This window comes from Camelus dromedarius, chromosome 3 (genome assembly GCF_036321535.1).
Source record: "Camelus dromedarius isolate mCamDro1 chromosome 3, mCamDro1.pat, whole genome shotgun sequence".
NCBI classification, from domain to species: Eukaryota; Metazoa; Chordata; class Mammalia; order Artiodactyla; family Camelidae; genus Camelus; species Camelus dromedarius.
The window spans coordinates 9136098-9208186 of NC_087438.1; the positions used below are offsets into that span (position 1 = coordinate 9136098).

Below are 72089 nucleotides of genomic sequence, written 5' to 3' on the forward strand. Positions count from 1 at the left end.
TATAATCTCTTTTTAGCCTTTGTAGACTAGCATGTTACTTTGAAACTACAGTTGCTGGACTCCATAAATGATACTAAAGCAATACTGGGAAATGTTTCCTATTATAAGACAGACTTCCATAAGGACAATTCCAGTGTGCAACATGAGAGGTCTGTTCAGGAGTCCACACATCAAATTAACACTGCCCATGCTTTGGCCCGTGCATGGAGCATTCCGCAGGAAGTGAAACAGGCACTTGGAGGCCTTTCCATGACATCCGTTCATTCACTTGTCTGCTCACAGGTTACTGACCTCATATAGGGGAGGCTCAGGTGACGATGTTTTGGTCTACAGTATACTGTCTGTTTTGCAGAAGCATTTATTTCTTGCATCTTTGTTTACCCTCCCCTTAAATGAGGACATATCTCAATTTTAAAAAGTCAGAAGAAAGAAGAGAATTATATTTTCTCATAAATATTACCTGTAAGGAAGTGAATATATCCCTAAAACAAATTTGAGCATGGTCAAATTGTTCTGGGGGCACGATGCTAGTTTATTTTCTGAGTATTTATATAATGAGACCATTTTGTTCCATGCTACAAGGTAAACTTAGACAGCAATAAGCGTGCTTCTGTGAGGTGTGCTCTCTGTCTCTCTGGGCCAAGGGTATTTGCCCCCAACATTGACGTTTTGCTGGACCACGTGGCTTCCTGTGGCCAATGGAATGTCATTGCAGGGGATGCAAACCGAGGCTTTAAATAAACTCATCTGGTTTGGCTTGCTTCTTGCACTTGGGTCCATCTTCCACGGAACTGAGTTCAGAGGTAGCCTGGACTGTCGCAGTAGGTAAGCCTAATAATGGTCCTTCAAATAAAACATATTTAAATGATCGTCATACTTATCTTAAACCCCAGAACCTATGAATACGTTACGTTCTATGACAAAAGAGACTTTGGAGATGTGATCATGTACCTTGAGATGGGAAGATGACCTGGACTATTTGGGTGGACTAGTCTAATCACAGTGGTTTTTACCAGAGTAAAGCAGGACAGTCAGAGAGGAAGAAAAAAGACATGGGATGACAACAGCAAAGGTTGGAGAAATGCAAGGAAGGGGCCACTAGCCAAGGGATGTGGGTGAACTTTACAAATCATGAAAAGCAAGAAAACAGACTCCCCCTAAAAGAATCCAGAAAGAGTGCAGCCCCGTCATCACCTTAAGTTTTGGGCTTCCGACTTCTAGGACCATAGAGATAATACTTTTGTGTTGTTTTAACCCAACAAGTTCGTGGTAATTTGGTAGAGCAGCAAAAGGAAGTTAATACAATATCCATGAATACATACAACCAGAATCAAACCCACAGCCTGGGTCCAGGCCAGCAGATTTCAGTCTAAAGCAGAGCCATTTTAGACGAGCCTTAGAAGTTTGTTTATGAAGTAGAAGTTCTGTCTCTTTCTCACTTTGCCTCTCTCTCTCTCAAGGCAAATACATATCTTTATTTTTCTGTTTTACCTAAAACAGAATTATAGATAGATGGATACATAGATTCTGTTTTGAACTGGCTATAGTTAAGATTATAGGCTATAATTTAGGGTACGAAAGAATGTATCTTGTATCTAGTTGCATATCTGCTTATAAGGATATATTTATCATTTTTAATGGATCCAAATTATTAGTTGCTCTAAATAATTTTTTTAACTAGTAGTCAAAGGAGGAATAAAATTCAGCCCAACTGTTCTTACTATATAATTAGAGAATATATATTGTTGGTAAATAACTGATAAATACTATATTGACATAAGTATATTAAAAATTGTGTGAATTTTGTTAATACACCTGAATGTTAATTCATGCTAAATTATCTACCTTGCATCTGGCCTGAGAGGCAGGAATAAAAATTTAGATGATGAATCATACTGAGTTGAGAATTATGTGCGGCTTTCAAAAATTTTTTTCAATTAATCAGGCTGAACTTTATCTTATAAGTATAGAAACAGAGAAATAGTCCTTTCAGTGTTAGAGAAAAAAAGATTCTTTTTGTATTCTATGTTACCTTGTTATATGTTAAGTTAAAATTTTTTGAAAAAAAAGTTTTGAATTATGTTTACTTTGAAAATCAATATAGAGTATGTCATATATATTTAGTAAAGAGAATGTAGACAATTTGATATAAAAGACAATTAAATAATTGCTTATGAACTGAAGATTAAAATTATTCTTTCAAATTCTGTTATGTTTTTTTGCCCAAATCACAGAAAAAAATAGATGAGCAAGCATTTAAAATTCAGAGCTATATCCAATCATTTGTTAATCAGCTAATATTCTTATTTTGAGGCGAATAGAAAAATATCTGGAGACCTTGATCATTTAATGTTTAATTAAAATATTACACATTTAAATATTTTTAATGCAATCACTAGCTAGGAATTTAATTTCCCAGCAGTGCCTCTGCTGAAACTTGTTTACCCTGCTTCTCCCCAGTTCTGTGTTTTTGCTTAATCCTTTTGCTCTGGAAAGTGGAAGTAGTTCCCCAGGGAGTTCTTTGCACTCCAAAAATGTCAAGAAAGTTTGACAGCTCTCCAATGAAGATGAAATTAGAATAACATAGCTGACAAAAAGAAAAATCCAACCAAATAAGCATATAATTGTTCATCGAACCTAGAACTTGTGAGACAATGACTTGTTTCCTAGGCAATTACGTCATTGCCTGGTATGCATGAAATGTCTCTGTGCAGGTGTCATCAAAGGGCAAACGATGACCCGATGTTCTGAACGCCTCTGTGGATGTGTAATGTCAATGAAAGCAGGCACCCAGAAGTTACTCAGTATTGTTTGCTGAAATAGTCCGAAACAGCCAAAAATGGCCACCAAGACTGGAAATCCTGCAAAAAAGAGATCTCCGTGAATTTGATAGTGGTATTTTTTTGTTTGTGTGTTTTAACCTATTGAGTCCATCACTGCTAATGGAGTTTTCATGGTGGTATCAGCAAACAGCAAACTGAACGAAAGAATTAGGCTCTGGTGTCTCAGCAGAAAATATAATTATATCTGTAATTTTTTTTTGTAATAGTAAGAATAAGCACAATAATTAATAATAAAATAATCTAAATATTTTAGGCATTTGTATTTGAGTATTACTGGGTTTCTATCTTCTGGCTGCATTTTGATTACCAGGGTAAATATAAGGAATATTTCAATTATACACAGTTAAGCCAACCCCTACACCATTATTTGAGTGACTTTCTCCTCTTCATTGTAGTGCGCTAATTTATAACAATTAGAAAAAAGGAAGAAATATGTATAACATACAAAAGAAAATAACATATAAATACAATTTTCTTTTAAAAAGTCTAAGAATTGGAAGGCATGTTTCATAAAATGTAAATCAGACATACACATTTTATTACACACCGATTATCAGCATGTAGCCGGGAATTAGCCAAATGACAATGACAAAACATTTAATGCTGTATTTTACAAATTCGAAATGATTTCTAATGGATTTGACTGTTCAATAGTCCAATTATTAGTGTTTTTTTTTTAAACAGGTAGATAGCTAATATGATTAGAGAAAAGCTCGAGTTTATTAGCTTTCTCAGAAAATTGCCTACTTTAGAGGGAAAAGTACATTAACCCTCTTAATTTCTTGATGGCAAAGAAATATTGCCATGTAGGTACTAATGAGTGAATAAAAAACTTACATTTTAAAATTATTTAACTCGATACACAGATTTTATTGAAGGAATGATGTATTTTATTAAAAGTACAAGGATTTTATATAATTTACATGTTTTCCAGTGTAAGTACTTTTAAGTAACAAATTAAGTTTCATAATCTAGTTTACATGCTTGTGATACATGGATTTTTATATTTTTTTCCTGACAAGATACTTTGCTTAACTCAGTGGTTTTGTCTAATTGCAAAGAAGATGAGTCTTTAGGAAATATTGGTCTCCCCATCTAAATTGCAAGAGAAAAACACAATTGATGTCCAAATGACTATGTTTGAATAAAGCTTCATGTTATACAAAATGTAAATGTAAATTACATTAATTTGTTTGTCATAAAATGCTTGGAGCAATGTTTCCCAAACACCTGTATGATCTCTGTCATAATTATAAAAATTTTCTTGCTGTTGTACAAATTCCATGAAGGAAATTATCTTTCTGTTATCATCAGAACTAGTAAGAGCAGCCTGAGGTCCACTCCGAAAGCCCTGATTTTAAGCATCAGTTAAGTGCTTACCCGATCTGTCTTAACTGATTATTGGATGTTCAGTTTCACTGTAAACTAAATGATAACGTAATAAGACAAACAAAATGAATGTCTAACTTTCTCACTGTTGTTAAACTGTCCCAAAGAAGTTATTTGTGCAAAGATGTCTTTTAAGGGACTTGAACTTATGTGAACGTTAGTAGCGGTTGTGACCTCTAACTTCTAAAACTTTGCACTTTAAATTAGCGTTTTATTTAATAACTTGTCCTTCTAATAATGACTAAATTGATGTATCTGTTTTTAAAAGTAAAAACTGAATATGCAGTTTATGTGTAAAGACAAATGAAGGGCACTTCTTATACTCTGAGAGCATTTCAAAGTCTAACATTTCAAACATTCTTCTTAAATGTATTATCTCTCATACAAGTTGAGCTACCAAACCATTGTACCAAAATGAGCACTTTCACTCTGTCAAATAAAGGTCAAAAATATATGTTCACATTACTTATATTCAACAATAAACTACATTCTGCAGAACGATGATAACTTTTGACTTCAACTTTAACTGCTATTTGAGATAAATAATGAAAAAAATGAGTAAAGTATTCTTAAAGAAAAGCATGAGAGAATTTATTAACATAAAATGTTAATATTTAAAATCTAAATGATAAACTCATTTCTGTGTTTGTGATTTTTAATTTCATTGGCTATTAGGCACGCATAGTTAATATTTACTTACCATGTATAAATGTACTTATGGAACTTGAATATTATATGGTATGTGTTAGAAATATGCCAATTTAGGCTTACATTAGATTTTTCTCATGCTTTTTTCTCATTGTGTCTAGTGTGTCCATACTCACTCTTGTGAAGATAAGACCTATTTTCATGGCTTTAAGTACCATATATATGCTGACAAATCCCAAAATGTTATCTGTAATCCAGAACTCTATTTACTTTATGCTGCAATCATTAGATAATTTTATAACTCAATTTACATCTATATTTGTCAACATCATCCTGAAATCTACACTTTAAAACACAATAACAAAATAAGATATTTAATGGAAATAAACATTTGCAGCCCTTCCTTTGCATAATACTGTGCTAACTACAACCTCTGCATACTCATTTTGAGACCTCCATTTGCAAGTTTCTGTGGTCACTGGTCACTGAAATTCAGCACTGGTCACGCAACAATCATGCAAAGTGAAGACAGCCTGTAACTTGTAATGACTCCTCAGGAGTAATGATCCCCACCCTCCACCCCCCGAAATAGAGGCTTATGATAACTTATTTTCCAGACAATTTCCCATGAGTTCCATAGAGGTTCCTTCCCGATCCTTCCAAAGACAATTTTAATTATATTTATATGTGAAGTTTCCCTAGAACAATATGTAAACTGAAATTTAATAGTGACTAAATTATCTAAAATTCTGTGTTACTTTTAGATCTTTAGTGCTTAAATTTAAAAGTGTTTTAAAATCCCAAATGAAGTTGTTTTGCCGTATGGAAAAATATACTTGATTTACTAACACTTTTCATTTAAAAACTATATGTTATTTTAATGAATTTTATCAAAGTCCACTCTTCAGATAGATAACCTCTATATGCAGAGGTGTTGAATTGAAAAGAACAAGAATTCTAGATTAAAATTTTTAATTTGCCTAAAACCCGATCAAACTAAAAAAACCAGCATTCATTTGATGAGAAGGAATTTCACTGTTATGGTCTTCCTTCCAAAAAACTCACTAACTCCACTCTAACAATGACACAGACATCAATGAAATCCAAACTGAGGGACATTCTATAAAATACCAGACCAATATCAAAATTGTCAAGATCAACAATAACAAGTGAAGTCTGAGAAAAAGTCACAGACCAGGGAAGGCTAAGGAGACATGATTTTTAAACGTGAAGTGTCACCTAGATGGGATCCTGGGACAGAAGGAGTGAAGAGGGAAAGCATCTGATCAAACTGTGGAATTTAGCTAATAAGAATGTAACAGCTATTTCCTTAGTTCTGACAAGAGTATATAAGAAGTTACCAATAGGGGAAACCAGGAGTGGTGTATGTGGAAACTCTCTGTGCTCTGTTTACAACTCCTCTGTAAATCTAAAATTATTCTAACATAAAGTTTACTTTCATAAAATATACCATAAAGGTTAACCAACTGTTCAAATGAAGTCATAAACAAAATTTAGCAATTTCAAATAATTGAATTATTTATGTCTTTAATGATTTGGTAGGATAGAAGTTTAGAGCATGGTGCAATTCATGAGAAAGTCCCCTCTCTTTTGACATATTTTCTAGGTGGAGTTAAGAGATGCTTATAAGGGACAGACAGATCACAATTAAAATTTAGAAGTACAACTATATCTATAGTATTTTGGAGATGCTACAATCAAATGAAACTATTGACCAGAAGACAATACAAATATCCATTCTAAATTTCACTTTTAAGTAATTTTATTTTGTACACATTCTTAGAAAAATGTATATCACTTCCACTAGATTTTAATTAGATGAATTAAATGTCCTGAAATCAAGTCATACAACAGAGAGTTCCAAAAGGTGAAATCATCTTGAGCTGTTCTCTGAGTCCCAACAATTCTTTTCTTTTTTTAAATTGAAGTATAGTCAGTTTACAATGTTGTGTCAACTTCTGGTGTACAGCATAATATTTTAGTCATACACATACATACATATATTCATTTTCATATTATTTTTCATTGTAAGTTACTACAAGATATTGAATATAGTTCCCTGTGCTATACAGCAGAAACTTGTTTATCTATTTTGTATATAGTAGTTAGTATCTGCAAATCTCAAACCCGTATTTTGTCCTTTCCCACCCCCGTTCCCCACTGGTAACCATAAGTTTGTTTTCTATGTCTGTGAGTCTGTTTGTTTGGTTTTTTTAAGGTTCCACATGTGAGTAATATCATATGGTATTTTTCTTTCTCTTTCTGGCTTATTTCACTTAGAATGATGATCTCTAGATCCACCCATGTTGCTGCAAGTGGTATTATTTTATTCTTTTTTAAGTCTGAGTAATATTCCATTGTATCAATATCTCACAACTTCTTTATACAGTCCTCTGTCATTGGACATTTAGGTTGTTTCCATGTCTTGGCTATTGTAAATAGTGCTGCTGTGAACATTGGGGTACGTGTATTTTTTTGAATTAGAGTTCTGTCTAGATATATGCCCAGGCGTGGGGTTGCTGGATCATATCCAAAAATTCTATCTTCATTCTTGATGAGCAATCAATCACATGGCCACGTGGGATCAAGTTATCACCATGCAGAGAAACAGACAACCGTTATATACAACCCAAGCAAACTAGTTCACGTTTTTAAAGGAGAATGTAGCACAGATACAAATGTATACTCTAACTTCACCTGAAAAATAAGGATTTGACTTGAGCACTCTAATAAAATAGTATAGTTGCATTTGCAGCAGGAGAAAACACATTTCCTACCCAGGAGAGATCACAATCTAACCTTTAAAAAGGTGGGGGAAAATAGTGGTATCTTTCTCACACTTAGAAAGAAACAACAAATACATGACAGTAACCAGGTCTGCATTCAATTTGTCAAACTGGGCAACCATGGCAACCACTCTTGATGACGAAGTTCAGGGAGGAGGGAGAGAAGAATACAGGTTCTTGACTGGGGACCAAATTTAGTTTTGTCCAACTCTTTAGGTCTAGAGAAGGTGGAAATAATCTGACATTCCTCTCCTCCCACCAATTTGTACAAGTGGACTCCAGTGCTACATGGAGAATTCATTCAGTCTCCTACAGGGATCACTCAGCTCTCACAGAAAAGGACTTGGTCGTAAATTAGGCACGAGCTCAAAATGACTCCACCCCTGTGAACCAGCAAGACATTAGAGCCAGAAGACAATTTCTCACTCAGTTGGAAGTCCCTTGTAAAAGGTTATGGATTAAACCTAATGGGAAAGAGAAAACACAATTCTGATAAATGATGCTCTTCAAAGGGCTACATTAACCCAGGCGCTGCTGTCAGGAGCCCAGAGAGTAACCACCTTTGACCCAGGCAACGTGTTACACATTGTGGGAGGATATGCCAAGGAGGTGATGGAAACAGAGATGTCGCCTGAACATGAGAAATGAGGCCCCATATAGCATCACACAGAGGTAAGATACAGTGTTTACATACAGCATTTGAAAAGCAATTGATGATGTCCTGTGGTTTATGCCACTTCTCACAGCTTCAGTTTCCTGAAGAGTCAACCCAGAAATGACCATATTAGAGATGAACGTTTTCTTCTCAAAATATGCTAAATTCAGTGATCTACCCCTCTGAGAAAACACGGGATTACCACCCTGCCACAGACAGGCTTCAAAGGTCAAGTGTTCTGAGACGGGAAATGGCAATATAAACGGACTCTCAATCCCATACGCAGGGGGCATAGGTGTGCTGCAGGTGGCAAATTCACCTGCTTAGTCCTGACTGGGAGATAGTTCCATTCCAAAATTTTCACACCACGCATGTGTTTAAGTTTTGAAAACCATTCTGAAACAGATGGGTAATCAAAAACCATAAAAAAGAAAATCACTTGGAAATTTAAATTCAGTAACATAAGAATTGTGGGCTTACAAGACTATAGTCCACATAGTAAAAATGTAATATTATGCTGTGATAAAGGAGAGGAGTGCGAAGTTGCAAAATTATTTCATTTATCAAATAAATATAATTTTTGAAATTGTATGCTAAATAAGAGGAAAACAAGAAAGTAAAAGAAAAAAGAATAAAGGAGAAAACAATGAATGTGAAGCAGCAGGATGCTTCTGGCTTCATGGCTGCAAACCGTTATATTCTGTCTCAAACCACATTATAATGGGATTATCAATTTAACAAAACTAGTAACTTACCCCCAGTAAACCAAAGTACTGAATTGCTTATCAAACATTTGAAAATTATATTTATAATGCATATGAGAATGTTCGATTTTATCCGGTAACTTTGTTTTATATTTAAGTAGTGTTGATTATTTGATACTGATATTGTTAATATCTGGAGTAGGGATCTTGCAAACTTAAAAAGTTGTTTCTGGAATTGCAAGCATCTTTCTTTGGGAAAAAAAAACTGTTGTATATTTAATATTTTAATTGAAATCTTCCTCTAGGTAGATTTCCTAGAAATAAAATGCACAGGACACTTCAGTCCTGCCTGTAGTCATCTGGTTTCCCCGTTTCATGACATTTGCACACTAAAATGTAGGTGAACTATTTAAAAAAGCTTTCTACAATTTACAGAATAAGCTTACAGCAGCAGATTTTTATTAGTGGAGGAATGTTCTTTTGCAGTATAAATTCATAGATAGTAGAGTTAATTTTTTTTTAAAGTTTTCTATTGATTGCAGTTGATGCTTTGCTGTGTCACTACTTAATATTATAAATCCTAGTCCTTCTGATGGGTATTTCCTTGTGGAAGCTGTGTTACACTCTTAATCCATTTAGTTGGAAGAACTCTCCACACAACTAACATTTTTTACATTAAGTATGGGTGAAGCAGAATTTTTCCATAATTTGCCAGCTCTATGTTTAAATATTTTAGGTTGTATTACATTTTATACTGTGTAGCTGATACCTTCCCTAAAGTATATTTTTTGATAAGTGTGACAATTATTTAAATATATTTTATTGTGAAATGTTACCCAAATACAAAATGCTCAGAAAATAAGAGGGTGCAGGTTAGAGGATTATTATAAACTGAAAATGAATGGAACCATCAACCAAGGGAAGAATTAAAAAATTGTCTGAAAGTTCAATGAGCCTTATGGCATTTAGCTATCTTCTTCTGGCTGAATTTTAAGATAATCATTCACTGTATTATTTTCCACTTATTTATTCATATTACCACCTAAGTATGCATCCCTGAAGGTCCCTAAGCCCTATGGCTTGATTTATCTAGTTCAAGACATCTATAATTAGTAGAATCATATGAAAAGCATATTTTTGTTTCTGGTTTCTTTTCCTACATGCCATGTTTCTGAGGCTTTGCTTTGTTTATTTTCATTCCTGTGTAACAGTACAAGGTAGAAATATACAAAATTTTAATCATACATAGATTGGCATTTGGGTTTACATTGGATTATAAGTAATGTGCTATTAACATATTACAATATTATTCTGAAAATCTTGAATAAGTTAGTATCAAATTAATCCAAGTACTATTTAAATAGTAACGTGGATCAAGAGCAAGTGACATTTTTCTATGTATGTAAATGTGATTCAAAATTAGGAGATCTCATCATCTAATTTGCAGTCTTTATTAACTCTAAATACAAAAAGATACTTGATGATCTCAATATATTTTAAACTGGCATTAATAAAAATCAACACACAATCCCAATTAAAACAAAAAATAAATTCTTAGTAAACCAGAAAATAGATGATACTCTGTTATTAATATACTTGAAAGTCTGGCCTATTTAGTGATAAAATAAAAGAAATGTTCACAATACAGAAGTGACTGAATTCCTGTTATTACAAAATTATTATTTTTTATGGATGAATTAACCAATCCACTTAAAGAGGCAGACATAATGAATAGTATGCAAATTGGCAAGAAAGAATCAATACCAATTATGATTATTTGCCATTAATGATTTATCTATAAGAAATCCAAGAAAATCCACTAATGAGTTTAGAAAAATAATAGGAAATAGATAGTAATAGCTTCAGAAAGCTCTCAGACTTTGTTAGATTCAAATACTCTTCCTTATTATAACATTCATAAACAAAATAATTATTCAAAGCAGCATTCTAAAACCAAAGCTACAAAGCAACACGTAAATTTATATATTACTTATATATTTAAATGTCATAAAAATCTATTTAGCAACATAAAAAAGACTAAATGAAGTTGACATACATAAAATTTTTTGTGTTCAAAAAGAATCTGATATTTAAAGTTGGGAGTTACATCGAAATTGATTTATGAAGTCAATAAAATGGTGATTATACAGCTAGCAGAATTTATTTTTAAACCTTTAAAAGATTATCTAAATGAAAAAACATATATAAGAGTAGAGCACTAACATTTTTGATAAAAAAGTGAAAATACATCTTTGCACAAAGCCTCTTAATTCACTCTTTTTTTTTTCAATTTGATATTTGCATTTAGAAGTTTAATCAATCTGTCATTGATCCCTATGACGTGAGATGAGGAAATCAAGCGATCTGACCGTGAAGAAGCTGTTCAGTGATCTTAGTGACATTTGCTTAACTGTTCCCTCTCTATTGGTTTTGGACACCTCCAGTAAAATTTCACTTTATAACTAAAATTTCATATAAACACTTTTATTTTAACTTTGTGATATCTAACAGCATTCACAATTTTATAATATTACAAAGCTATTTTAACAGGTTCCATGGGCGTATGAGTGTCTAAATAGTTAGGATAAACTGCAAAAAGTACAGAGCACTGTGTGTTGCCTTCCTACAGAGGAATGCCAAGATCGGAAGAGAGAGTGTTTAAAGCATTATCCTGGGTGTGGAATCAAAGTGAAAAATTTTTTAAAAATGTATTTATTCACTTTTTTGCTTTAGATTGTCTTAGCAGCTGGTACCATTCTCCTCCCCCCACCCTGCCTCCTCTCTTCCTCCTCCATAGATTCTTTCTGCAGGGGTGAATCATGCTTTTTTTGTTTGTTTTATCCATTGCAGTTGTACCTCCATTTCAGACTTTATATATTCATATTTTTCTCCTTCCAATTATGTCATGGAATCATGTCATGGAACTATTTTCTTTTAATGCTTAAGATGGATGATAAAAAACAAACAAAAACAAAAAAGAAAGCAAGACAGAGAACTTCAATATATACACAGAAGATAAAATGGTTAAAATTGACACAAAAGAGGAAAGGAGAGACATTTAAATTTGTAGGTAGAATTTTTTTATTGCCATGAATCAGATAAAATGATTTGCTCCTTTCTGTCTGACCAGATGAGTAACTGACTAGCACATAGTGTGTCACAACTTCCCTCCAAGTACACAACCCTAGAGATGCTATAATTACACGAAGCTGAGAAACAACTGTAAATAATAAAAGCATCTGTGGCTTTCCTTAGGGTGCAGAGGCCAGCACGAAGGGCTGTGGTGTGAGGACAGCAGTGGGCAGGTGGTGAGGGGAGATAGGAAAATCTAGAAAAACCTTTGATGTGTGCTCCTTGCTTCATGGTCTGAGCCAATCTGCTTTCTCACACTTTCTATTATTAAAAAAAAAAATGAAGGCTAGCTTGGTTCTCTTGTGAGCGAAAATTCCCTTGAGAGTATCAGCTAAATTAGCAGGTGAAATACACAAGAAGAAAAGACCAAACTTCAGCCCTAACTTGTGCCACTGTAGGTTAGTATGGACAGGTGAGAGGTCCTCCTAGAAAAAGACCGCCCAACTCAACCGCATCATGATGGTTAATATCACGTGTTAAATTGTGGGGCACGGTGCCCAGTTTTTGGTCAAACACTAGTCTGGATATTGCTCTGGAGGTATTTTTTTAGATGTGATAAACGTTTATATCAGTCAACTGTGAGTAAAGCCCATTACTCTCCATAATGTGAGTGGACTTCTAATCAGTTGAAAGCCTTCAAGGAAAAAAAAAATGAGGTCCCCCAAGGAAGAAGGAAATCTGCCTCCAGGCGACCTTAGGAAGCAAGCTGCAATGTCAGGTCTTCCCTGGGCTTCCAGAGTGCCAGCCTACGGATGATAGACCTCTCCTCTTATAAAAACCCTGCCTTACTTCTTTACTAATACTTGTCCCAGGAGTGATGAATCAAAATTTCATTTTTTTGTTGAGGTAGATGTACCAAGAGGAAGAGAGGAAGAAAGGATGCTGCCAGTTGGGAAGTTTAGAATAAAACAGCAGTAATGTGTGCATTTCAGTGTATTTTGAATCTAGAGACAGTGCTTATGAACATTTTTTGCTAATTCCATTTTATGTTTCCACTGTAGATCCATAGGAAAATTTATTTCTTCCAGTTAACTGGAAATTATTCTGCCAAGTACATCTGTCAATGTCCATTGCAACAACAGAAATAAATGTTTCATTCCAAAAATTCTTGGATAATTAATTGGCTATGGTTTGATAGCCTTTCATTCAGATGTCTGCAAGTTAAAGTACTAAATTCATACTCTCTATATGGAAGCTGAGACTAAGTCTTTTCCCTAAAAAAATATAAAAATTAAATAGGAAGTTGTTAGAGAAATATTGGATCATAACATAACAACATAATTGCATAGCATCATAAACTATTTATACAATAAAAAGCAATGGATTGTATATCAAAATGCCCATATTTTAAAACTTAATATGAATGTAGCACAATGCATCCTTTTGATGCAATAACATGAAGTTCCTTACTGAAATAAAACCAGACCACTATATATTTACTAAATCATATTTTACACTTAAACACAGTAATTCTTACACAATGACTATTGATACATAGTTTATTTTTTTAGACTGTCTTAGTTAACTGTTTCCAATTCTTTGTGGCAGAGAAAGTCTGTAGATATTTGTTAAAACAAAAATTTTAATACATTGCTAATTAGGTGTATATATATTTACATATCAATTTATGATTTTATTACTCTTTAACATATGAATGAATTAGCTAGCAACTCACTGTACATTTTTCAAAAAGAAAAAGAAATATAATTTTGGCAATTTAAAAAAATAGTCAATTATAAAAGTGTTTTTCATACTCATAAAAGTGTAAACTGGTAAATCATTTAAAATTCCTTCTTGGTGGGATTCTCAAAAGGGAACTGAGTCCACATTCTCTATATGCTCTATATAGAGCAATGCTATGCCCTACAATACCCTTAAATTTTTATCACTTCAGACTTCAATATTCACCAATGGACTGAAGTAAGATTCTTTCTGAAATAAGGTTGTGACTCATGATTCTGAGATCTAACTGCATGGACCACGAATATTCCATGAATATAGATGAGAAAGAAATGCTGAGTTAAGCAGGACGTCTACAAACAGCCTTTTACTTTGAAGAAACTGTTTAACATACAACTGTGGCTGAAAATAATGAAGCTTTTTTTTGCAGAAATTTATTATATTAATATTAGTTATTATAATTGATATTTCTCAGTATTAGTTGGTGAGAAGCTTTGAAAATACAGGTTAATAAATTCAAGAGCTGTTGACATGATATTACTTATATCATTCTTGTATAAAAGAACTATACACCAAGAAGTTAGGAAAAAGTATTTTCTTGACACCTTAGATAACACAAATGAAATAATATTCTACAAACACTGTTATCATTTCAGCAATAATGTTCAAATCACATCAAGCACCTACACTCAGACTATGCAGGAATTAAATATAGGATCTGTGGTCCCATATTAAAGATATTTGAACAATCATACAAGAGTGTGCTGCCTCACACAAAATCAATATAAATTTGACTTTTTTTTAGCAAGATTGGTGATCTCAATGGGAAGATACTCACAAAGCCTCTGCAGGTACAAGAATAACATGAAGATAATGTATACATTCTCTTTTGAGGGTTGAATCCCTCAAGAAGCAAACTCTAAGACAGACAAATGTGCAGAGTGTTTACTAGAGCCTTCTCTCAGGATCAGCACTAGTGAACGGGGACCACATTGGGCAGGGTGAGATGCTGGTCTCAATACAGTCCCTGCAGAGACCTCAGTCAGCCTCTAGTGAGCTCCGAAGATGAAATAACCCTTTGTCATTTCCCATGGTGGTGCTAGGATACTGGGATTTGTACGAGAGATGACTGGTAACTGGTTGCAGGATGCCCTGAGAAAAGACTTGACTTTGGAGGAGGAACAATCTTCAGACAATTCCCCAAGAGTTTGAAAATCAGAGCTGTCACCTGCCACCTTTCTAGGAGCTGCGATTAACAAGAGATACAGTGCAACTTCAATCATCAGCTCTAAGAGATTACATTTATACAGGTTTATAGTCCAGGATGTACAATTTTCTAGTAGTATGACTTGAACAAAGAAACTCCATCTTCACGAAAATTAAAGTTAATATGGGTTGACTTATATGTTAGTTGAAAGTAAAAATTGAAAAAAAAAAACTTTAAATAGATTATTTTATTACATATATTTATAACCTATACAGATGTGTGTAAATTTTAGTTCTAATTTGCAAAATACTGAATGAGTCTTTAAAACTTCAGTTTTGCTACTACCAAATAAAGTATTGCACAAAGTGAAACCTGTATTATTTCAGCCTCTGTAAGCTGAATGGCAAATATGCCAAATACTTTAATTATATATATTTTAGAATTTCAATGTATTTGTTGTTTCATTTAAAGTTATCAAAAATTAACATCACTTGATTGATATCCATGCTTGCCATAACTGTACAATTATATGTGTTTTTTGCATGCTAATGATCATTTGACATTTATGGCAATAATCCACAGAGACTTTGGACAAATCAATAATTGAAGAAGTGTTTATGATGAAATTTCAGTGTGCACAGTATTATGTTAAATTCTTCTAAATCACACAATATAATATATAATATCTTTCTATCTTTTAAATAAATTATAACCTAACTGGAAATATGAGACACAAACAAGGAATTAACAATTAGGAACACTCTTAATGTTGTACTGAAGGGAAAATACTTCATTATATCACCTGGAACTTCAGCTTATAATTTAGCACATGAGTTGTAAGAAGACATATCAGAGTTGGCAAAGACAAATCGTAATTCTTTGAAAGAGAAATAATTTAAGAGCAGATATAAACATTAATTTTATAACTGCATATTATATTAAAATGAAGACCAATTGGAAGATTTCATTTTTCTAACTATGCAATCTGATCCTTATTTCAATTCATTTAGAGTCTATTTAGAGTTATGTTACAGAAAGTAACATGAGTAATACGGGTGCTTTTTAGTATTTTTATTTCTTCTTGGACATTTTCTTTTGAAATTATTTAAAATTTGCTCATCAAACTTTATAAAATGCCATAATGTATTTAATTGGAACTATAATAAATTAATTTCGGAGAATTGACTTTTTAAATAATCTCACTGAGAAAATAAAAAATTCCCTCAAATTATTTGTGTATTTTTGCTATGCTCTTTATTTGACTTTCCTGTTGTTGTTTTCTTCTATTCCTGACTATTTTATGGCCATCAATTATCCTTGTGTTGATTCTTTGAAAAATGCTAGAAAGTGGTAAGAAATTCATTTCTCAAATATGAGCTAACGGTGTGTCATATATCAATATGAAGGAATCACTAGCATGAGAAAATGTAAGCCAAAAATTGCTAGGATTAGCTCATGCCATATATAAAGACAACCTAGCAGAAAATGACAAAAATGCATAACAGGAGAGGTCCAAGTGACATCTTGCTAACACTGAGGAGTTGGATCTAGCTCAGAGCAAAACATACCCCTGAATCTCTCGGGTATTATTTCATAAAACCTTTTTTTGCCTTAAAATACTTCGAGCTATATTTAGTTATTTGCTACCTAAATAAGCTAACCAGTAGTGTCATACTTTGTTCCTCTTTCTGTTTCCTGTTCTCTTTGTGTGCTAGATTGTGTTTTGACAACTTGATGGAGTCTTGAAAATACATTTCTGCAAATCCTTGTCTTTGTGTGATTTAATCATGCATTGGCTAAAGGGAATAGTGATATTTAGAATGAGAGAAGAGGAACCGGTTACTCTCAGAAGGATGCCGCAGTCAACCATGTGGTGAATAAATACGGTGTGCTTGATGGGCTCCAAGCTTCATTTCATGCAATTCCTGTCCAGCTCAACTTTTCTACTGTTGATCCTGGAGATCAACAGCAGCTTGAAGTCGACCATTAGGAGACTCTGTGTAGTCCCACACAGAGAGAAGTTACACCCAGAAGAGACAACTTCCACAGACCTCTCCGCAATGGACCTCTCTGTGGTCCCTCTTTGGTGACCAGATGCACTTGGCCAAACGCATGTGATAGGACTTGCAGTATGTGAGCCAAGGAAGGGAAAAGCAGAGCAGAATGTCTCCAAAGACTCACTTCTACTGTCATCTACAATAGACAGCTAAAAAATGCTTCATTTTTGGTGGCCAACATGCATAAAAACACTCAGGTCTACATGAGTTAAAGTTCACAGTGGTCAACTTGCTTATGCCTAACTATTACAATGTATGGTAAGAAGGAGAGAAGAATTCTGTATATGTTTAAGGGGAGAGAAACTTTCAGCCTAAGGACAATTCTGAAAGATTTTCTTTAGCACACGGGGATGATCCAAGTTTGGTTGGATCCTAGGAGCTATAGTATTTATAATGAATTACTCCTGGAAATTTCAGGTGGTATAGAAAATGTTTAGGAGTCTTCTGCTTCTGCAGACTTCTTAATAATATTCTTTTCTAAATTGTAGTTCCCAGAAATGCAGAAGTGGGATCGATTGTGAGGGAAAGAGGACTGAAATCATATGCAGACGAAGGAAACAGCCTTCCCTCTCAGTCCAAATGAAATCTCCATGTCACTCAGTGTAACCCAAGGACTCTGATGCACCGCCCAGCCATCCGCGATCTGTAGATTTCCTCTGCAGTCTACCTGACTTACTGTCCCTGTCCCTGCACATCGGAGGAAGCTCAGCTGTGATTGAGGAGACTTGCTGTGAAGCACCAGCTTCCCTGACGGAGGCATAAACACACGCACACACACAAAACAGAAACCACGCAAGGAAGTCTCATTCTAGCCAGCCCATAGGGCACAGTCAGAAAGCAAAATTTGCAAGTGGGATTTTGGATCACTGTTTTCACCTCCCTCCAGGAGAAATGAAGCTGTAGTGGAGCACTGAGTCAGAAGAAGGGGTAAGTACAGCCAACAACCTGAAATGTCACATTAAACTTCCCTTAATCTGTGTTTCTTTTCAGCCAGGACACCCAGAGCAGAAAATGAGACCACATTTCTGGAAAGAATGAGAATTAGTGATGAGGAAGACTCTCTCTCTATGAACAGCGGCAATTCTAGAAGAAGGGAGTAAGTAATTCCCTACATGCTGAGTTTATTTATGCTGCATCTGAGATGTGAAATAAGAAAGCTTTCAACATAATTAAGGACAATTCAGCATGTGGTGCTACTACCCTCTGAGGACAGCCTAGAGAAGGTACCTGATGTTTGAATCCATTCTTCATATTTTGCCCTACTCTGCAAGGCACATGGAGGAAGAATTTGGAGGACAGATGATGCTTTCGGGAATTGCAGATACTTCCCTGGAGAGAAAGTGAAATGGGTGGGAAGATAATTATCCAACATCTGGCCCATAAGTCTTGTTAAGGAGTAGAGGATCCCCGTTTAGCAGACTACTCTGGAAGTCCTTTAGCGAAGGGGTTGACAAATTTTTTTTTGTAAAAAGCCACAGAATAAATATTTCAGTCTTGTTATCTACACTGCCTCTCTTGTAGCTTCTTCACTCTACGTTTTTGGAATGTGAGTAGTCTTGGGCTGTACATAAATGAATGGGTGTGGCTATTTTCCAATAAACAAACAAAACAAAAAAAACCAGATAAACAGGTACTGAGATGTATGTGGTCAACCAGTTGTAGTTTACCCACCCCTTGTTTCCAAATGAGGTCATAAGGGCATATGTTACAAGACTATAAAACAAAAATAAGGGGTACATTATTACATACATAACATCAGAAATTTGTGGGTGTGGCAGGGAGGGGAGGAGACAGGGAGTGACAGAGGCAGCAGTATCAGGCAATGAGGCAAGAGGTTTAGACCTGTGGCAAAAGAGGGTGGAAAGGAATTTCTGCAGATCCATTGACCACATAGTGATCTATTATCCAATTTTATGCTATTTGAACAGCTGTAGTGTAAGCCCTTCTATCTCCTGAACCTTCAGTAAAACTTGCTTCATAGATCAACATGGTATAAAATACAAATTTAGTCAGGGTATATTTGTTTGCTTGCTTACATTGAGACTATTAAGGACTAGAGATTGCTTTTCCTACGTGACTGGCATGGATCAAAGAGATAAGAACTGTATGGACATATAGTAAAAAAGACATCCCGAGTTCTGTGGACACTAATGGAGAGCCACCGAGGTCTTTAAGCACTTGATAATATGCAGGAAACCTAGGGAAAATGGCAGATTGCTGGTGTGAGCTGGAACTTGATATAAGAGAATCTCTAGTGTCATTAGACCACTGCAACACCAAAGCACATAACAATTCACTTTATAAAATGGCTACATGCTTGCTTACTAGGTCTCAGTAAGTATTTTATTGCATTCTTTGCTGGAAATTGTTATCTTATTACATTGGCATTCTAAAATCAATATTTACTCAATCTGGTGCAAACAATGGTTGAAATTGAGTTTACTGGTGGTGTATTCTTTTTTATTATAACACTGCTAAGCACCCATATTGAGATTTTTATTTTAGTAGTTCTAGATGGGTCTTTGGATTGTTACTTATAAAAATCATCTCAGAGCTCTCTCAGATGTCACCAAGTTTGGGAATCACTAGATAAGTTTGAACAGAATTTGAATAAAAAAAGAAATGACCTACTGTTGCCAAGATAAACATTTTTGACCTTTCAGGCTCTTATTCACAGGAAATAGGAATCTGTTGTCTGGTTAGACTCCAAGTAGGAAGGGACCTACTTTCCGTCAAGAGGGTTTTGAACGTCATTTGTCTTACCATAGCACAAGTAGACCACTGATTGGGCCCGAGAGAATGCAGCTATTGAAAATATCAACCCATACTAGAAAGACAGAAAAAAAAAACAAGGAAGCAAATTTCAGGGTCACAAATTAAAAGGTTAAAGCTTTCTATCATACTGGAAGGTTTTTAGTTGAATTGAGTCAAGTAATTTTTATACTGTTACAACTGCATACATACAGCATAGCAAAATGCCATTGGAAGAGACTTAAATGAGTTACTACAATCCTAAAAAGACTAATTAGAGGGATGCAGACTGAATGGCACACTTTATTTTTATTGGTGGAGAAGGTACCTATGGAAAGGCTCACTATGTCCACCAAGAATGGAAATTATAAAATATTACAGAGTGAAAAGAAACTTTTAGGGTGAAATTTATGTGATCTTCTATGTGTGATTTTCTGGAATTGAAAGGAGAAGATGGTTTACTGAAATCTTCATAGTCAGCATTCACCTAGCGTCTTAATTCCTGTAATACTGCCATCAGTATTGGAACATTGTAATGCATTCGACCTGAATTTATTCACCACTGAACATGCTTGAAAACTTACCTACAGCATTGCGGATGTAACAGGGATTGAAGTAGACTGAGTCCCTTGTCACTTAACGCTTATAATTTAGAAGGGAAGGTTGACAATATGCTGTCTCAATTCAATATATTACACAATGCCAGATGTTGAAAACTCCAACGAGGGCAAACTTAACTTGATGATGAGATGTAAAGGGTGGAGTAGGGAGATGTTATCTTCCATGAGGACAGGATGAGAGGAAGACAGAGAATGACCATCTCCAATTTAGCAGAAACCTGAATGGAGTGAGGGGAGGTTGCATGCGGATGTCTCTAGGCAGCTGAAACAGCCTGTTCAAGGTCCTGAGTCAGGAGTATACTTGGTAAGTGTGAGGACCAGTAAAGAATCTAGGTGGCTAGGGAGCTCCATAAATTATCACTAAATAAATGAGTCAGGAGTGAAGATGGTTTTTATATGTAGAGAGGGTGGAAGAAATTTCAAAAAGCAGGAAGTATATGAACAAAGGCTCAGTGTTACAGAGCTCGTCAGGGCCTCTTGGAACTATTAGAACAACCGCATGGCTTGGGCCCTGTACTGTTAGTACTACAGTGCCGCTGAAGCCTTTTGAGCATGGGAGTGAGATGGAGAAACATATATTTAAAGGAGATTCTTTAGCAGTGCTATGAAGTATAAACTGAAAACGCAGAGGGAATGAAGGGCAGGGAAAGATAAGGACAAGACATAAAAGTAAAGGTACAAATAATAAGCATTATAAAGGAAGACACCAAAGTACATGGTAAGTGATTCAGATTTGGGGCAAGGAAGAAGTAAGCAAAATTTTGAGAATGAATAACTGATTGATACACCGGTATTGGAGGAGGCAGAAGATGAAATTAGTACCATATAACTGATTCAGTGGTAGGTTGATTTTGAGGTCAGGGCTTACACATTTAAACATTCAACATATCATTAGATAATTGTAATTCCACTGGTCAGGACTACAAATTTGTTACGTCATATCCTTGGGTCTGTTAGTTGTAATCATGAAATTTGTGGGCTCCAAAATAAGAGTATCTGAATTCAGAATCTCAGATTATAAAATATATTTTAGGGAAAACCCAACTTTAGGAAATAGGTAAATGAAATTTGCAAATGCTAATTTTAAATAATAGGTTGAGATATTTAAAATAAAATATTTAGATATTTTAATCTATGCAAATATATTCATATATATGCATGGAATGCTCTCTAAATCTGTTCTAATTTAAGTTTATTTTCATTTTCACTGTGTTATGAAGGATTCTTGAATGTTTAAATGAAGTATTTATAATCAGAAAACCACTTTTTGTTTCTTGTGTATTATTTCTTAAACTATTTGTTTCTTAAATTTATACTTAAATAAATCTATTTTGAAAGTGATGTATATGAAGCATTTTGTAACATGCTCATAATAAAAAGATGAGTAATACAAGATTATATGTAATTTTTTTATCTAAATAATTAACTAACATCATGATTTCAGTCACTTTTTAAGACAGGTTACTTGTATTAGATTATTAAAATAAATAAATATCACAATACTCTATTAAATATGTACTATTATTTTTAATAGTTTGCAAATGAGGAAACAGAGGCCTGTAGAAGGCTGGTAACTTGCTCAATTTCTCAGAACCAGCAACAGGCAGAGTCAGGAGCTGACCTCTGTTCTCTAAATGTTAACATTTCTCACCATTTAAATATATAAAAAGATTGTGAGGATTATGCATACTCAATAATATATTATAATTCTATGTGATGAATATATTTTATTTGATGGGACAGCTTGATGAAATAGATTTTCAGAAGTATTTATCTTTGGATGGATTTCACGGGAGTATAGACGTGGTGAAACTTAACTCCTTGAGTTGTTAAAGTCATTCAAGTGCAAGGCAATTAACTCTTGAAGTAAATTTCACTCATTTTATTGTGAGAAGCCAGCAACTTCTCTTAATTTTTACATAATTTTATCTAGTGCCCTTCAAAAAAGTGTTTATTTTACTCTAACCACTGAAATTATTGTATCACAGACATGTATTCTCTTGAGACTTTCATCAATAAAGTATCCATGGTAATCAATCAAAAACTGTATCATAATCAACAATAAAACCCCACCCCATATCCAATGAGTTTATAGAAAGCTCTCCACATGCCTTGAATGTCTACGTAAGTTCATATCTATAACTCAAGTATGCGATTTTTTCTTCTTGGTTTACTAAGATGACTAAACACGCTAGTTGGTGTGTATACAAATGGAACTATACTCTGCATAATTTTCTTTATCTAGAGAGGAAATTATTGAATTAAAGGTCAGAATAAATTCCATTAGAAAAATATACTCTTAATATCAGACAACAAAATCTTAATTGAAAATACCTTTTTAAATCATGAAACTTAAGTTGTGTTACCCAACTCCTGATAACATTAATGAAAGGCACATGAAATAGTATCTCTTGGGAAGCTAGAAAATTTACACCTGACATTATAACGTGTCTCTCGGAATTAGAGGCACTAAAGCAATTTATTCACTTATAGAATAATACATTTAATTTGCATAACTGCAACTCAAGTATCATTTTTTTCTTTAATTAAAAAGTACCCTGTATAGTATATGTATGTGAATAAAGAGTTCAGGGTACATCACTTAAGCTTCTCTTAACAGCCACAGATAAAAGCTCTTTTTTGTAAATGTTTTATAATTTACAAAAGATAACAAAGCAGTATTTTGGAAAAAGAAAAAGAATTCTTCCAAACACTATAATTTTAAAAACGTGCAAAGAAAATAGGCATTTTGCCATACTAGTTATTTAAGCTTGATACATTAGTAGTAATTTCATTATAGTTAATTTTAATATTATACTTCTATTTAGAAACATTACATATTTTATCATATCCTCCCTAAAATTGTACATGATTCTTTTTATATTTATGAATGAATATGTTTAAAATATAATTCAGACAAAAATAGCATGAAAATATGTGGGAGAATCTGGACTCTATGTGACACATATTTAATCTAAAAGCGTATTTAAATTCTGCTATCATTTTTAAGTTTTCTTACAATCCTTCTTTATATTTTTGTTAACTTTTTTCAGCTTTCCTCCTTTTTAGTCAATTTTTAAACTTCCTTATGAATTGCTTTCTTTTTGCATCTCAAGTATAAAATTACATTTTCCAATGTTTATTTATTTAAATTTCTATAGTCCATGATTTTAGACCATTACCTATTTGTAGCCTCCTGTGTCTTCAGAAATTGCCTGAATTTTCCTCATCCAGTCTTTTCTTCTTAGTTTCTATATTTGCTACTTCCTTACCTACTCCCATATCTTCAGATTGGATAATTTCCAGTAGATTGTTTAAGTAGGAGAGATTCATTCACCTGCTCTTCTCTTTGGGCTATACCCACATCGTACTCTCAGATCTATATCTGAAAGGCAGGTTGGGTCACAAAATTCTAAAGAATGTCTTGACTGTCAGGTTTCCATTGTGTAGGTATATGAATCTGAGAATAGCTTATGCCCTTTCTAGCACACCTGCCTTTCTGACATTTCAAAAAATCATTAACAGAAGAGGAATTGCATTCTTCAGGGTGGATTTCTAGCAAGACTCTCCTTTATTCTTTGCTTCTGCAAATAAAGCTTTAATTTCTGGGCATCATGTTTCTCAAAATTCAATGATAATGTATGATTGATTTGTTATTATGGTAGGTAACCTAATGCCTCCACACCAAGGATGTGCACACACTAATTCCCAGGACCTGTGAACTTGTTCCTTTGCATGGTATAGGGAGCTTTGAAGATGTGATTAAAATGTCGAATTGAATTGTATACCCCCAAAATTCATATGCTGAAGCCCTAACTCTCAATGTGACTGTTTTTAGATATAGGTCCATTAAGGATGTAATTAAATGTAAATGAACTCTAAAGATAATTAGATGAAGAGATATTTTCTGGTTGTCAAACTTTTCTGTATGACTGTTTACTGATAGTTACATGACACACGACACTTGACTCTATATTTGACAAAGTCCATAGAAGTTTTCAGCACAAGCTGGAACACTGAGTAACAAATGAAAGAATATAGGATTATAACCTGAAGTATAAAATACCTATGAGTCCAAACAGATATAAATGTATGCTCAATTATATAAATAAGATGAAGAGAATAGACACATTTCAAGTGCAGAATAATACCAAATATGTAGAAATGTCTCAGGCAACATGAAGACGTTTTTAACTCACCCCAGCTCCTTAATTGTGGTCTGGGTATATTGACTTTCTTTTAAAAAGTGAAGTGTAGGAATGGGGAAAGAGAATAACTTTACAGTTTAGAAAGCTGGCACACACGATCACACTACCACAGACAGCTGAACAAAGCTAAAGTTAACAGTGATGATCGCTTGTACCCTTGACATGATATAATGAGAGTGACATTTTACCTCTTGCTTCTCAAAACCCCATAACACTGTCTGATCATGAAAAAATCATCAGAAGAATCTCACTATTGGGACAGTCCACAAAATACCTGACAAGTCCTCCACAAAACTGTCAAAAATCACAAAAAATAAGAAAATTCTGGGGGACTGTTATAGCCAAGAGAATGTGGAAGAGACATGACAACTAAATGTAATGTGATATTCTTCATGGGGTGCTACAACAGAAAAGATACTTAGCAAAAACTAAATAATGCAAATAACGTATAGATTTTACTTAAAAATAAGGTATCAATATTAGTTTAATATGACAAATACATTATACTAATAAAAGATTTAGCAAGAAAAACAAGGTACATGGCAGAGAGGAAATTTTTTCTTTGTAATGTTTCTGTAAATCTAAAACTACTTTTTAAAAAGTTTATTGAAAAACCTCTTTCGTAGGCTGAAATCTTCCTTCACCAAAAGAAGAAATAGCTTTCATGTTCTGGCTATAGGTCTGCTGTCTAAATCAAATTTTAGTACATAATTGAGTTTTCCTTTTCATGAGTTATTCATTAATATATTGGTGGGCTATTGTTATCCAGGCTGTTTATACAGATAATCCACATGTTTTTCTTGACGTCTTAGAGTGAAAAACAAAGTCATTGGGAATGTAGCACAACTTCCAAATTTTTATTTTGCCTTTTTTTACCCTCATTTTAAATAGTGAAATATTCCATTGGTCCCATTACTATTTTTTAGTCTAAATGTCAGTGCTCACTTGTATTACATCTCTTACTTCTTATGTTGAATATTTCCTTTAGAATTATCAAGTCTAGGCATTGTACGGTCATTTGTAATTTGTAACAATATTCAAAAGCACATATAACTCTTAGAGCCTGATATGTCATGACTGAGTATAATATACACAACATATAAAAACAGAAAAGCCAGGAAAGAAAATTAATATTTTAGGGCTTTGTTATCACAAGTCATAGGGATCCAATGCTGTACTTAATATCAGTTTATTGCTCTCAGCCATTTAACACATGGGCAGTCCACTAACATTAAACTGGTAGGAATTCTCTATTTTTGGAGAAAGAAAAAGGTACTCTGTTAGAAGATAGCATACCATTTACCAAGGACATTTGAAGTTAGAATCAGATGAAACTGAGGTTGATAAATCTACAGTATGTTTTATTAAAAAGTAGCAACTTTTCTGTAATTTCATTACAATGAGCATCTTCCTGGAATGTATTCTATTACCTTCTACAGCAGAAGGACAAGCACAGTTTTCAAAATAATCCTCAAGGCATAGTGAGAAAAGTAACATGAAAGTAAAATTAAGTAACCTGCTAATTTAATACGGCTTTTATAAATGGCTTTATAGTCTCTTCTTTTAATTAAAATACCAGGCTATGTTCAGCTCAGATCTAATCTCAAATTCTCTTTATAAAATGTTAAAGTACAGAATATGCTTATTCCCCACCATAGTTTTCATGATAAACACTTACGATTATGACTTTATACCACTAGGTTGAAGCAACATTTTGTTCCTGTCACCTTATTATGAATTATTTGTGTTTTCTGTAAGGTCAGGGTAAAGAAAAAGTTTCACAAAAGATCTTAATAAAATTTTGGTATATGACTATAGTATAGTTTGAAATGTTGAAAAGTGTGATATGACAAATTTGCAGTAATTCAATCTTCCAAGTGTTTCCTTAAACAAGGTGCAAACAGACAATATTCAACTCGAAGGCATATTCACAAGTTTGGAGCCAATGTTGGAAGAGTCAAAAAGGCACATATGTGAATATTGGACAATAGGTTTGAAAATGCTCATGTCTTCTAAAATATATCTCCCTAAGTGGTTTAGGACAGTACAGGTTATTCTAGGCAAAATATGCCTGGTGAGGGATTTTCAATAATACCTAACTTTCAAATAGGATTACAGTAATTGATTTCTGAAAATTTTCAGCTATAGAAATTTCATTTAGAATAAATGATTAATTAAGTACCAGATATCTAATGCATGGCAGACAATAGCTGGTCATTGAAGATACATAGGTGAAATTAATGGTGTATTTAGAATTGACTAACAACAGTTCCCCAATATTCTGATTGTTTACATGATAAGAAAAAATGAATCCTTAAAATGTGTGTGTATTTTATACTACATTCATATACTATACTACCAACATATTAAGTATATTTTATAAACCAAGTAAATTTCTGATAAAAAGTTAAAATTTATGCACTTTCTCATACATAGGTAAAAATCGTCTGTTTCCCATAGGGTGTATGACTTCCATATGAAACCAGTTTCTCAAAGAATTTCTGGTGATAGATTCATCCATTTCCCAGCTTCACTCATACTCAAATCCCTTTCACATTCTGGGACGCCCTATGTACATTCAAGTCTTAATTTTTTAATCAAAGTTATAGAAGGCACACAATTTAGGGGGGTCTAAAATATAAACTTATTCACGTTTACATTTGAAATATGTTTTTATGTTTGAATTGGAATTTAGAATAATGATTGGAGCAGCAAAGAAAAGCAAAGTTTATATTACAGAGTGATAAATGACATGCTAAACATGTTCTTATATTATTCTCAATATCTTTCTGGAGTCTTGTATTCATGGCTAAATGACTAGTAACTAGTTAATTCAGAATGAAATCAGAACTGTTTACTTAGGGAGAAAAACAAAATAATAACAAAAAATGGCTCATACAAATCGGGAATTTTTTCTTTTACAAACTAGAATTTCTTGGAAAGATATTATGTATAAATATTCTGAACAAAATCTGTGACTTATCTGGAAGGTGTGGGAAGAGGGCACTTTGAATATCAATCATTGTTATTGCTTTCCTAAGGCTAATTAAAAGGATAGGGTCAAAATTAAGAAAGCCTTGTTGAAATTTCTGACTTCCAATCTTAAGGTGTTAGATACTAATATAGAGTGAAGATTTTATTTTCATCAGCCCACTTGAGGCATGATAGCCAAAGAAAAAATTAACTGGATCCAGGGTTCAAGAGCTCAAGCACCTTACTTCTTTCCCTAACGGGAAACACTCTGGAATTTGGGTGCAGGGTTCAACATGATGGCTGCAGAACCTACATCTTCTAGTTTCAAATGGTTTGGCGTCTTCAGGGTGACCATTGCCTCAGTGGATTATGTTCTCTCTGTAGCTCAAAACTGCTAATATATTCTTAAAGAATATCAAGTCTATAAGGGACAGTGGATATAGTCCAAAAAATTGTTCATGGTAAAATTGAAATTATATTCAGACAAAATAAAGGCATTCCTGAATAACAACAGTGGTATTTGGTGCCAAAGAATACAAGAACTTTTGGTCTTTTATTAGTGCTTTTAAAATTAAAAAAAAAAAATTTAATGGAGGTCCTGGGGATTGAACCCAGGACCTCATGCATGCTAAGCATGTGCTCTACCACTGAGCTATTAACCCCCAACCCAAACTTTTATTACTAGTACTTAAAAAAACTATTTTTTGGTCTCTTATATCTGGACTGACATTTGATCCATTCCATCACACCATACAATTCAATATTATTGTTTTTATTTTTTATGTTTTAATTTTATTATTATCTTTCTTTGTATTAAAGTGATTCACAAGAATTCAAGACATCACAATGTCTGTCTGCAGGGAAACCTAGCAGAGAACCCTCTCTGAAGATAATAGACACTTGGCATGGTTGTTTCCAAAATTAGATTATCACTAATCACTTAAACTAAGAATAAGTCAAATTTTAATCTTTAAAGAACACCTCTGGAAATAGAAGAGTGTATTTATAGATAGATAGCGAGCAGATAAAGCACCTGGAAAACATCTAAAGAATAATCAAGGGAACAACCTATCATTTGCAAAAAAGGATATCAGAATAGTTCAATTGGTCTTTCAATGCTCCTTAAAAAAAAAATTCCTCCTGTTTTATACAATCTAGTTTTTAAAAATCACACATTTTGTTTGAAATGTTATGCTTCAAAATAAAATCTTCCTTAAAAAGTTTAAACAAGAAAATTAAAATGGACATACATAACTCAGCATATTACACTATCTTTCACTACTCATCGTATACACACCTAAAATCAAATTGAGAAATGACTTTAAAACACAACACACTGTGTGTATACTCCTGGTTAATCTCCACCATTAGAGTATTTTCACAAATGATAAATGGCAAACTGTTCTACTTTCCTTGCTCTCTTTCTTTTTGTTTCTTTTCCTTCTTTATTTCTTCTTTTTTGTAATCAAGAAAAACTACTCTCAGCTAATTATTTTCACTCTTCATAATGTTGCTACACAGAGATAAACAAATTTAAGGTTTTATTTTCAGGTCTTTGTCATTTCTTTAAGTTTTCCTTTAAAGAAAACTTCCCCCACCACCTGGTAATCTCCTACGTTACTGGTCTCTTAGGATCACTCACGGAAGTGGGAAGGCAGACCCTGTTCAGAGCCTTGGATCCAGAACAGGAAATTCCTCTTGCACTTTTAGACCTGTCTTCACCAACTGGTATTTTCCTGTCTAGAAAGCATGCTATTCCATAATTTGACATTGAGCAATGAGGCTTCTTCCCTACCTACAATGATTTTTTTCTTTATTTCTTCCTTTCTTCCTTCCTCCCTCTCTCCCTCCCTCCCTCTCTCCCTTTCTTTCTCTCTTTCTTTTCTTTTCTTTCTTTTCTTTCTTTTCTTTCTTTCCTTCTTTCCTTCTTTCCTTCTTTCTTTCTGCCTTTCTTTCCTTCTTTCCTTCTTTCCTTCTTTCTTTCTTTCCTTCTTTCTTTCTTTCTTTTCTTTCTTTCTTTCTTTCTTTCTTTCTTTCTTTCTTTCTTTCTTTCTTTCTTTCTTTCTTTCTTTCTTTCTTTCTTTTTTTCTTTCTTTTCTTCCTTCCTTCCTTCCTTCCTTCCTTCCTTCCTTCCTTCCTTCCTTCCTTTCTTCCTTTTTCTTTCTTTCTTTTTGAAGGACACTACTAAGCAAAAATCCCCTTGTACCAGAGGTTTCATTTTACTAATGCCCAGTAGAGACAGTGAGGGAAATTTCACTAACAACTCTCATACACCACTCTGAAGCAGAAAAGGCCTGAATGCATACTATCAGTTACTGAGACAAAAAGCTAATAAAAATATTCTGATGTAAGTTCATGCATGTGAACAAGGAGAACTATCATTAAACATTTGCTCATAATTGTCCTGGTGCTACTTTTCTTTCAGTTCTTATTGAGTGCCAGACACAGAGGCAAGTACCTCCTGTCAGTCAACTAATATAGTCATTGATGTGAATAATAGATGAATGACAAAATGCAACAATATCTAAATTAATTCATGTTCAAATTCAAATGAATAGTTGACAGATTTTTAGACTGATTGATAAATTACTGGAAAATAACATACAACATACACCTAAGAATGATACAGATATGCTTATAAATATTAATATAGATAATAAAAATATAATTCTGTAGAAAAAAAACCCAACAATATTTTAAAGACAAGGGTACATGCTGATTTCCATTATTTTTCTATATTTAAAATGATACAGAGTAGCTTGAAGCATCCTGTATGTTGATTTTCAGATAATAACATTCTCTCACCTATTTTCTCGCTAAATTTTTAACAGGCTAATCCTTTCTTATCAAATGCAAATGTATTTGAAAGCACTGTTTCAAGCTTTACTTAGAAAACAACCATAAAGATTTTCAGTTTATATTCCAATGGTGATGTTCTTCCGCTTTTGACAACTCAGTCAACCTTTTGAACTTCATACTTTGGAATTATTTTAGTGTTATTCCACTCACATATCTATGTGACTCTAATTCTATTGTTATTTTGTCTAATGGAGCTGTGGAGAGAAAATTCCTGCTGTCTCCCAAGGCAGAAACGACACGCCAATGTTGATTTTAAGAGTGGTTTCATATTTTTGCCCATTGCCAGCTTGTCAGAGTCTTGTCTTTTAATACAATTTATAGTTTCATACAAAATAGTATCAATGTAAATGATTAAATCTAATTTATATCTATATTAAAATTGTAAAGAGATAATTAGGTTAGTGGACAACCTAACAGTTTGTGGAATAAATATCATTTACAAAGTATGATAGTAGGTGAAAAAGTCTGATTTAAATGAGATAGAAATTCTATGGGAATTGCTAAAGACTTATTGAGAAAAGAAGTGATTTGAGGAAAGTTTCAAACTGAATCAAGCTTGACCAGAAAAATGTGGGAGAGGTTAGAATGAAATACATGAGAATAACTGTGATTCAGGTATATGCTATTGCTATAGAAACAAGCTGTAAAAGAAAGGGTAATTTGGACAACAAAGCCAACAGTAGTATATTTCAATGTGCCACTAATTACTGATTTTAGATATATTTATTTTAAAGAGACTTCATAATTTAAAAGCCCTTGAAAGTAGAATAATTACTTTGGAATAAAAAATATACTGATTAAACAATTTTTGAAAATTATATGTAATCTGGATTATTTTTAGGGAATTATGACATATCTGGTAATATGCTATGGATCTGATTTATAACTCCATTTAGGAAAAAAATAATTTCATAATGGAAGTATTGAAGTGACTCAAAAATAATTATATAATTTTATAGCAAAACCTTTTTCTAACTATGAAATATGACAAATACTGAAAAGCTTGTTTTTTCTACATGATAAAAAGCATAATTTTACTACTAACACTGCTGTAAAGTAACAAATAAGGCCTTAGTACTTATTATGCTGCAGATGCACAAATAGTTTTAAGATTCACAAAGATAAAAAATAAAATGTATATTATTATTTTTAGGAAGCGTATAACCACTATATAGAGAAAAGACAACTCGAAGAAAACAAAATCCAATTAATGCTGTAAAAAAGTATTTCAAAAACAATGTGGTGAGAATGCAAAATGATGCTTTGGAATACAGCTTGACAGTTTCTTACAAAACTAAACATATACTTTTCATATGATCCAGCAATCACACTCCTTGGTATTTACACAGAGAAGCTGAAAACTTATATCCACACAAAAACCTACACACGGGTGTTTATAGCAGCTTTATTCATAATTTTCAAAACTCGGAAGCAACCAAGATGTCCCTCAGTATGTGAATGGATAAATAAACAATGGTCCATCCAGACAATGGAATGTTATTCAGCATTAAAAAAAAAAAAAGAGCTGCCAAGCCTTGAGAAGACATGGCGATAAATCATAAATGCATATTACTAAGTGAAAGGTGCCAACCTGAAAAGGCTACATACTGTATGATTTCAGTGATTGACACAGGTTGGGCAGGGGGACGGATGAATAGGCAGAACACAGGATTTTCAGGGCAGTGAAACTATTTAGTATGATACTATAATCATGGATACACATCATTATACATTTGTCCAAATGCCTTCAAATGTACAGCAGCAAGCGTGAACGCTAATGCAAGCTTGGACTTTGGGCAGTAATGATGTGTCAACACAGCTTCATTGACTGTAATACATGCACCACTCCGGTGCAGGATTTTAATAGTAGAGAAGTCTGTGCATATGTGGGGGCAGGGAGTATATGGGAAATCTCTGCGCCTTCTGTTCAATTTTGCTGTAAATCTAAACTACTCTAAAAAATAAAGCTAATTTTTTTTTAAAGAAAAGACAACGTGGAAACACACTGGAATTTACTTCCTTTGGTAGCCACTGAAAAGCATTTAGAACAGACAAAAGTTAAGGAGACTTTTGCAGCATTTAGAGTTTTATTCAACAGAGACAAGTGAAAAGATTTTCCTAGAGAACTTATCAAATGTCAAAGATGTTTAAAAGCAGAATGTCCTCAACTGCAGAGTTCCCACAACTCCTCAGAATTTGGAATATTGTTGAGAGTGGGAGGGGCTAGGTCAATTGGACTGTGAAGCCTTGATAGCTCTGGGTCATATTTTTTTGTTGGTTTGTTTTGCTTTAAATTTTCACAGAGAAAAAAGTAGGCAAGCTTGAGACCACTCATTCAGAGAGGGAAAAAAAGTCACACGGGAAAGAGGAAACTGGGTAAGACATGAGCACCTCTGGAAGTCGAGGAGGGAATAAAGAATAATGTAATTGAGAAGCTTAGGAAGATGTTTCCTCTAACCTGGTCTGAAATAGAGAACTTAAGAGTCTCCCTGTATCACTGAAAACAAGCACCCAGGGACCGAGGACTTTGGCAACACAGATGCCTTCTTCTTCTGCTCTCCACCCGCAATGGCTACTGTGAGCACAGGAAAAACAGATTAACCTTGTAACGTCCTTACTCCCCACATGCCATCAGTGTTATGAAAAAACTTTTGCTCCTTCTTCTCCCATAATTTTTTCCCTAGGAACTTTTTCAGTATGAGAGAAGAAAAAATAGATAACGTCTAGATTTTTTTCTGAACCATGATAGGGTGGGTGTAGTCCTAAAAAATACTGGCCTGCATCCTAACAGTAATGCCCCCCTTTGCCATACTTTTTCTAGAGCAGTTTGCAAAGAAATACTCCAGTACTACAAGATGTTTTGGCAGACTTTTATCATAGCATGGCCTTGATGGACATGATGGATCGATGACATGAACAATTTCAAAACATAAAAGTCAAACCACTCTTGTTTCTCTTCTGGTATACATACTATTTGCCCTAGAAATGAAAGATACTTGCTCATGTTATTTTAAGGTATTTGAACAAGCCGCATTTATGAGCTCTCAGGAACACTGCACATTAGCTTTGTTTTAAAGCCAGTGAAGGGCCAATTCTGTAATGTGATTGGTATGTACATTTTCTCTTTCAATTCTATTAATACTAATTTACAACAGCTGATAGTGCATTATCTCTCAGAAATGCATGCAAATGACTTCCTGAAATGGATCATTAAATATTTGCCTTTTATCAGAATACATTTAATTTACCTGCTGAATATTAGAGCATTCAGCTAGAGAAAGTTATAGAAGTGAAAAACCAGTTTTTTTATATGAGAAAAATAGCCGGGAACTTTCTCCTATTTTACATACCAAATAGCATTTGCTTGTATGGGAAAACTGTTATTGGAAGCAAGGGAACATACCTGCCTTTTCACTATTTCTGCTGCCTTGAATGGACACAGGGAGGACGAGGCTCTCCTTCCTACTGTTGGCCCATTTTTGTGATTCATCTTTTCACCCCTCAGACTTCACTATATCAAGTGTTTTATTCCTTTAGCTTTATAATGAATTATAACTTATATACAAAAATCAAACAAATTGAAGAGTATATCTCGGTGAAGTCTCGGCAAGTGACAATGTGTGAGCAGCAGCAGCAGACCGTCCCCGGTCCCTGGAGGCCTCCCTTCTCATCATCCTCGTATGTGGCAAACTGAACACCAAGTTCCAATTACACAGATGAGTTTTGTCTGCTCATGGGCTTTGTATAAACGGAAACTTACAGTATGTTATATGCTCGGTTCACTTTCTTTTCTTAAAAAATAGTTTGCGAGCTTCACCCACATGCCTGTGCATTATTACAGCCCATGCAGTGCCACTGCCCTCTTGGATTTGTTGTGTGAACCACCCCCAAACTTCTTTACCCATTTCACTGTTGATGGGCTTTTAGCTGTTTTCATCTGGGATGATTTTGTGTAAAGCTGCTATGAACATCCTTGTATACGATTCTTTTGAACACGTGTTTGCACTTCTCTTGAGAGTTACGGGAGGAGGATAGCTGGGTCCTACATCATGAATAATTCAGCTTTAGCAGATACTACTCCACTGTTTTCAAAAGAGATCATAGCAATTTATATGCTTACTAGCTGAGCATTCTGGTGGCTTCACTTTCATGGTTAACACGTAGCATTGTATTCCTTTTTTTGTTTTAGTCATTTTGATGTCCGCGTAGCTGCTTTGTGTTGTGTTTTTAATTTGCATTTCTATGATGATTAATAAAGTTGAATAACTTTTCATATGCTTACTGCCCGTTTGAATATACTCTTGTGAATTGCCTCAAGACTTTTGCCCATTTTTCTACAGGATTTTCTGACTTTTTCTCATTGATTTGTGTTTTTATTATCTGGATGCAAGTCCTTAGATGTATCTGCTGCAGTATCTTCTTCCACTTGGAGTTTGTTTTTCTCCTTAATGATATCTTTTGACAAAAAGTAAATTTTCATCTTAATATAATGCAAAAAATTAGAGCTTGAAACTTCTTTTTTCATCCTATTTTATAATTTGTGTTTTCCTCCCCAAGGCAATGGAAATGCTTTCCTATATGCTCTTCTAGCATCTTTGCTATTTTACATTTTATATTTAGACATGCAATTCATCTAGGGTTGACTGTGTTGTATAGCATGAGGTAAGGGTTGATGCATTTTGGATATCTAAATGATTGATCAAAAAGACAATAATTCTTGTGTACTTGGAATTTGCTAAGAGGGTTGATCTTAAGTGTTCTCACCACAAACAAAAAATATGACAACCATGTAAAGTAATGGTTATGTTAAATAGCTTGATTGCGGTAATGAATTCATGATATGTGCATATGTAAAAACAGTGCATTGAACCTTAACATTCAATTTTTGTCAGTTATATCTCAATAAGGCTAGAGGTGGGGAAGAAAAGACAATCTCTCACTATTTCAAATTTAATTTTGCACTGTGTCATAGTCAGTTTGGGCTGCCATAACAAATTATCAAAGACAAGGTAGCTTATAAACATTAGACATTTATTTCTCACAGTTTCGGAGGCTAGAAGTTTGTGATCAAGGTGCCAGCATAATGGGGTTCTGGTGAGAGCCTCTTTCTGGTTCAATCAGAAGATTGGCTTCCCCTTGTGTCCTCATGTGGCAGAAAAAGAGTGAGAATGCCTTCCGGGGTCTCTTTTATGAGGTGCCCCATTCATGAGGGCACCACCCTCAGGACATAAATGACCTCTGAAAGTTCTCTTCTCCAAAACCATCACATTGGAAGTTAGGATTTCAACATTCAGATCTCTGGGAGACACAAACATTCAGCCCATCACACCCTTATTGTGTTTTCATAAATATACTGTGTGGAAGAAATTCTATCCTTGTTTTCTACTTATTTATTGCCATTTTATTTAATACATATTTCACTTTCTTTTAAAGTGGATTTCCACCATAACTAGAACAGGGCTTCATGTGAAATAAAGAAATTTGAGTTATTGATTGCAATTGATAGAAAAAAATACATAGAGATTTTCACTTGATTACAGTATTGGGAAGTCCCTAAAAATAGAGTCAAAATTCATAAAATGTAAATTAAACAGAATACTATAAAAAGAGCAGTTATAAAAATGGTCATAGAGATAATATAAAAATGTAAAAGGTAATAATCCTTCAGAAAGAACATAGGTAAAAAATATGTCACATTTTTGAGGAAATATATGGATAATTTCCCATATTACAGAGATATTACTTCTATCTAGAAACTTTTGATATGCATTAATATAATAAAGTTACTAAAAATTACCATCATGGCCATCGCAACAGCAGCAATATATTGAATAATATTTTTTAAGCATTTGTTGTAAGACAGCCACAAGGATTAGGATGGCTCTGCCAATTTACAACTTAATTAAAATATCTTAGTCTTGAGAAAATTCATTTATAAACCAGACTGAGCCAATTAAATAAATGTGGAGAGGTGTATGTCTGCATATATTCATAAATACATGAAATATTATCTTATTTTCCATGTAGATCAAAATATGCATGTCTAGAAAGATATAGATAAGAATATAAACAGAGGTGCTATATGCACACATGTGTCTATAGAAAGAAAGACAGGAGTGAAGAAAAGAAAAAAGAATGAAAGAAAGGAGAGAGCAGGAAGAAAAGGAAAAAACAAAGAAATAACTGTACATACGCACCTGTAGAGTTGTCTGTAAGGAGCAGAAGCTGTATAATAATATTTCAATTGTGATTAAATGTGGGGTTTCATTGTGGTTATTTTATTATATGTCTATGTTTTAATGTATTTCTCACATTTATAAATTATGCTTTTGATCAGAAAACCTTTTTGGAAGTATATGATGCTTTCTGTAACATAAGGAGGTTTTCATAGAGCATTAAAAATAAAATGGTTTTAATCCCCAAATCATTATAGATGATAAAATAGAAATATGTCTGACATGTTTTCGACACATTATTCTGGCATGTAAAATTCTAACTTTAATAAGAGCTCTCTATATTTTGGTTCCTACTCTGCCTGGTTCCCATGATAGCTCTGTTTTAGACGGGAGAACACTGAGGGTCATAGAGATTTAGATAATACAATTCAAACTTGGCAGAAGCTCTACCCAAGTCATCGTGCTCCTACTCTAGACCTTTGTATTTGGGAAAGGTTGAAGGTTAAACATTTTAGAAAGTCTTAATAGAGGAACTGACTGAGTCAATATTTTATGAACCACAATTTATCATGGTCACTTTGTTTATTAGCCAGAAAATGGCAGTTAAAGCTGATTTTTATCTTTTATCTACTCTGGTACCAGATTGTTAACTAACCAAACTCTCCCTAAAGACAGTCTAACTGAACAGCTGTAAATTCCACGGAATTTAGAAGGTGAATAATGTAGATAGAGAGACACTCAGTCTTAATCTTGTTACGCTCATAATCAGAGTCTTCTATGGCTGGCTAAGGTCAAAACTCAGGGAGAGAGAAACACATATAGTCATAAGACTCAATCTAAAGTATTTTTAATATATGGAGAAAAAGAATGAATGATGCTACCACACTTTCCAGGAAAATACGTTCCCTGGTGTGGAAAAACAAAGCAATGAATTAGACATTCTTTTAGTTCATGGAGAAGTGTGCTGACAAAAGAACTGAAAGGCAGAAAGGCTAATCTATACTAAGAGCAAATAAGCTTTCCAGTAGAAATGAATTGCTATCCTTCCAATATGAAGGAGCCCAATGTGATTAATCAGCCACCAGAAGGCTGGCTAGTCCTCTAAAGCATGATGCCCTGCTCAGGGGTCGGGGTCAGTCTCTGCAGTGTGTGGACAGGTCAGCTATTGCTGTCACCATGCATTACCTGCATATCTGCCTTCTCAGTCACTGCATGTGTGTTTTCAGGCAAAAACAGAGTGGCTGGGGTAAGACGACCTTATACCCATAGAATAGGTCATTTTGAATTTCTAATTATGTAGCACATTTATGGAAATAAACACCATAATGAAACTGACACAGGACAAAAATGCCCTCTTACCTTCACTCATTCTGAGACGCTCATCCACACACATTATTCCCAGGCTTCCATATTACCAATGACCTTTGTCTTGTCCTTTCTTGATCCCAGATTATTGAACCAACTAGTGCCAGAAACGACTGCTGCCACCTCTCCTTTGAGGCAAAGTGAATAATCAGATGCACCATTTATAATGGACACAGCTGAGGTTGTTTTCCTCACCGTACATCTGGGAAGTGCTTGTATGAAGCTGTTACGCTGCAGCCTTCCAATTTGGGGTGATATTTGCATATGTATAGAATTGTCAGTAAACCAGCCACATGGTTTTCTTCTATTTCGTCAACGCGCTGACAATAGGGAACTCTCATAAGGCCAGGAGTGAGGGTTAAAGGAGAGATATCAACAGAGTAGCACCCAAAGTCATGGGAGTCCAACTCCCTTGCACTTTCTACTTCCTTTTGCCTCCAGAACCTACTCAAAAGCTACATCACACATGCCAATTTCACTTAAGGATGGAATTTTTCTGGGACCACCCACCTGGATAGCTTGGTCAGTCAAATCGTATCTAGATAATAATAGAGAGCTCAGATCTCAGGATTTCTCATGGTAATGCCTCCTCAGATGTATACAGCAAGACAGAAAATGTCTTTGTTTTTTGTTTTATTTGCCCCAAAACATGAATAGTTACCTACAAAAGTAGCCTTTTCCTCATCCAAAATCTTAGGCATCTCTGCCATAATTCTCCTAGGGCGGTCTTCCAGAGCTTCATACTTTCCTGCTCCATAAGTCTGTTGAAGAATCTTTTCCTCCTCTTGGCCTCACTCAAAAAGGCAACCTTATGGGTAACTTGGAAAACAAAACAAAACAACAAACAAGAACTTTTGAAGTATGCCCAAATGTGATCTATTCCTCCAGAATTCAGAGAGACTCATTAGGATTTGTACCTCTTTTAGTGGTCGGATAGTATTTGTACTTCACCTTGCAGTCTCAAGACATTTCAGAACTTATGATCCCTAAAACATGATCCAGGTGGGGCATTCCTTAACGTCACATGTTTATTCTACCGACTGGCACATAAATGTTATTCCAATGTATCTAGAGTATGTTTGTTCTACTTCCTGTTCATCAAGTCCAACAGAATGATACCATTCATAGAGAGGACTGCTGTGATACCATATGTACAGTAAGATAATCAAAACTCCTGCAAACCAGATTACTACAGAGGGTTCAAGACTTGGTTTATCCTTGATGTAAGAAAGATTACTGCTGTGTCTGTTAGGTTAAGTCAAACGTTTGTTTGTGGTCTTTGCTAACAAATGTAGAGAAAAATAAGGCCCTAGGAAGGCATGCATGTATCAAACTCTCTTTTGATTTGCTTCAGAAGAAGATCACATCATGAACAATACTTACAATTATAGCCAATAATGATTGGGTTTATAATAGTCTACTCTCATTTCCTAGAGTTTATTGAATATGTTCGTCAAATTGTGATGTGATAGTCATTTTCAGCCTTGCATTTTCCAAGTACCTGACAAGGTGCAAACTCTGTAATTCCTCTAAAAGTGATACGGGTTTCAGTTTACTATTTTAATAAGAACCTGGTCTGCTATTTGTCCTTTCTGCCATGACAACTGTAACTCCCTGGGTGAAAAAACAGTATGAGATCTATGCTATAATGTTGAAGGTGTTTTGTTTTAACCATAGATACAAGAATAGAGGGAATGAGTGAGCTTGAAACCAGATCCACTGGGCCAACTCCTACTTGGGCAAAAAGACTGTCACCTGATTTATATAGGCTCCTATGCTGACTGCTGGGGTGCAGTTGTGTTGGTCCAGCTAACTAAAAACAATAAAAGTAGAGAGAGGGGACAAGTTTTACATGTATATGGCGGAGAGATTCACATCTGAGTTTTCTCTTCTCTTTTTGCTGCAAGACGTCAAGCTGTGATTGAATCTGCCCCTGTTCGGGGGGCACCATTTTGAGAAGCTGTGTTTTGGCATTATCTAGCCTCGTAATACCCTCCTGATCGCTCAGGAAGATGGGTGAGACTCACAGGATGAGTCTAGTCTAACTATTGATAGAGCTTCCTCTGCTGTTCAAGCTGGCAGTGGAGGTGAAATGGGGGAAGGTGAAATCTGGAGCTTAAATGACTGACAAGAGAGAAATATTGTCACAGATTATAACTAAGAAATTATAACCAATAAAAAACATACTTAGGAACCCTCAAAATAAGTACTGGGAGGTTAGGAAGAACTTAAAGCCATTGAGGCCCTGAAATCCTGCTTTGGTGGAGCGGGGAACTGAGTTTTCTTTCACTATCATAAAAAATAATATAGAAACATGCTCCCACAGGGGGAGCAGCTCAGAGTTGTCACCCATGACTCTGCCATCAATAGCCTGGTCATAGAGTGAATGTGCTGGCTGTCACTTCCCTCCATGTAACGGCAGTGTGTGTCCCTGAATGTTTACTAAAATTTAAGTTACTTAAATTCACTAACTTCACAAATGTTTGTAATTAACTCCAACTAGTTTATTAAAGATACACGCAAGTGCCTGGGGAAGGAAGTGCATGGGGGTATGTGTTGATGATTATGTTTGGCTAATTTCATAGTCAGTTTGCAAGTCCAAGAATTTCCAGACTTCCGTGTTCAGTGTTCCATGTCCCTTGGTGATCTGTGGACTCCCCAGATATGTGAAATACAAAATGATTGATTAATTATCCAGCTCAGACATTATCAAGTCTATACTTGTATACAGTATTCAGTTATGTGTGTGTGTCTATACACATCACTTCACCCAAGATGCCTTTATCTACAAATTAAGAGTCAACCCATCTCAAACACTTTTTTTTGGTCTGTTTATCTTTCACAGCTATCTACAAGGAACAGTTCAAATCCTGAGTCTAACCTCCCTATTTATTTTTCTCAAGGCTGTCTCGCAAACTATCTACACCCCTTTGTCACTTTTTTTGTCGACTTTTTAATTTTATCCCATTCTCACCTTTTTCCATGTATTCCCAACAGCTCCATGAGAACTTCCGTGCATGCCTACTGGCACCACATTTCTATGGGATTAAAGAAACATAAATAAATACTGGAAAACAATCTGTGAAAAGGGAATTCCCTGTGTGTTAAGGATTATTGTGTAAGATTTTTTGAGTGGAATCATTTTTTAATTAATTGGAACAGAATTTAAAATGTCTAATTATACAAAGTAAATATAAAATGCAAACAAGACTAAGTGATGAAATCATTGACAATGTGAGTATACTTACTATTCAGCTGTGGGATTTTCAAGTATGTATCTATCAAAGTGCATCAAATTATGCATCTGAAATATGTGTAGTTTACTGTACAGGAACCATGCCACAATAAAGTTTTTGTTTGTTTGTTTGCTTTTTAAGATTGGATTTAGACGAGGAAAATAGCTAAATTCAGGTTAGATTGAGACTTGAGGACCGTTTTGTTTTTTGCTGTCAGTTACCCGAGTATGAAAATTAGCAACTAAATCAGGAAAAGGAAAGACAGGGCACCAACCTCTTAAGTTAGTCTAGTTAGAAGTCACCTGCTTTGTGAAAGAATGTCAGGTTTGGTTGCAGTGGGCCTCAGAGAATTCCAGCTGGTTAGTTAGTGTTTTTAATTGATGCGAACCTCAATTAAAATTTTCTAACTCTAATTAGGTTGAAGATTATGAAGTCAAAGGGAGTAGGCTCTTTGAGACTAGACTTCATAATAGTGAATCTTACCATTGATATGCGTGTAAGTAGATTATATTTTAAAATCCTGTAACAAAACAATAAAGTTCAGTTTTTACAGACCAAACCATCACTTCATCTAAAGAGTTGCCTCAAATATTTTTTTTTAGGAAAAACTATGTGCAGACACTTACCAAATACCTCAGAGCATGTTTGTTTCCCTTCAGCTTCAGTGTCAGCAGGCTAACAGGATTATAGTACAGCAGATGTGGCATGAAACACTGATTTTCGGTGATACATTCTGCATCTTAATTTATAGTTCATTATCTTTTCTGCAACAAAACTCCATTTGGGTGAGTCCCCAAAGGGAATACAAATATTTTAACAGTTTCTTGTCCCTGACGAGCTTGCTCTGAAACTATGAGCTGATATTTTTACCTTTAACATAATTTATCTCCAATAAACATAATCAGATGTCTCTTTTCTGATTCTCCTACTAAAAAGACACTTTCTCTTTTAGAATTCTGGACTATAATCAACTTATTCTTGAGCAATTCTCCTGTGTTTAAACCAGATAATTAATATATGATATTTTAACTTTAAAAAGTATTAAATTTTGCAAAGCATTTACCTTTATTTTTGTGGTAAACATTGATATGTATGGTTGACTGTTTTAGTTAGAATTTTAAATTAAAGTGCTTATTTTTCATGACAGAAAATAGAGTCTATTCCAAAGTATATAGTATGAAATTGTCAAAATGATTTTACTTCTTTTTTTTTTTCCTATCTGTGGATTCTCTCTTTTCTTTTGTATTATTACTAGAATGATGCAGCATAAAATCAATAACCAATTGTCATGCTGTGGTCATGACATTCGGAGTTTAATTTCCTATTTATTTTTTACTTCTTTTAACAAATATCAGACACAAAAAACACTGGAAAATATCTATGAATCAAAATATAATCTAAAACTGAGACAGACCTAATATTGACACCAAATATCTGTAATCACCTCTTACCTGGTTTTTCTCTATTTTAGCTTTCACTAATATTCAACACATTGAAAACAGAAGACCTTTCTAAAACAGACAAAATAATTTTACTTTCTGTAAGTAAAAATCTTAAGTGAACATTAGTTGCTCTATTGGTAATAAATCAAGCCTGTCATGAAGACATACCCCATCCCACAGAAGTTAGATCAGACTTCCCTTACAAGCTCATCTCTCTTCACTGAACTCTTGTGTATTTATTTCTTTCCACTTTTCCCATGTTACCCCATATTTTCCTGTTTGATTATCACAGCAACTTTGTATTAAGTATTATAATACTCTCCATTAAAAGACAAAGCATTATTAGGTCAACCTTTGAGTGACATGTCCAAAAAGATCACACCACTAAGAAATTATAACACCGGGATTCTATTACCTTCTCGGTCACTGAAGAAGCAGTTCCTTTATGTTCTAGATATCAACATAAGTCATCTCTGCCGAGGTAGCATAGCAAGTGTTCAGGGCACCTTAGGCTTCATAAGTCAAACAGATTTTGATACTTTCTTTCCAGCATGTAACTCAGGGTTTCTTGAGCTCAGATACTGCATACAAATCAGTAGTCTCTGTTCTTTTAGACATGAACTTCATCCTTGGCTATTCTAGAATTCCATCTCACTGAGATCAATGGTAGACACAACCATGGAAAAATAATCATTTGATGCATGCAGGTGTAGAAGAGATATTATAGTATTATTTTTCCCTTTAAAAATGTCATTTATATTTTATCTTTTCTACAATTCGTATGCCATTAGTTATCTCTCTCTTCCTTTCACTTTCTCTTTTTCTTTTTTCTTCCTTTCCTCCTCCCTCCCTCCTTTCTTTCTTTCTTTTTCTTTCTTATCTCTTTCTCTCTCCATTTTTCCCTTCCTTCTTTCTTTTTTCTTCTTTCTATCCCTTTTTTCCCTTTATTTTTCAATTTTTTCACATACATATATACATACTTTTCATAATAGCTTCAAATTATCATAACAGTTTTAAAAGTTAAATATCCAGTGTTACCTAAAAGATATTTAACAGGGCTTGATCCAAATTTTCTACCAGCTTAGCTGTAAGATTTTGGGTAACTCAACCTCTTCAGGTAAATTTTTTTAATATTACACTTTTTTTTAAATAAAGAGAAGAATTAAGTTAGATATGTGGGTTTGTGGTCAGTTCTAGCTGTAAAGTTATATGATTGTAATTTGTATTTTTTAAATAGATCTTATGGGTGATTTTCCTTTTTCTGGCAATGTCCCTACCAATTGGCATTTTTAAAAAGCTTTTATACCTCTAGGTAACTGGATTACTCAGTATTGTTGAAACACTTTTAAATTAAAGGATTCATTATATTCTCAGAGCATGTAGTTAGAATGCAGAGAAATAACACTCTTGGTTACTCTCAGAGTGTATTCTGTCATTCTTTTCCTAATGTTAGACTTATTTCATTACAGTTGTAGTAGTCACAAGTAACAATCATAATATTGTCTTTCCAGTTCTTGCTGGTTGTTTTACTCCTACAGATTTTGATATTTGCTTTGGGTTTTCTAATTTGTCTTTCTTTAATGGTGTAGACTATTTTTTAAGAGAAAATTCTCCTTCCCATCCAATTCTATTGTCAGGACGTTATTTCTTTCCCGCCCTCCTGCAGGAAGTAGTTGTGCTTTGCCCAAGACTAGGTCAGAGTGTGCTTTCTTTCCCATCTTCCTTCCTTCTGACTACCCATCTTCTCTTCTCTCCCTCGAGTTAAGGTCATTAAGACATGAGCTGCTGGAACCGAATTCAATTCAGGGGAAAAGAGATAGGAAATTCACCCTCTTTTCTTGTCCAATCAATATTTTCTAGTCTGTTGTACTGGTAATAAAGGTATTATTTTGTAGATATCTTTCTTATGCCCTCTACTTCTCAATTGGTTTAAAATCTAGAAGGGAAGGCAGTTTGACACAATCTACTTCAGCAGGTCACAGCGAATCTCAGCACAACACCCAATGCTCTTGTGATCCAAGAGCTTTTTCAAAGGATTTAATGTTTAAGAGGCTTAAATTCCTTAAAAGACTACAAGTGCCCTGAATAAGCCATGATTTATTAAAACATCTTTCTAAGCCCAGCATGATTCTTTCAGGGTCTTGTTTATCGTAAATGTTCAAATCATATTGGTGAAATAATTAAATTTAGAGAAATAACAAATATTGATAAAAATACAGCATATTCTGTAATTTACTTGGCAAAAGAAAGCTAATGTATGGTGTTTCTGTTTCAGAAGAGACCTAAAATAGTATTGTGATTATTATACATATATTATTTAAATGCTATTTCCAAGTTAATATGATATTTTGGTTTTAGTTTAGAACATTTGTTATGTCATCATCATCTTTGCATCACCCATCACATAGATGGTGCACTGAACACTATAGGAACTTAATAAACAATGGCTGGAATACAGATACTTTTATTTACAAGAGGACTGTGTAAAGTAAACTGAATTGGATATACATTAATTTTCTTCTGTAGTTCATTAAAAAAGCATGGGTAGAATATAGACTCCACTTAACCTTTAAGAATTCTGGCTGGAAGCAAATTTTTATCTCTCTCAGTCAACAAAATTCCACAAAGGGAACAAGGTTGTTCAATATTTAGATACTTTCTTGTGCTTTAGTTACACAAACAAAAGGCCAACAGCTGTTTATAAATCTCTTTAGCATTAAATTCTGGCTTAAGGAAATCAAATTTCCAACACAGAGAACTCCATCCCTGGGAGGTCACTTAATCCAATAGGAATTTGGCGATAGTAACTGACTTCAAGAGTAAGTCCTCAATACGTGCTCATTGACCCTGGAAAATGTTACAAGAACACGCACTAATGAGGAATTTATCTGGTGAGCAATTAGAACAGAACACTTTTGTGGGAGGGCAATAGCTCAGTGGTGGTACGTGCTTAGCATGCTAGAGGACCTAGGTTCAGTCCCCAGTACCTGCATAAAAAGCAGAACACATTAGAATCTTGAAATGACTCCCCTCTATTATATAAAATACGAGGACCGCATCCTTTGGAGATTGTCGGGTAGTAGGTTCTTAAAATCTTATTTTCTGAGATATTATTAAATGTCATTTACTTCTCTCTAAAAGAATCATCATGACTGGTTATCATCAGGGGCTCAATACAGCACTTAAAAGATCTCCCCACACCCATTTCTATATAGCTCATTATTCATAATCACAAGGCTCTGTATTAACACTTATATTTGCTGTTCTGATATTTCCATATTCAATGAGATGTCCATCATTTAACAGGCAGCCATGACTTTACCCAGATGGCAGGTGCCAGTGACATCAAGGCCACCAGATTGTAAGCAAAATCAAATGAACATATGGAAGTTGATTTCCAAATAATTCCAGCCCTGCATGCATAGATTTAATATTTATTCTTATTTGGTAGAATAGCTCAAGGGGAAAAAATATAACATGTCTGAAAAACAGTCAGTTTCATGTTTTTGAAATTATATTGCTTTCAGTAATTTTAATAACTCAATAGATGTATTCCATACACATTTTTTTTCAAGAAAATACTTACAAGAAGATTATGCCAGAAAAGAATATAAAAAGAAATCTGTGTTTATGATAAATTGAAGTCACTTATTTACTTGTCTTTTTGTTACGTGGAGAAGAGAGAAAAAATTGTTAAGACAACAAAATGAATAATGTAACATGTTTCTATGACTACAAGAACAGACATATCGAATAGATCCTGTTGTTAGACGTTTGACAAAGTAATAAGCAAAGAAGAAAAATTCGCATCTTAGGTACAAAAGTTTGCGTTAACAATATAAACAGTATAGTGCACATTCTGAACACTTATGATTTCATTTTGAATAAGGTAACGTTCTAAGTACCGGTAGTAGCTACTCATAAAGAATTTTCTGTTTCATTTCATTTTTAAACAATGTATAAAAAGGTGTTTAAAGTGAGTATTACAGAAAAAAGTCCTCCTCCTGGAACTCAGATTGACACTTTTATGATCGCTAAGAGTGCTGTGTTGTGACAACCTATTTCCGTAGGATGGACATGAATGTATTTTTTTCTTTTATCATGATTAATGTAAGACACTAAACTTCTTCACAAAATTGGAAATATTTTCTTCTCAAGATAATCTGAAAGGTGAGGGCAGGATTATGAAGTGGGGGGAAAAAAGCAGTGTGTTTGGGATGAAAAGATCAGAGTTTGAGTCCTGAATCTCCCCTTTCATCTGGATCCGCTCCCTTATCTGGGAAATGAATGAGTTGGTCTGAAAAAATGATTTCTCTTCCAACAATGAGTGAATATGTTCCAGATACCAAGCTGAATCTTCTGTTTTAGAGGTTTCTCACATTCCATGGAGACCATCCAGACAAGCCAAAGCCTTGTTTCTCCAACTATCAAGAAGGACCTGATCAGCCTGCACTGTCCACCCTTATTTTATCATCTTCTAAACTCAGCATTAGACTAGAACAGAATGTGGTTAGTCATCATGTTCAGAAAGGCTTTTTCATCCTGGGAGTGTGAGAGAGCATGTAGCCTGTCTAATCTGTGGGGCTAAGCCCTCCTTCCCATGATTATTCCTAACAGAAAATGCATCATACTGTGTAATAATTATACACCTACTTATCTGTCTTTCCTTACTAGACTGCAGATGTCATGAAAATATCGTGGAAAAGACAAAGGTTTCATTTTTACCGCTGAATCCTGAGTACCCCACGCAAGGAGTCCATGTTTAACGTCTATGTGATGGAGCACTGTGTAGACCAGGACTCAAAGTGTAAGAAGATAATAAAGATTTAATCAGTCTAATGAATGTGAGTCAATCTTTGGTTTTGGTTCTTCATTGTTCTAAGTATATTTTACACTTGAAGTTTTATTAGTATTGCCTCTATTGATATTTTCACAGACTCATACAAAATATAAATTTCCTTAAAATCAACTATCTTTTATCATTAAAATAACCTGTCTACAATGACTTGAGAGTCACTCAGCCAAGAGTAAAGGATGTTGTTCTTTTTAGTTAAATATAAAAGAAACTTTAAATAGAAGCACTTCAAATGTAACCCAATGCACATTAATTACATACAAATTAGAAATATATTTATATTTTGTTGAACAGTTATTTATTTTTTATTGAGTTGTCTTCACAATATTTTTCCATTGGAAAATAAAAACATTGCATGTGATAACATTTAAGAACTTTGATAAAAGGTATTTTAATTAGAAAAGAGCTGTTATTAAATTGACATGTTTTTCCTGTGTTGTGAATTGATAGTCTGAGTAATTTATATGTATCTTTCATACCTTACTTATTAATTTCTACATAAACTTCATAGGGTTTGGATGTTTTTATTCCTAAATTACATCATCTCTGTGCACCTGAGCCAAACAAATCCCAATGTCTCCAGGTTATTAGACAGAGTTAGCAAAACACTTGCATCTGTAACACCTGGTGGCAGTAAAACATAAGTGCAGATTGGACTCTTGAAAATTAGTGAAGTCTTTAGCATCTTGAGGATTTTGGCAACAATAAAAGTGACTACAAAGTGACACAAAGAAACCAAGTGGTGGAAATAGCTAATTTTGCTTCACTAGAGCCACTAAAGATATACAAAAATAAATACAATTTTGAGTTATCTCTTTCTGGTCTCCGTGTCATCCTGCTCAATTTTGCACAAGTGAGCTAAAGTGGGGTGAGCAAAGTGTCATAATCAAATGTAGGAAATACGTATCTTTTTCAATTTTAAGAGAAGCAAAGCATCTTGAGGTATCAGCTTCTGGGAGGTAAAGTAGAAACATGTAAAGAACACCATCAAAATTCCCATAGCCTGACTCCTGAAGAATCTTGAAGCAGAAAGAAACCAATTTAGTTCTAACTTAATTGGATGAAATTCAAGAGTAATCTATTGCAGACTATACTGAAATTACACTGATGTTTGGCATTTACAACATATGTACTTGAACTTCTCAGAAGGCTGATTGTTGCAACCATTTCTCATGCAAATTCACCAGACGCAGAGAAATGCATGCACTATGGAGTGCAGGGTGTTGGGTCTGGTTCTCAGCCTGTCCCTGCGTAAGGACAGGTCTTTGAACAATTATCATACCAGTTATTTATGCTTATAAAGTATACAGAGAACACTTAGTATTTCAAAAAACAATTCTGTGTCTTTGAAAAATATCTCTGTCCTGTCTTCTGCTTTCATTAACAGTCATAAGCTTTTAGTAGATTCTCCCAATTCTTTCTTTTTCCGTATTTTCAAATCCTAGCTTCTCCCTCTTATTTCCTCAGAAATTTTTAAAACAATTTGAGCAATGACCACAGTATGCTTACACTTTGAAACAACTCCTTCCATTTTGGAGTTGTTCACTCATTTGGCTTCTATGATATTCATTAGTTTCCTGGCCTTCTCTGCCTCCCTCCAGTTTCCCTTTCATGGTAATTCTTTAAACATATTTCTCCATTCCTCTCTTTTTGGGTCAATATTAATTACCATCTTTATCGATCACTCCAAAATGTGTAATTTTCTCCCATGGTGTCCATGAATTTTAAATTTTAATATCCAGCTGCCTGAAGGACATGGGTACCGAGAATATCCTTACGTATTTCTGTATAAATCCATGCATACTTGAAATTACCATCTTCTCTCTGAAACATTTCTGTCTGCTTTTATTTCATTTTATCAGTATGTGGCACAATCATCCACACATAAACCCCAGAAGCTTGGAAGTTGTCCTAGATTTCTCTTCCACCCTAGTTTCTTACCAACTGAAACTCTTTTTCTTAATAGCCTCCACTTCTAAGTCCATTCTACCACCTCCATGTTTCCTGATACCACACAGGCTCTTCTAAACGCTCCTGAACAATTCTGGTTGAGTTTACCACTGCCTCCCCCTTGTCCCTTCAAATCCACATTTTACAGAACTGTCAGGCTGAACTGAATAAAAAAAAAAATAAATGAACACCAACAGATCTCAAAATGAAGTCCGCAGACCAGCATTACCACAATGAACTGGGAAATTTTTTGAGATGAAAATCTCAAGCATCATCCCAGAGCCATCAAATCTGAAACCCTATGGATGGGGTCCAGAGTCTCTGTTTTACAAGCTTTTCATGTGATTCTGATGCATTTTCAGGTGTGAGAATCAACATTCTGCAACATAAAATCCAGGGCACATACATGTACTTTGTAAGTTCTTCTTTCTTGCAGCTAGGCTGTTTGTTTTGTCCACCTGAAGCATCCTTGCAATCTTTACTCATCTAAACTCCTCAGTTCAATCATTTGGACGGTTCAGATGTCCTCACTTCCACGACTTCTTTTCTTACTCCAAAGTTTCTCCGTCTTCCTGACTCCTCTAGTTTTTGGTGCACAGCCTTATATTTTTTTTGCCCCACAGTTTCCATTAGCTACAGTTTCTCCATTTTCTAAACTGCATCTCTCTGGGCAAAGAATGGTGTGCTATTTATTTTTGTATTCCCAAAGACTAAGCACACTGTTTACAAATGACAGATAGTCAATAAGACATTTTCTAATGTACTAAACAAATGAATAAATTGGATCATGGATCCTGCATCCTTGATACCTTACATCCTTCACGCAGAAGGAAAATGTATACATACGCGTAGCTCTAACAGATGTGCACTACTTCCTCTATTATCCCATGAAATTCAGTATCTCTAGGCTTTTGCAGGAAGATGAGACTTTTAAATTTACTTATTCACTTTCAGGTTTAAACCTACAGCAACAAAAAATGGCAAAAACATGTCTAAGTAGATGAGAAAGAAGTAACACCACACGAGTACTTTAGCCACAATCTGACTTCTAAGGAAACTGACAGAACCATTTCCAATGCAACATGTCAACAGTTCTACTTGGTTCAGCAGAGACCAGGAAAGATCTTGATATTGAAACATGCTTGAAAACGGAAGGAATGATTTAGTAAAAAAGGGAGAGAATAATTAGGCATAAGAGAATGGCTAACTTAACAAAGAAAACTTTACTGAGTAGATAAAAATGGTGGTGATCTCAAGGGGAAGTGTAGTGACTTGAGATGAGGAAGACCACTCTGTACTGAGGGCAGAACCAACAGAGAGATGGCAAGACGAGCCCTAGGAATTAGGACAACTGCACAGATATTGCTGAGAAGGCAATAATAAACACGGTGTACGGAGTTTTTACAGTTCGGTATGAGAAAAACATAAAAAACAATCAAGAGATCTGACTAGGCACTTCACAAAGAGGAAAATTTAAGTTGACTTTGAAACTAATGAAAAAATGCCCAAGCTCAATACGAATAGGAAAATGCCAATAAATTAAAATGCCAGAAACACTACAACAAGCAGCCAATGAGCAAAGACTAAGAAATCTCTTATTTTCTAGAGTGGGTGAGGACACAGGGTGACTAAAGCTCCCATCCCTTGCTTAGAGGAGAACATTTGAATATCAGTAACCAGACCCCAGCAACTGTATCTTCACATATTTGCCAAAAATACTTGCGCATATGTCCACAGTAAATATTCACAGTGGCTTTATTTAGAGTAAGTAGCCCCCAAAATGTGAAAACCAATTGCTCACTAATAATAGATTTTAAAATTGTGGTACCATTCTTTTCAAAATTGAAAAAAAAAAAAGAATTATGCAGACCTCCCTGCAAATCACCATTAAATAAATCAGTAAATGCAAATATAAATAAAGATGAAGAGAATGCTCAGGCCTATGGTCAATGCAATTATTTGACCGCCCCAGTGGGCACTGATTAGTTTAACTGTAGAATGAGTCCTCTTCAGCACTAAGGAAGATGGATTTCTGAGAAGATGGTTGACACAGAGTAGAGAAGAAAATACAATCTGATCAAGGCAGTCAAGGGAATTTGATATTTTTCCTCCCTCTAATATACCCCCCCAAAAAACCTTACAGTTTTTAATTTCTGCCCTCCCACCTCCATTCTACCAAGTAAACGGAATGCAAAAGAAAAATATATCACTAACTTTGATTTTCCCTATTTTATAGTACATCCATAAGATATTTCTCATCACCACACCAAGCCAACCAACCAACCAGCCAACAGACGAAGAAACAAAGTTGAAGTCTGTGCATGAAGAATTCATTCCATGGGAGCCGGCAAGAAGAATATTCTTTGATCAAAAGTTGCATAGAGTTAGTTCTACATCTGATTCTGGATTCCAGTTCTGTGTTTTTGCTAATCATATAACATAATTCTTATATTAGAGAGGAGGTAATCGATATTGACTAAATGTCACTATTTCTGATACACGGTGTATTTAAAAATCGTCCTTCGTCTGTGTGGAATTGCTACTCGGGGCTAGATACAAAACAAGAAAACGTGGAAGAAAGAGAGAAGCAATTTCTCCTCGGTTGTTCTGAAGAGGAAGCAATTAAAGATTTTAAAATCAATGCACATAACATCCACAAAGTAAAACCTCATTAATGGTGCAAAGATGGGGCAGCCAGCATTACCAGAGAAGAACAAGATAGCATTTACCTCTAGAAAAGAAATGATGACTCCATCTAACATTTAAAGTTCAATTATCTGAAAATGACTTTAGTTCTTTAACATCCTATAGCAGCGGTTTGGAGAGGAAAAGCTATGTTTTTTAAATACTGCTTTCAGTGGGTTTTAAAAGTTGAGCTCTATCAGAGACTTAACAGCTTGAAATGTTAATAGAAGAAGAGAATACAATTGAAGTAAATACAATTTGTTTTTACATCACAATTTCGTAGGGGAAGGTGCCCCCAAAACAATTATGACTGCAGCTTTCAAACAACAATAACCTTAGGTGGCAGACGGAGCACCTGCGAAAGCTGTGAAGTCAGGATAAACTTTGACACCACGAAAACAATGGCCTGAAAAGATGAGCAAGAACGTAAAAATGGCAACAACCCTAGCAAGTAATTTGCATATAGTGTTTCTGTGTGTATATTTATGTATGTGGCTGAAAAGACATTTTCCTCTCAAATATTTATGGGTACGAAAATGAACATCCCAGTCGGTTTAAATTATTTATTTCTGCATTTCCACTTTAAATAAACAGACATCAACCTGCATCTCTCTCCTTTGGTGTAAAAACATTTCATATCCAGAATTAGTTATGGAACACCAGGCTATAGATTTGCCAAGACTCTCTCTGGCAAGCGAGGATATTTCTAACAAGAGAAATAGCACAGCCCACATCGCTGAAGTCCTTGGTGCCTGAAACACACGTGGTCCAGGGGTTTACCCAGGTACCATTGCTAGAACTGAGGGTACACTGTTTCTCCATTTCCCTTTCTTTGGCTCAGAAGGAGTGGCTTGATTTGGTAAATCTTCACCTTAAGGAAGTTAAGACTGACCCAGTACACTCACGCATACTTTCCATATTTTCGAATATTTTAACTTCATAAAATTTTGAGATAAAATGCACAAAGTAAGAAATTTTAATGGCATATCTGTATATGTACTATTCTCATGAATTAAAATAGTTTGTTTCAAAATAATGAGAATTAGAACTATTAATAGTAAGAATAATTACAAGGATCAACAGTCATGTATATTAAAGTGAATATAGCTTTCCTTATTAATAAAAAAAATGCCTGTTTCTTTTTGTCTAGTACCATGTAAGTGTCAAATAAATAGACTAAAATACATTTTATATATATTATGTATATACAAATACGTAAATTTATACATATGTGTATCTAAGTGCTTATATTTGAATCTATTTCCATGTGTATCATTTTGACATTGTTTTCAAGTGATTGTTACAGTTTTTGCCCATTTTACTGCTTACTCTGCTGCCTTTTTCTTACCTTATTGTAGACACTTCAAAAATATATTCAAGAAACTATATTCTTGAAGTTCTGCAAGACTCTTAGGACAGTAGTAATAAGAATGAAGTTTAAGACGATACTGATGACTTAGGAAGCAGATTTAAGAGGAACACGGAAGGCTCCCTGTTGAGAGGAGCTGTACTTGATGGGTGCAGTCCTAATTAAATTAAAATGTTGGTGGTATCCTTCATCCTCCACTTATTGAGTTCCCCCTACACTGAACATTGCAGGCCATTTATTCCAAAAGTTGCCTAAGCCTTAACACTGTCCCTGATCTGGCAACATACCTAATGGTTGTGTTGTAGATTGATTTATGCCCCTGCAAAAGATATGGTAAAATCCTTACCCATGGTACCTGTGAGTGTGAACATTTTTGGGAACAGGGTTTTTGCAGGTGTAATTAAGATATCAGTTGAGATGAAGTCATACTGGAGTAAGGTGGGTCCTTACTCCAATATGACAAGTGTCCTTACAGGAAGAGGGGAAGAGGCACAAGAAGAGAATCATACAGAGGGGAGGTAGTGTGAACACCCGAGGAAAACGTCAGTGTACAAGGGATGCAGCGATTGTAATGATGTATCTACAGACAAAGTTGCCAGAAACAGCAGAAGCTGAGAGAAGGCATTAAGTTGATTCTCTAGAGAGCAAGCCTGTCCCTGCCATCTTGATTCCAAACTTCTATCCTCAGAAATGTGAGAGAATAGATTTGTTTTAAACCGTTCAGTTTATGATAATTTGTTGCAACTACCACAGGGAAGGAATGTGATAAGAACACATTCCAATATGTTAATTCAACTCAAATATCTTTTAAAAATACCCTGCAACCTTATGTGTTTAAAACACTGTGGTAATATATGTGCCTCCCATATTACTGAGCAATCCTTTTTTCGAATAGATAATTGCTTAAAGCCTGGTGAGATTTTGCTTGATCACCAAAGACACTTTGGGGATGGTGACAATAAAAACAAGGTTGCTTTGACTCTGGATGTTGCGGAAACAGTCTACTGGGGCAAGTACAGAGGGAAAGTGACAAGATTATGTCAGAAAAGGGAGACGCAGAAAGCTGCTCTCTTTCCGAGAAAGCAAATCTCCAGGACTTCCATTTCCTCATGGAGACTCTCATTGTGTGCCCAGCAGTGCGACAGTCACTTAGCCGAGATGATGGAACTACAAGGCATAAGTCTCTGAGTTAAGGAACTCAGTGTCTTCTCTGTCATAAACTTGCAGAAGGTAATCTCAAGAATTTCTATGGCAAATACGTAGACAAATATGTGACTTGCATTTTCTCCTGTCTTAAACCTTATGCTTTAGTTCCAGGAATCAGTCTGGATCCTACAGCAACACTCCAAGTTAGCCCTTTTCCCCTTGGTATTGGAAACCCTAGTGAATGACCTGTTTCTACTCTCCTCAATGGAAGAAAGTTCTAACAGATCGAACTCTTCTTTTAACTATTGTTGCATAACAAATGACCCCAAATTCAATCTATTTACTAATGGTTGCAACAAATTACAAAAATTTAACAGGCTAAAATGACTAGTTTATATTTCTCATAATTTTGCCACTAGTGTATTTTTTTAGTTACTGTGCAATTACCAGAAACTTAGGAGCTTAAAACAGCAACCATTCATTATCAGAAAGTTCTTGTGAGTCAGGAGTCTGGTCATGAAATAATTGGTCTTGCATGACAGTGTCCATCTTCCAAGCCAGCAGAAGAAATCTCTCTCTGCTCAGCTACCACAGAAACTTATAAAATGCATAATCACAGGAGAGACTGTCTTATTACCTTTGTCTTATAAAACATGGCATAATCAAGGGACTGAATATCCTATTATAGTCACAATTCTCGCCTACACTCAAGAGGAGTGGAATATTGAGGGTGTGTACTCAAGACTGGATGTACTTGGGAACCATTTTAGAATTCTATCTACAGCTGTCAGGAATTAGGGAAGAACTTGTCTGTGCATTTCCTACTTGTTTGGGTCCTTCGTGGGATGAAGGCATATGTCAGCTCTTTGCAGTCATCTGAAGGTTAGGCTGGGCTGGATACCCAAGATGACTTTCTCAACATGGCAATATCATTGCTGGCCATCGTCTGGAAGATATCATAGAAGCACACAGGTTCTGAAGCATGGAGAGTTAGACTTCTGAAATGGCAATTGGAGGGGGTCATTCTGGATCAAGTATTCAAATAAACATTGTTGAAGCAGCATGGTCCCCTCTGACTTGGCCTTGGAAAACTTTCTTTGTTATTTTCCTTATATGCTATTGGTTAAACCAGTTTCAAATCCAACCAGTTTGAGAGTAGGGGATCTTCAATGAGAGGAGTGTCAAATAACTTGCAGGCATGTTTTAAAATTAGACACTAGAGTATAAGAACAGTGAGTCAAGTTACCAATCTGTATGAGGCTCTGTCTAAAAATTACAGTGATACCTACTTAATAGAACTCTTACAATAAGAAAACATGGCAAACGTAGATGTAAATAGGGTACAATAATGCTAACTGGTTTTGTTCTGATTTTCCCAGTGCGTGTCATTTTATCCTTCACCTGCTGTTTCACTAAGGGTCTCACCCTGTTTCTGTATTAAGAGAGGGCATTCTTGATACTTTCTCTGAGGGACAATTTGTGTAAAGTGATAGTGTGTTCACTGATGAGAGAGTGAATTTTCAGATAATTCATCTGCTTGTGGGTTCACAGGCATTTTTCCTTAGTCAAATTAGATCAACCTATTTGCACAAAACATAATTGAATCCTCTGCAATCTTTAGAGGTAAAGTTTCTTATTTTCCTCATTGCTACCTACAGCTGAAGCAGGAAGAGACTCCATCTTTATCATCTTCCGTACAATTTTAAAATTTTCTTTTCCAATATGACCTTATATAAAAAAACAATTCTGAACACCTTTTCAATAGTCATAATAAAGTCATTAAATAGAATAACTTTCAGTCGGACTTTTGTACAATTCATATATGTGGTTGAATACCTATAGTAGTTTCAAATTTGTATATTTACCTCTATTTCTAAGCAATTTTTTTCTTTTATATATATATTTTATTGAAGTATAGTCAGTTTACAATGTTGTGTCAATTTCTGGTGTACAGTATAATGCTTCAGTCATACATGAACATGCATATATTTGTTTTCATATCCTTTTTCACTGTAGGTTACAACAATTTTTTAACTTAAATGTGTACTTGCTAATGTTCCCTTTTCTGCTTTTTATTCTAATGGCTTGAACTACAGTCACTTAATTTAAATGCCTTAAATGAATGACTATTGATCAGTTAGTTAAGTTACCCTTTATCTTTTCTTTATTTAAAAGCCTACCTTTATTGTAACAAGTGAGAAACTTTTCCAATGAAGTAATTATGATGGCACTTAGAGAAATGCTGTAGCAAGTGAAATTAGTAATTAATGTATATACAACCAAAATGTTAATATAAATAGTTTTAAAGTTATAGTTCTGGACATTTATGACTAAAGTATATTAATAAAGCACTTCATATATAGTAATATAAAGTTAGGTTTCACTATTTTTGGTAGTCTATGAGAGGTTGGTATTTCAGTTTGAAATTTATATAAATTAGAATTCTTAACCTTTAAAACAATTGGCCTATTTTAACTTGTAAGTGAGCAAACATAAAAAAAATCGATACTTTTTACACATCAAGAAACATTTTAAAAATGTACAATTTAATGCTTCATGCACAATGGATTCTGATACTGTGAGTAACTTGGATTTCATGTTGGGATTAATAATGCTGGGTTTTTTGTTCATTTCTTTACAGTTTTGTAGTTTCCTCTTGATGCTTTGCAGGTTCTACAAAACTGTGACTGACAGACTCCTGGGATGGGTCACCTGAGGAGATTCATTTAACCTTCCCACAGTTCTTGGGATATTTATTTTAAATGTTTTTCCCACAAGCACTTTATGTGTTCGAACAGACCCCTGGGCTCTAATAACTCAGAAAAGCTTACATTTGACTTTCAGCCAAACCTTTCTCCAAGCATATATTTTCCCCAAATGCCAAATTTGGAATCATCAATACACAAATTCATTGTAAAACTTCAATTCATTATTCAGAATGGAAAATTGGAATACACCTAGTAATCTATCAAATTGACAAGAAAAGTTATAGTTATAATGTTTTCCTGGCATAGCCCAGCTTATTACTTATTATAAATCTCCTCCCGGTCCCCCTAATTATTTAAACTCTTTATTCTGAACACGGATACAATAATGAAACAAAACACATCACTCCTGTTTATTTTTAGGTAACTGTTGGGAAGATGAGAAACACTTATAAATAATATTCAACACTAATTGATAAAATGGCTTAATGGAAATGGGTCACAGCAAATTAAAAATATAACATATATCTCAAATATACCCATGCATGTTTATCCCAACAATCAAGTGCCATATGTATGAAAGAACCTCTAACTCGGTTTAGAAAGTCACTTACACAGGTGTTGGTCTACAAGGTAGAGTCATCATTTCTTAGGCTGACTGCAATAACTGTTGATTTCAGTGATGAAAAGTTGAAACTAAATTGCAGAAAAAATGCCCAGGATGCACCTTTAAACACACACACACACACACACACACACAACGTTATTGTCACTTCGTGTGTCACTCATGTTGCATCAGCTTTCTAATCTTGCTCCATATCTCTCCAAACTACATAACTTGCTTTCTTGTTCCATTGAATACCTTATTTCCTTATACACAAAAGCGTCAAAACCTCTTGAAATTTATTTGCCGTCATCATGGTCCCTCTATTTGGACCTATGGATGGCGTATGTCAACTCAATCTATGAACATTTGGACACTAAGGAGATACATTCTCTAATTCTATTTGCTCTATTTCCAGTGTTTTTTTAAATCACAACTTAAATTACTTTAGGACAGGTAGTGTCCCTGTTTAAAACCTACACTTTCTAGGACTGGCAAATAACAAGCTCAGTGCATAGCTAGGGATCTTCCCAGTGGGCTACTTGGGGTCTGAAGTCAAGATCCACTTTTGACTACTCACCATAGATCACTGGTAGACTAGAAATCCGTCTGCAAGCAACTTGGTATTTCTGTCCCTATACAGTTCACAGATTTGAAATGAAAGATTAATTGAGATTTTTACATAGAAATCTAAGAATATTCATACTAAACATTACTGTCTTCAAGTTTGCAAAAGCTCCAGAAGAACTGTTTTTTTTTCAGATAATCTCCATAGATTTATTTAATGAAGCTTTCATTCTTAGTTACTTCAGTTATTGGAATCCTTAAACATGTGTTAAATTTGCATTTGTTACTATTTATTGTATTTTCAGAAAAATGATCAATGTTTTGAATATTAATTATAAGTAGATCATAGTTTAAGAGTTACATGGCCAGATTTCATGTTAATATTTCTGACGTCAGGTTGTGTATATATTTAATTGGAAGTATTTTTTTCAGGTAGTGACAAATTTTACATTAAATGCCATTTCAAAGTCAATGAAATAAAATATTATTTATCATTAAATTTTACTGAATGTACTACAAAGATAAACAGGGTTAAAATATGATGAAATGCAAATTTGTAATCATTGGACAACTGAACCTGCTACTGGAAAGATATTGATGAAGCAGAAAAATATGCAAATACTGTGCATATATAAAAAATGCATTTTTTTAGAAAAGTGACCCTAGGTCCTGTGATAAGTCTGAAATGATCGTAGGTCTTGTATAGGCAACCTCAATTTTGCATAACGCTCAAAGCTTCCCTCTCATTAATTTATTGAATTGTCGTAAGATAAGAATTAAATTATAAGTTTTATTAGAAGCATTCAGCTTAGTAGCTAAAGAAGAGAAAGAGAAGAAAATTATGGGGCTATCATTCAAAGTTGCTCTCTCCTTTGTAAAAACTGGAAAAAGTCACAGTAGAGATGAAAAGTTATGACAGTTATTCTCAGACAAAAAGTAAAACCAAATTTGGGGGAAAATTCTTGTGTCTAATGACATGTATTGTTATTCTATGATATTAAAGTTATAAGGTAGAAAATATTATACCGTGTTCAAGAAAAAAAGTTGAGCTTGATGGAACCCTCAATATGCAATGCTTGGTGTGGTGGTGGGAAGTACCTGAGGAACAGTATTTCTCAAATATTCTCTTTACAGAGAAAATTGAGATACAGGATTTTGTGAACTGGGACGCAGAGAATACTCATTTATGTACTGAAACACCAGAGGTAAATATAGCAATAAAAGTCACTATGAGGAGAAAAAATGCATTTATGTCTACATGTCAAATCACACACTATTTTATGTACATTCAATAGCTAATCATCAATAATTTGGCCCTGATCTTGATTTATTTTTGAAAAATGTCAATCACAGTACTTGATTATATATTATTTCAATGTGCCATAAAAATAAAGAAATAAAGACAGAGAAAGGGGACAATCAATGAACAACTGTTTTCCTCACTCTGAAGTCTACTACTTGTCAAAATTCATACATGAGTTTTGAAATGATGGTTGAAATACTGTTTGCATTTTACTGAGTTTCTCAGTATCAGTAACTACCATTTATGTAATTTCAACTATATTCCAAAGGCATCAAATCTGGTATACATCAGAGTTACATATTAGTATCTTGAGGGATCTAATATACCAATTTAAGTCAGAGAAAACTTCAAGACAACTTAAGGACAAATTGTGACCCACAAGGCTAGATTTCCAGGATTTCAATTCTTTCTAAAATTGCTGATCTCTTAAACATATCAGATCTTTTAAAATGATTAGAAATTATTGGCATAATTAAAGTTTCTTAAAATATTTAGTTGAATATTAATAATAACTTTATAGAATCAAATGCAGTCAAATTGTGCTAGAAATTCAGTCCTTGATTTTCTGTTTTCTCCCAATTTGAAGATGCGGTCCATATTTTGAAAGTTATTTGATTGTTTCCAGAGTATCCATTGGTATCTTTCAAGGGGTCTTTAGCAAGAAAAATCTATGTGGTTCTTGGGTCCATGTTATGTTTATCTTTTTACTCAGGGCTCTGTAGTTTTCAGGTCTCTATATCCATTCTCCTTGGTGACTATGCTGTTCTTAGATTTCAAAGTTACGGCATCTTAATACCATTTAATTTTTACAAGAACAATTTGTAACTCATAGAAGGGGGACAGAGGTATTTACATTCAACTTAGAGGAGGTTATGCCAGGCACTTATGGCAAAAGCAAAGGGCTCTGGACGTTTGAAGGGAGTGATCATGTGTTATGGGATAAGAGGAGATCACTGTTGAGAGCAGAGGTCCTCAGATGTAATCTGTGAGCTAGCAGCATCGATATCATCTAGGGACTTCTAGAAAAATAAATTCTAGGTCCCATTTAGAACAACTGAACCAGAGCCCTGGTGGCAAGATCAGCAATCTGTTTTAACAGGCCCTCATGGTAATCCTGAGGCATGCCAAAGTCTGTCTGCATAAGTTTATCTATAAAGACAGTGGATAATATTAAGAGAATGAGACTCTGAAGTCAAGATTTTTACCACCTATATATTAGGCCCACAGAAATGCATGGTTGATACAGAATAAGTGAAAAATTCTAGAAAATGAGGAGGTCGAGAAATAGATTGTCAGACAGATTATATGTGTGACTCATCAATTCACCAAAATCACCGTGAAAGTTCTACTGGAGAGAAACTCAGCAAGTCAGTAGCAAATATTTTCAATAAATCTGGAATAACTGGGACTAAAGGATGCTTCAATGGATCTAGTGTTTTTAGAAAATAAGACAGGAGTAATATTCTCAAGCAACAAAAATGAGCAATGGACACATCTATCCCACCTCCAGACATCATGTTACATTGGGTGGAATGAAAACTAAAAACAAAAGCAAAAAACAACAAAAAAAAAAACCCCAGCTCTGAATGGACAAGTCAGTGGGAGAGAAGTGACTGAACGTAGTAGACATTCCATCTCTGTGAAATATATAGTTGTTTTTTTTTTCCTTTAGGGAAGTTTTTATTTTAGAAAATAAAATATTTGCCACCTGGAGGAAAGCATGTCCAGGAATCAAAATAGGAACTTTTCATGAAGTTGCTGTACATAGAAAGAAGGAAACAAAAAAAACCCAAAGCATGAATTAAAATATTTACTAATTACACGTTGCCGTAGATCAGCCTATTACTTCATAGAGAGCTTCACTCAGTTTTCACATAATCAGAGATTCCTTTTTTGACTGATATCTAACAAATATGTTTTACAACCCTGTCAATCTCTTATTTTCTCGATCACTTATCATCCAGATTTATTTTGTACTCATACCATTTGCAGGTACCCTGCATGACAATACACATTTATTTATTTGTTTGTACTGTCAACTCAAACATGGAATGTTTTATGCGGTTTTGGACTTTGTCTTTTTGTTCACTATCATTAATTCTGAGAATAGTTTCTGCTACATGCTTAGCCCTTGGTTATTTTTGTTGGATTAATGAATGAACACATTAATGACTGGTGTTGCTGCTGGAGTGATACGTCTTTCGTTAGATAGCAGGGCATATTTACTTTCACATCGGAAGCCACTGGAGCTGGCAATTATATCTAAGTTCTATCCACTGCAGTATTTTAAAACATTCTCTGGGGAAATGCTATGCCACTCTCATTAGATCATCAAAGAGATGTGTGAGGAGAAGAAAAGAACCATTGTTTAGGGAAAATAAATTTAGAAACAGAGCAATGTCCTTAAAATCATGTTTATACATATATATACACATATCATATATACATATATAAACCATAAAGGTAAACATATATATACATGCATAGAATATTGTTAAAGGTGGTTACCTCAGATGATGAGATATCATTTGGTTTTTATGTTTAATAAATCATAAAATAGTACCGTGTATAAATGATACAATTTTACATGTTTTACTGTCATGTTTATTACCATGGCTTGCTTTTTTACTCAGCAATATGACAGAGACATAATTCCATGCATGACAATAAATATGGACTAAGTTTATCCTATTCAACGGCTCCATATTACAATGCTTGTTTCTATCATAATACCGTTAACTAATATTAAGTGCTAGATGCCTAACTTGTTTCCAAAACCATACAATAAACAATGCAAAAGTCTATACAGTTGAATGATTTTCTATTTGTGATAAATTCTGTCATGATCAAAAGCCTCCAAAATAGTGTACAAAATTTCATTTTCTGCCCTTTTTACATCACCACAATTTCTGAGTTTATTATTTTAATAACTTTTACTATGAGAAATAAAGCAGAGCCGAAATGAAGATTTGGAGATGTTCAGACTTGTGTGAGGTTTAATGGGAATTCAGTCATAGCTGCTGTTCCAAACAACCCTGAAATACAAGAGCCATAGAACACAGAATCCACTGAATGCGATATTTGGCTGATGACAGTAGATCAAGGTCAGTCACTGCGATGAAAGCTATTTTATGCAAAGAAGATAAAAATGTAAATACATTTGACATCTGTATTAATGCTACTGACTTGATAAGTGTCTCGGGAAAATTTATTTTCCTCACTGCTAAATCAGAGTTGATCACTTAGCTGAGGCTCACGGTGAAGATAACATAAGAAAACAAATACCAACTGCAGATTCTGCAAAGTAAACAGATATTCAATGGATTTTCACTCTTATGCCCACTGCACTCCCACTTTTGTAATAAAAAGAAAACTATAATCATTTTGGGTCAGATAATCTGTTTTTTAGGATAAAATAATAATTGGAGCATAATACAAAGATGTTTAGATTATTAGTCTTGGCAGAATTAGAACTAATTTTTTTTAATTAAAAAAAAAATAACGAAGTTAAATCAGTCACTTCCTAAGTTAAGCTCACTTTGAGAATGAGTCTTCAGAGTTTGACCATTGCTAATATCTCCAGGGTGTTATAACTTAGGGTATGTGGCTAACTTTATTTATTCATGCTGTCCTTTGCTGGAACTATCAGCCACATTGCCAGGTTCATTCTAAGATAAGTTCACCTGAAGACTGCAGGGTGGCCACCTGTCGTAATCAAGGAACACAACTTAAGGCAAGCCATGACAGCCTGACCTCCCAAATGCCTTTCCTTGTAAGAAAGACTTTCCCCAACATGCCAAGCAAACATTGTCTGTCGATGGCTAGGTCTGTGGTATATGCCTATTCATGACCAAATTCCTAGCAAAATGGTTTTGTCATTAGAACAGTCGTAACCCTTCCTGAGACATGAAGTTTCCCTTATTGTCCTAAACTCCTTGAAAGTCCTCCAAACACATACCAATAATGAGTTGGCTCATTGCTTTATTTCCATGAAATCAGAATTTAACATCTGAGAAAAAGACCCCAGATGCTGGTTTTAAAATGCAGTTTAAGCAGAGCAGCACCCTAATTCCAGAGTGCAGATCTGAAAAGAGAACCATCTTTTCGGCATACACTTCCATGGCAGGGCTGCAGGGAATGAATAGTGCTTTTATTGTCTCTGTGAACCATTTAAGTTTTTCCTGTAGCTGAAGGAATATGCTGTTATTAAACTGTTCTCTCTGCATCAGTTTTATTAAACTAAAACTATATAAAATTATAAGGGAAAATGATAATGGGGTAAAAAATAAACAGATGGTATCACTGAGTGCAGCAGATATTTCAAAGTGTTGCTAGATACATGGGCAATAAAATCTATGATCACCTGAGTTAATTTTGCATGTTAATTGTCAGTGAAATAAATATTATTTGATCCATTCCTGGGAAATAATCAAAAAGTATTTCCTAAGATTTGTGCTGCGAAACACAAACACACACATACACACACACACACACACACTCAACTACAATTGAATTTGTTTTATTTCTTTCATAAACCTAAGATAAGAATGATGTATTTGGTCATAACTTTACTTCAGAGAAAATTTGCTAAAGTGAAATGAATGTCAGTCATGCGATTTATATGATTCCTGATCACACGTGTGCATGTGAAACACAAAACTTTAGGGCAGGCCATGATTTTACACGGGAATTCCACAGCATATACTAGTTGGTATCTTAAGAATCCTTTAAAGTCTTCTTATAAATATTAACTTATTGTTCAGTGACTAATATATCTAGAAAAAAGCTAGACATTTTTATCTTCAAATTATTGTGAGAAACATCAATTTTAATTTAAGAATGGATTTAGGGAAACGATGCAGTGTTAGAGACATTTTAAATTGAAAATAAAGAGCAACAAAGAGAAACAAAATACATTTTTAAATGTCAAAAACAGATTGTGAATAAGTTAGAACTGGTAAAACAACTGTTTTATTTTCCAGTATTTTAATAGGACTTTTAATGGGTTTTGATCCATTGAATTTCTTCTCATCTCTAGTGGAGGTTTTTGTTTTGTTTTTGTTTTCACTTTGCCGGAATTCATGGACTCAGAAAGAGAGCAAATGGAAACCTTTCTTGTATCTCATTATTTCATTATTTTCACCCAAATCCTGAGGAGTGCAGTAGAGCATGGTGGAAGGGAAAGGGTGGTGGCCATGCCCACCCAACCATATTTGCTTCCTATGACTTGACACCATGCCAGGGTGTTCTAACAGATGAAGAATGCTGGCCCAACTCTAAGTCCCAGGACTCTCTGCTACAATGCCTATCAGTGAACATCTTAGATGCCATAGGACCAGCTCTCCTGCTATTTTAGAACTTCACAAAGATTGTGTTTCCAGTTGGTGGAAAAGTTAAACGAGAGAATAAAGTTGTGATTTCAGTGAAGTGTGGAGGGCCCCACAGCTTGCCGACCCCTCATCTGGGAATAACACATTTATATATAGTTCAATTACTTGCTATAATTACAACCAAGTATTAGTTGAAAATACCTCAAACTGTAACATATAGAGGCAGTGAAATATATGGTCCAACCACAGACCAGAGTTTTAGTCAGAAATCTGAAGTCCAGGAGCAATAGAATCAAGTTGAAATGTTAGGAATTTTGCACTATAGTTCAAAGGTTGTCTACATAGAGAAACAGAGGACCATTTAACATTCTTCCCTTGCTTTGTATAGTTTCTTCTTGTGAGGAGGGAGAAGAGTGACTACATAAAAATTCCTATATTAATAATGTTGTCCCAAACATATGAATGAAGACTTAACACATTTAAATGTTTTACCCTGATACATATTATGGATATTTGAGTTTCAACATGGAGCAGTGATAGTCAAATGGCAATATAATGTCTCAAAGAGGTAAATAACGGTGCAATGATCTTTCTTTCAACTATCTTCTCTCACATTAGCCAGAAAAATGCAGTTTCTATGAATCATAGGAAGGAAAAAAATAGATAAGAAAATGAGTAAAATTTGCATTTTAGGTAAAAAATTTCTGTGTTGCCTATTTATTGGATATTAGGGTTGAAACATTATTAATTTTTATCCCTACAGCTCAGTAAGGGTAATTAAAGTCATAAGAATACACATAAAATATTCACTTGAATAACATATTAAGTCGTAAGTTCATTGTTCCAAAGCAGAAGACTTAAAATGTAGTTTTTACACACATATTGAGGCCTGACCAATGAACCAAATCAAAGAGCTAATGAGCTGAGTAATCTTAAGAGGGATTAATTAGGTTGGTAATTATACATTATGAATTGAGAAATTAAAAAGCAATAAATTATTTTGGTAGCAGATAATAGCGGTTGACAACTTGTCATAAATTCTCATAGTATTTATGATAATAACATTAATCATGCACAGCTGTTCTGCTTTTTGGGTAGTTATAAGAGAGGTTCCATAGAATTTTACTCAAAAACAATATGTTCTGTTCTCAAGAGGGGAGCTGAATGTGTAATACTAAGAAATATAAGATTAGCTTTTCATCTGCTTATAAATTAGTTTCAAAAAGAGGAGACATTTTTCTAGGTGATGCCTTAAATAAATCTCTGAGAAACTGCAATACTAATGTGAGTAGTACAGAACTCAATTTACCTTATTATTTAGCAATACATATCAGTTTTATTAGCAGAGAAGATCACAGTGTGAACTGTGAATTCCAGTGTTGTCCAACTCTGAGAAACAATATAACGTTCACTTTAACCAAAAGAATTACACAATTGCGTTGTAAGGTTAATTATATATTTGGATTAGGCAGTTCTTTCCCCCTATTTAATATTTCCGCCTTAGCACACAGGCAGCCACTCACTCCCCAAATACTGGATTATTGGGGGGCACACGTCTAGTGCTTCTTTCTCTTATGCTCAGTCTTTGTTTCCCCCTTAAATTATGCTCTTTAAATGGGTGGATAAAATTCACGCCCCTACAGCCTCTGCTTACACTATGTTACGCACCATATTTTCACACTGAGCTAGATTATAACGTTGATTGGGGAGATTTCTAACTTTGGATACTGTCTGAAGAATTTTCAATTACTTGCTTGCTTCTTAAAATTCAGATAAAACTTATTTGTGAAATCCTCTCATACAGGTGCATTTTAGAATGCTAATTTTTTTTTTTTTTTTTTGCCAAATGATATGTAGTACAGAGGATTCACTGCAGTGATTTATATTTTACAAAAAAAAATTTCCCGTTATCTCCAAGTTCCAACATGTCATAGGATTAGATAATAATTGTTAGTGGTAATATGTGTGTTTGTGGTAAATCTCTTTCAACATTGTTAATTTTGCACATTTTTGCACTCTCTCTTACACCAGACAAATCAGTAATTTATCTAATAAATAATTGGAATTTTTAAAGAAACGGGTTATTATTTGTCCATTCTACTATGCTTTGTGTGGCTCATTAACTTCACTATTTACCTTTATTAGTTTCTTTTGGTTTACACTGTTGTGCTTTTTTCTAATTTCCTAATACAAGTACTTTTTTTTTTAGTTCTCATAACTAGCCATTTCTTATACAATAAAATAAGATTGGCATACTTGAATTGTTAAGTTTATTTTTCTGAAATCTTATATTAAAATTGGGAATTGCATTAAATGAACTATGTGGCTCCTTTAAAAAAGGAAATAATTTTTAAAAGGTAAAGACAGTGGGAAGCATCCAACAGCAGATAGAAGTCAGCAGCGAGTTTGCTACCATAAAGATGCAACCGCAAGGAGAATTAGGATTTTGAGGTTTCCAACCTGAGAACTCTAGCCAAGCTTTTTTTCTAAAACTGTGGAAAACAACAGTGGAAATCACAGCTTCCGTCATTCAAGGTGCCAGAAATCAGGGTTTATGTGGGGGAATTTAAAGAAGGAAATTCTGGTAGCAAGGATATCACAGAACACCACAAATTTTGAGCATACACTCTACAAATCTCTTGCTATTATGAATTGTGCATAATTAGGGAGACCCTTGGGCCCAACAGAATAAGGAGAGACTTGGAGCTCCAAAGACAGAGCATGGGTTAAGATCAGTGAGATTTTTGCTTTTATGACTGAGTGCACCCCAAAGTCTGCAGCTCAGAAAGCAAACAAGCAGAAGCTCTCTGGTTTTATCATGTCAGATGACAGAATCTGAAGCTGGTGGACAGCTGTAAATTACACAGGAATCAGGGAGATGCCCCAGAGGGATGGGATAAAACATCAATGGTGGGAAACCATAGCAACACCGTGTGTGTGTGTGTATGTGTGTGTATGCGTGTGTGTGTGTTTCTGTGGAATGCAAGGATGAAAAATTTTGCTGTTTAAGTCCAGGAAAATTAACTACCATCTAAAACAGAGGTTGCTAAAGTGTATATTCAACAAAGTCCAATTTTCAACACAAAATTATTAGACATGCATGGGGAAAAAATAGGATAATGAGACATAAATTGAAGAAAAGAGGAAGATAATGAAAACGGAGTCTGAGTAGGTCCAGGCATTGGATTTAGCAGAGAAAGACTTCAAAACATATATTTAAAGAATTAAAGGAAAATACACTTTAAAATAAAGGAAAATATGGATTCAGAAAAGGAATATCAAAAGGAAAGTTGAAATAATTTTAAAATGATAAAGCTGAAAGTAGAATAACTAAAATTAAAAACATACTATTTAGGCTCATAGCAGATTGGAGATAAAAAAAATATAATGTGTAACCTTAAAGACAGACTTAAAGGAACCACTCTCCCTGAAGAACAAAAAGAGGAAGATTGGAGAAATAAAGACAGATTTCCATTTCCAACAGAATGTGATGACAGGAACTAGATTTACCCTTCTTCTTTAAACAACTAGAAAACCAAATAAAATACACAAAATGACGATTTTCAGATATTGCACAAGCAAAAGCATAGGATAGTGATTGTTGAAAGGATTGTCCTAGACTGCTATCTAAAAAAAGAGTTTCCTGACCTCAGCACGCAGCAGACCAAAAGGGCTTTGTGTTCTTGCTGATTTGAATAGAGTTTATTCACAGTCCAGATCAAATTGGCTCAGTTTTTAGCCCAGAGTAGAGAGGATGGAGCCACAGTGGGGAAAATAATCAGAGATCTCTGCAGGAGGTCCTTAGGCTCTTTGACTGAGAACTGATCAGTACATACGTGGGAAGAAACTCTGGAGAAAGAGTCACGAGGAGGAATTGTGATGAACTGAGTAATTCCTACAGATCACACAGGGCTGGGGATATTCTGACACTCAGCAAGAAGAGGAGAATAAGCTTTCTAGTAATTTGTGTATTGTGTAAACTCTTCAGAAAGTTAATAGCTAAATTCTAGCCTAAAATCTGCTTCAGACTTGCCCTAAAAAAAACTTTTTTAGCTTCAGAAGTGATAACAGTTATCCCAAGTAATTTACACACCAGAATGGCCCCAAATGAGGAACGTAAATGACCAGTTTTAGAAACACACAGCACAAGCACATTAACACCAAATGAAGCATAAAAAAGGAAGTAAGTGTAAGTGCAGAAACCAATGAAGTATAAAACAGAAAAATAGTAGGAAAAAACCAGAGATATCAAAAGATCACTAGAAAAAATCAATAACAATAAACATCTAGCCAGACTGATCAGAAAAAACAAGAGAAGAAACTTATCATCAATACCGAGAATGTAAGAGGGCATGTCTCTTCTTAGGCACAGTTCACACCTTCACATATGCATTCTGCTTTGTCTCATATCAAGGTTGTGACCCATGATGGCTTTTTGTTTCCATTTACCTGGTTAATGCTATTCTTCATTCCTTTATTTTGCACTGAAATCACTGAACCACTTTATTTTAGGTGTGCCTCTTGTTAACAGTATATAGTTATTTGCCACCCTTTTTTTTTTTTTTTTTTTGGTGAGGTGTCTACTGATGTCTTTAACTCATTTTTTAATCTGGCTGATTTAGCATTGTTCAGTTTTAAGAATTCTTTGTATATTTACAATAATAGTCCTTTATCTCTTGTGTCTTTTGCAAATATTTGCTCCTGGTCTATGATTCACCATTTCACTCTCGTGATAATACCCTATAAGCACATTAGACGTTTTGAGTTTTAATGAAGTCCAGTTATCTGTTATTTCTTTCATGGTACTGCCTATGATGTTGCATGTAAAAAATCATCACTGTATTGACTGATGCCCTTATCAGGAAAGGAAGAGACACCAGGAATGCCCATGCAGAGAGGAAAGCCATGTAAAGCCACAGCAAGAAGGTAGCTTAACATCACAAGTTAAAGGCGGAGGCCTCAGGAGAATTCAAATCTGCCAAGATTTTGTTCTTGGACTTTCAGCATTCAGACCTGTGAGAAAATACACTTCTGTGTTTAAGCCACTCAGACTATGACATTTGGTTAGGGTAGCGCTAGCAGACTCATACAACTCCTATTATTTCTCCTAAGAGTTGTTTAATTTAGCTCTTACATTACGATCCATTTTGTTTGAAGTATAGTCAGTTTACAATGTTGTGTCAGTTTCTGGTGTACAGCACAACACTTCAGTCATACAGGAACATACATATATTCGTTTTCATATTCTTTTTAGCCATAAGCTACTACAAGATATTGAATATAGTTCCCTATGCTACACAGTATAAACTTGCTGTTCATTATGATTCATTTTGAGTTAATTTTTCTACAAGATATGAGGGCTAGTGAAGGTTCTTTTTTTTTTTTAAACGGGTATCTGGTTGTTCCAGCATCACTCATTTAGTAGTCAGATCTTTCCTCACTGAAATATTGCAACACTTATCAAAAATCAATTGACCATACATTAAGGGTTTATTTCTGGACCCCCTCCCCCTCAATTCTAAGCCATTAATCTCTGCGTCTATTCTTATCACAATGTATTCATTCCTGCGGTTTTAGGTAAATTTTGATATTGGAAAATGTGAGTACACCAATTTTTTCCTCTTTTTTTTTTTTATACTTTTTCATCAATATTGTTTTGCCTTCTGATCCATTTAAATTTATATGAATTTTAGAATCAGTTTGTCAATTTATCCAAAAAGGGCAGCTGGCATTTTCATGGGGAGCTTGTTGAATCTGTAAATCACTTTGAGTGGTCCTGTCATCATATGCATAACTCCTTTTACATGTAACTGCATAGGTGTTGCTAGAATTTTGTTGAGGATTTTGATGAGGTCTTAGTTTTCTTTCCTTGTGATGTGTTCATCTGGTTTTTGTAAATCCACGTGATACTGGCCTCATTGAATTAGTTTAAAAATATTCCATACACTTTGATTTTTCAGGAGAGTTTTTAAAACACTGACGTTAATTCCTCTTTAAACACTTGGCATAATTCACAAGTGAAGTTACCTGACTGGGAATTTCCTTGTGGGATTTAAAAAATTTTTCCCTTTATCTGTTATATATTATGTTCTAGTTTTTCTTTAGTAACTTTCACAGAGGTCAATTACAGCAGTCAAACAAATGTCTTAAGTTTTCAGGACAATCCTGCAGAAATATATAGTACATCAATTTCAATGTCCCTCTTCCCCAGAGCTCTTAAAGTTTTATTAAAGTCACACCAGCTCCTCAGATAGACTAGTTGCAAAATAGCAAAACCCAATGTTCTTCACATTGAAGGACTTTCCTTGTTTTCACAAAGCTAAATCTCTATCTCCCTTTATCTCGAGGTCTGAGTATTTGCTTCCAATTTTCTACATGACATTTGCATCTTTATAGATTCCATTCTTGGCTTATATCACTGAATACCATGCATTGCATTTCAGCTTCTGAGAGAACTAAAAAAGCTATTGTTTGAGAAATTGAAATGTTTAGAAAATGTGTTTTCTTATTTTAGTAATGCAACTCTAGGGGGCACAGCCATATATTCAGGTCTTCAGAAGAATGCAAGACAGACCACTCTCACCGAGGGATTTCTGTGGAGGAGTGTTGCTTGGTAACTATACTTTATGACTACAAAGATGAATGAATCTGTTCTTATTCCATGCATATAAATTTTAATGTTATCTCTGGTCATGGAACAATGAATATGCCAGCAGCTGAGGATTCTCACCACTGACCCATTAGTGCCCTCAACTCTGATTACAAAATATAAAACTTTCCAAAGTATATTATAGCTGTGACTTTATATTAGCTGACACTGGTG

The 72089-nt window shown here is 34.5% G+C and overlaps 1 long non-coding RNA gene across 1 annotated transcript; it reads left to right on the top strand.

The window, feature by feature from the left end:
* The first annotated feature begins 17615 nt into the window (after positions 1-17615).
* LOC135321043 (uncharacterized) lies at positions 17616-52141 on the top strand. Its single transcript, XR_010380455.1, has 3 exons — positions 17616-18049; positions 47427-47596; positions 51794-52141. It is a non-coding gene; the product is annotated as an uncharacterized LOC135321043 (long non-coding RNA).
* The last annotated feature ends 19948 nt before the right edge of the window (positions 52142-72089 follow it).